Source organism: Panthera pardus, unplaced genomic scaffold, assembly GCF_024362965.1.
Source record: "Panthera pardus isolate Hobbes unplaced genomic scaffold, ASM2436296v1 HiC_scaffold_13, whole genome shotgun sequence".
NCBI classification, from domain to species: domain Eukaryota; kingdom Metazoa; phylum Chordata; class Mammalia; order Carnivora; family Felidae; genus Panthera; species Panthera pardus.
Window position 1 is genome coordinate 87392418 of NW_026526688.1, and position 72089 is coordinate 87464506.

Consider the following 72089-nt stretch of genomic DNA (forward strand, 5'->3'; position numbering starts at 1 on the left):
CAACCCATTTGGCAATACTAACAAACTTCAGGATGGCATTAAACTAAGGGATTGAAGCCACAAATTTTGGATTCTAGCTATTGTTGATTCTACTACCGTGACCTCTGAAAATAAAGAGATGGCATTTTCGATGAGAATTTTGCATTTGCACAGGAAACTCGATGATAGGTTTAGTTTAAAAAAAGGGAGCCTGAGGCTGGGGGTCTATCAGTCATGACTAAGTTCAGTTGGCATGAAAGGGATGTAGTTATCTCTCGCATTGTTGAAGGTTGGAAGTTGGTATTCTAGGGCTGTGGAGGCACTACAAAATTGCTAGGGACTCAGGCTCTCTCCAGCTGACTGCTTTGCCTCTCTTAGGATGGTTCAAAATGATGGCTGGGGCTCTAGCTCACATGGAGAAAGGAATGAAAGAGCGGATAAAGAGCACATGACATGTTTTAATGGATTTTCCTACTGCCCCATACAATTTTTCCTGACATCCCATTGGCCCAAACTGAATTCCACCATCCCACATAGCTGTGAAGGAAGTTGGAAAACATAATCTTAATTCTGGGCATCTTTGGCTCAGCTGAAGATCAAAAGTTCTGCTACTGGTCAAAAGGGAAGGAAGGATATTGGGGTGGTAACTCTTATCTCTTTTACAGTGGGGTTCAACAATTACTTAGGATCACACAATTTGCTAATTGTAGAGATAAGTAGTGAGTCTCCTGATGGTACAGTGCTCTTCGAATCAAAGAAAATGAACTTCTAAGCTCAAAGAGGGGGGAAATGAGGGACTGTATAGAGGGAAATGAGAATAAAGGCCATTATGATTTTAAAGTTGGGTTAGAAAGTTTGGTTTAATCATTCTTTCACACGTACATTTCGGCCTATTATAACATGATACCTATTCTATTAAGTTTTATTCTCTCCAGTTTCAAATAGAGATGATATTCAAATTTCCCATCCAGTAGCACTGGCGAAGCAAAAAGAGCCAGAGAGTCACTCAACTTGTGACTACAGGTCTCAAGTGTGCGCTGTGCACTGCCTGGAGAGCTGCTAGGTCCTCTGGCCAACTCATGCCACCACACTCACGCCTTCTCTCACTCCCCTAGCATTTGATACTCTTTCCCTTCAGTGTCAGCTGATGACCCTACCTGCTATTTCACTGAGAGAATAAAGGCAAACACAGAGATTTTCTGCCAGTTCCTACCATCACAGATCCACCCGTCACTGGGTCCATACACTTGGTCTTCCCGTTCATTCCAATGGGTGAACAGTCCCATTTGTGTTTTTTTAATTATTTTTTTTAATGTTAATTTATTTTGAGGGAGAGAGAGAGACAGAGTGCAAGCAGGTTAGGGGCAGAGAGAGAGGGAGATACAGAATCCCAAGCAGGCTCCGGGCTCTGAGCTGTCAGCATAGCGCCCAACGCAAGGCTTGAACTCAAGAACCATGAGATCATGACCTGAGCTGAGGTCGGACCCTTAACCGACCAAGCCACCCAGGTGCCCCCATTTTCTCTTTCTTAACGTGCTCATTCCTATCAGCATTCAAAGATTTTCTAAAATCTCCCCTAACAAAATCACCCACTCTAGACCATTTCACATCCCCTTTCAGGTATTTCCTTTTCTCGTTGGAATGTGTGTGTGTGTGTGTGGGGGGGGGGGGTTATGTTTTATATTCATTCCTTGGCTCTTTCCACTCAGGCCTTCATCTCCAGCACACCACCAAAATCCTTCTGGTTGAGGCTACCAATGTTTCCCATCTTGCCATATCCTATGGGCTTCTCAACCTTGATCTTACTTGACCTGTCAGTAGCACTTGATCCAATTGTTCACTTTTGTCCTCTGGAAGCATAGTTTTTACTTGGCTTGGGTAGCTCTCTTGTTTTCTTCCTTTGCAATGGCTGTGCCTTCCTCTTCTTTTCTGGTTCCCCTCTCCCTGACATAATAATTTTGAGAGTGCTCTAGGGCTCAGCCTCTTGGTTGTTTTCTCTCCTTTTCTTGCTTTCTCTCTAGGTGATCCCATTCACTATGATGGCTTTAAATATCATCTATGCCTAGGTGGTTCTGAATTCACATCTTCAGCCTTTTCCTTTTCTGTGGGCTCCAGACTTGTATGTCTAACTTCCTCTTCACCCTCTCCCCCTGAGTATCTAAAAAGCATTTTCAAATTTAACATCTTCAAAATAGAACTCTTGATCTTGTTTTCCCATTTCTTCCTCGCATTAAAATTTTTTTTTTAATGTTTATTTATTTTTGAGAGAGACAGAGACAGAATGTGAGTAGGTTACGGGCAGAGAGAGAGGGAGACACAGAATCCAAAGCAGGGTCCAGACTCTGAGCTGTCAGCACAGAGCCCAACATGGGGCTTGAACTCAGGAGCTGTGAGATCATGACCTGAGCCAAAGTCAGAAGCCCAACCAACTGAGCCACCCGGGCACCCCTGTTCCTTGCATTTTAGTAAACAGCACCATCATTCATTAAATGGATCAGTTCAAAAACCGGGAGTGATCTTTGACGCCTATCTCATAAGCTTCACATTTAATATATCAAAAAAGTATAATCTCTAACCTCAAAATACATCTAGGATTTAATCAGTTTCATCACGTTCACTGTTACTTTTCCTAGTCCCAGACCCCCATTTTGCTCCTAATTGGTTTTTCTGCTTCTCAACTTGCCCACCCCAAGTCATAATTTTCTGAGTTAGCTGATTGAAATATAAATCAGGCCATGTAAGTCACTCTTCTGCTCAAAATCCTCCAGTGGATTTATTCAGTCAGAATAAAAACCCAGCCCCTCACTATGTCTTCAAGGCTCCATTTGACCTGCCCTTTTCCTGTCCACACAACCTTATCTCCTGCCACTCTCAGCTCTACCATACTGACTCTTCAATTCCTCAAAAATACCAGCCTTGCTGCCACATCAGGACCTTTGAATATGTTATTTCCTCTGCTTGGAAAGCTCTGTCTGCAGATGTCTGGTAAGGATAGTTCTACCATTTTCTACAAGTCTTCATTCTGATATCACCTTCTCAGATGGGCCTACTGTGGGTATGCACTCCATCTTCAATTTATCCCCTCACCTAGGGTTATTTTGACTCACACAACATAGCATTACATGAACACAGGACTTTTGGGTTTCTTTATTGTCTGTCTCTCCTCCAGTGTAAGTTCTATGATGGCAGAGGTTTTTGTGTTGCTTACCTTTTTATCTTCTGTGCCTAGAAAGAGTCAAGGTAGTGTGTGTGTGTGTGTGTGTGTGTGTGTGTGTGTGTTGTGTGTAATATGAGAGTGAATGATTCTGAAGCCTTGGAGAGACTTTAGTCAGTTACCTGAATACAACTAAAAATTTATTTCTGTTTTCATTTAATCTGTGCTGGGCTGCCTAACCTTTATGTCTGTCCTCTTTCTGGGAGAACAAATCAGTATCCAGCAAGATCAAGAGCATTTGGGAAGCAAAGGTCAATCTGATGCCCACCCTACAAGCTTTGCATTTCAAAGATGGCATTGTGGCCAAAAACAGATCCATTAGCTGCTTGAGCACATGCTACCCTTCAAACACTGGAAAACAGGGAGAATTATCTTCTGAATCAAGCAATTCACTGGAAAGCCCTGGATGCAAAGGCACATGTGCAAATTTCATCATTTCTTTCGAGCTCATCTCTATTTCACAGAGGCATCCATTCCACACTTGTCGAAACGTATTGGGCTTGAAAATCATTCTCGGGATGTTCAGAGTTGCATCAAGGACACCTGATGGGGGAACAATGTGGTTAAGCAGAAAAAGAGACTCAGAGGACCAGGAGAATTTGTTTCTGGCATCCGTTTAAAGTCTTTTGTGTGTGTGTGTGTGTTTGACAGCATTACTTGTGGCACCCATTCCCCCTCCATTTACATAAAAAGCAACATGCATACTTTTCAGCCTCAAGCAACTCCTGACAGGTTTTGGCTGGATAACTTGAAGGAGGGTGAATCACAGCCATTTTTTTTTTTTTTTTTTTTTTTTTTAATCACAGCCATTTTTAAGGGGGAGGTGAAAACAGTTGTTTAAGACCAGAAACGCTCTCCTGCCAGAGGGGGAAACCCATTTCCTAAGTGTACCCAAGTGATCCTTTGCGTTAGGAACTTTGTTTCCTGCCTATTATGAATACCTCGACTCTAGGTAAGGTTGACAATATTCAGTTAAGTTGTTTGATCCAAATTTTGTGAAATCATTAGTGTCAGTCCTTTTGTGTGGCTAACTGAAAAGAACCACTCTTTGGGTTCCATGGACATTTAGCTTGAGGTGTGTGGCACTAGCTTTGGCCTGCTTTCTGTGATTGCTTTCATCCCATTGCAGGCAAAAATAGAAAGCGTATTAGGTTTGCCTTTGGCAAAGGACCAATTTAGTGTTGAGGCATCAGGTATCTGAAATACCCTTACCACTACCCCTGGATGGCTTGCTAATCAGTCCTGAGTTGGCTCTGGACCTGTCTTTTCCTTTGCTCCTCACTCTGACTCCCATTGTGAAAACAGAATCTATCCGTGGCTGGGTAATGAGAAGGAGCCTTAATAATCAAATCATTGCAAATATGTCAAAAAATCAAAAACAATTTAATGTGTACTTCCCATGGATGTTAATAGGAATAGGGTGTTTAATTTGGAATTTTAGGCAAGAGGTATTTTGGACCTGGGACAGAGGAAGAGTCCCCGGAAACACTTTCATTTTATATAGGTGGCCACCTCCACAGCTCGGCAATTAGAGTTTCCTTGCCTTGAGTGTAATATTCTAAATCAGGCCAGGTTATGTTTGACCATTATCCTTCTAATTAGGCTCCGACCCAGACCTCCACCATAGATTTGGTGCAATTACGCTTGGCTCTTAAATGTTTGTGTTTAATTCACTTCTGATTTGTACTTATAACATTGATAGATATTTTGGGAAAGTCACTGAAAAATGTATCTTTGTAAATTTGGCCCAAGTCTCTGACTCAACCAGAGAGAACTGTTAGCTTACAAATACCTCATTATTTTTTAGATAGCAACTACTCTTGGACAGAGCAAGTAACTCACACCTGGAAGAATTGCAGTAAGATCAATGGAGCATTCTTTGAAGGAACAAACCCATCTAAGCATAAATCTAGTATTTTTAGTATTGGATCTGAAATTCCTCTTTTTCTAACTCTTTGGCCATGATCTCTGTTAAAACAGCCAGCTCTTCAAATCATAGATCATTAGGAGCTTTCATATTGGACTTTTATCCCGATACTGAAGGCTAGAAGGCAGTGTGTTTTATTTTAAGTTTCGCTACGTGGACAAGAGCAGGATGATTTCTCACTGAACTAAATCCCTATTGTCATTTATTTTTATGATAATAGTAAGGTCTGTGAACATTTTGGAGGCTTTAGGATAAAAGAAAATATCGTTTTTAACTTTCACTACACTTGTCACTTGGGAACCCGTATTGTTCATTTGCTCTTAAGAAATCACCTAAATAGATTAAGTGCTCCATATGGCTTTGGAGAAATGGAAAATACTGATGGAAAAGGTGTTGGTGACCACAACAATACACTTGCAATTGCCATTTAGCTTATCCCTTTGTAATCCTCTGTTCCACCTCACTGAGGCTGGTAATGTGAAAACCAAACCAAGTGCCCCCGACGCTCAGCACAGGGATTGCTGAGCTCATTGCACCAACCCCATCACCTCCCTCAAGACTTTTTTCATGTGCATGTAATCTTTTTAGGGGAAGAGAATGCCATGGGGAGGAGGGGGGAGCTCCTCATGTTTTTTATTCTCTGAGGCAGGCAATGCAGATGGGGCATCAGTTCCTGTTTTTGCCTTTTTTGCTGGAAAGAACACAGACATTTGGTGTTAGAGGTCATCATGGTCAGTTGCAAGTGGCCTAAGTCCTTGGTACGTGAAGTATGATCTCAGGATCATCTTTGTACGATGTATCATCCTTGGATGCAGAATCCGCATCCCTTGGAGGCTAGTCAGAAATGCAGAATCTGAGGGTCCCATCCAGGCCCAGTGAATCAGGTTCTCCATTTTGACAAGATCCCTGGTGACTCATATGCACATGAGATTTACGTTGGAGGAGCACATCCGTAAGTTGCTTCATGTGTTTCCCCCCTGTCAGCTTCCAGAGAAGACTCTCCTAGGAAGTGCCACAGGCATTGCATTTCCGACTTGTGTTCCTAGGTAGGGAAGTATACTCTTCCTTCTCTGCCTCCTGTCCTGGTCTGACAATGTAGACCTTTCGATTTCATGTTTAGGTGTCCTTTTCAACTTAACAGTTGATCTTTGGGAAAAGAAATCAATATTTGCCCACAAGTCATTCCTTTTCGGGGCCTGTTTCAAAAGAAGAAAAGGATTGACGAATATTCTTAGCGTCTGCCACAGCCTTTATAAAGCTGCAAATCTCTCAGGTCAGCAGAGAGTCTATGATGACTACTAAAGTGTACAAATGCCGTTTGAAAAGGCATTGCAAAAATTCTTACCTAAGGCATGGCTCTCTGTTCCTTCACTGAAGCAGCTCACACAAAGACCACTGGGGCAAGTCTTCAAAGGGGACAATTCTCTGCAGAATGCAGCTCACCGGGATTTGCAACAAAGGACTTCTCGAGATCAGCAGCGGCTTGCTGAAGCTAGAGTGGGTTGAGGGATTGAAAAACTTGATTAAAATGCAATTAAGGCACCACAGCAGTAGTGGAGAGATCCTTGTGGGGCCTGTAATGGGGTCCTATGGAAGGAGAGGAATAAACCAGCAGTTTTATACAGATTGGGCTAGAAAGCTGTTGAAGTTGATGGACTTAAGTGGTGTTTCTTTCTTGTATTCTTGAAAATAATTATGACTTCTCCCCATAGATATCAGTAAACAGGCTAAATTTATAATGCCACACAATACATTAATACAAAGTGTGAAAATAATTAAATCGAATAACTTACCCTATATGCAAGTAAATGTAGTTCCTTAAAATCAAATTGGTTTTGAGGTTTTCTGTTCAATTAATATAATTTCTATATGCAGATCCAGGCACTGACTCTTCTAGCAACAAATGACAATGCATGATGTGCCTACTTAGAGACTGGGTTTCATAATGCTTATCATATCAGTATTCCTTACTATCAATTTAGAGAATTAATGTAAGGCATTAAGTTCTTTTTTTCTTAAACTTTCTTTATTTATTTTGAGAGAGAGATCACCAGTGGGAGAGGGGCAGAAAGAGAGAGAGAGAGAGAGAGAGACAGAGAGAGAGAGACAGACAGACAGACAGACAGAGAGAATCCTAAGAAGGCTATGCACTGTCAGCACGGAGCCCTATGCTGGGCTTGAACTCACGAACGGTGATCAAAACCAAGAGTCAGATGCTTAACGAACTGAGCCACCCAGATGCCCTTAAGGTATTACATTCTTTAAGCATATTTAGAAAACCAAATAAGACAAGACTCCCTGTCAAGACATGACAGCTTGGGATAGGAATGTAGATAAAAGTACATATCCCGTAGAAAACATTATGACCTTGACATATGGTCACACACATTGTACGCTGTGCATCTCCAGGGGGAGACTTGTACATGGCCTCCATGAATGCCATTCCGCAGTTACAAGATGCGGCAGCTATGAGTCTTGTCATGTGCTCAATATACTCCTCTTAAAAACTTTAGTATCACTCATTTTTGGTAATATGTAAAATTCTCTAGCCTACAGCCATGTAAGTTTATAGAGTAGCTCCAAAAATACTCTTTACATATCCTGCCATTTGATGTATGAAAGGAATCTGACGAAATTAAAAGCTAGTGCTATTTCTTTTTTAATGAGAGAATGTGCTGGCATGCTGTTTTGGAACCCTTTTCTCAAAATTATGATTGTAAACTGGCATTGATTTAAATACACAAGTTCAAATGGTATTTATGAATAAGACACTTCACCAGTGTTACTCACCGTCGTATGTTGGTTGGGAGTGTGGGCTCTGGAGTCCACGGCTGGGACAGAATCCTTCCTCTTTCACCACTGAGTTCTGCCATCTTCCTAACCTTTTTCATTGGAGTCATGGGGCTCATTGTAGTATCGACATATTTCATGCAGTTGCTCTGAAGATGATATGAGATGCCACAAACCTCACTGAGCATAACATCTGGCATAGAGTCTAAATAAATGTTAGGGACCATGGGTCTTACTCTGATGTTCTTGAGTCCGTACTGACCTCTTCCTAATTTTTCTGGGAGGTTTGGAAGCTAACCAGATTTCCATTTAGCAATATCTTGGAAACAAAAAAAGGAAAGGCTTGCTTTAAGGTGCACACTTACATTTACAGGGACGTGATGCTCTGAGGAAAAATAGTAACCCTTACTCTATTTCTTGCATCCTCTGGGGTCTGAGTTAGAAGGACCAGAATGAATGTCACTGAAGGATTTTGGGCTTTTGTTGGTCCTGCTATTAAAACTCCTGCCTTTTCCCTTCTTCTCTTGATGACAGGGTGAGTGGGGCCATGAGTGTCACCCTCTAAATGTTTCCAGTTATCTTTAACATGTGGAAGAATCATGTGTCCCTGCCCACATAAACTTGGGTGATCCATATGTTTGCTTTGGCTAAGGAAGTATGAAAGAACGTGATTTTTGTGGCTTTGAGGAAGAATCTTTAATGCTGGATGCTTGGTTAATTAAGCTCTTGGTCCCTCCTGCTTTAGTGACTGTTAGAAGCGTGAGCTCGATGGAGTGGCCCGTGGCTTGGATCCCTGCCAGGCTGTAAAGAGCAGAGGCCCCCCCGCTGGCCTGGGATGGACACAGAGCATGAGCCAGATATAAAGCTTTATGGTCTCAAGCCACTGAGATGCTGGAGGTTCCTTGTTGATGTGGCCTCACTTGTCCACCCTGATTTCTCCAAGGAGCCTCGTGAGAACCTCACACAGTGTTGCCTCTGAGGTATGCTCTAAGAGCCACAGATGCTGTGCAGGTGACAATGTGTGGTGCTTCTAGGCAATATTAATTTTATGATTGTTTAGAATGATAAATATAGATAATATACAATAAGTCAGCTAGTTATATATTTCGAGCATATAGTAATAAATAGTAAACACTACTTATTCAAATGTCAATCATTCGTTCTCTTAAAAATCCACACTTGATCTTTAACAAATTAATCTTCACTAGTTAGGTCTAACCTTATTGAAGAGGAACTGAGGTAGAATAAGCTTCTCTATCCCAGGCTCAACTCCATTTATTTTTAAAGAACCTCGAGTAAAATCTATCTGATTGGGATAAAAGGCTGCAAAGCTACTGGCTAATTTTCTTTAAAAAATATGGAAGAATATTAAAATCTACCCAAAGAGATTCTTTCCTGCAAAATGGCATTGAACCGGTGTAAAATTATTATTGATTTTTGCGTATTATTTATGGTGTTGTATGAAGGTGACGAACATGGAGTGCAGCAACCGTTGCTGTATTCTGAATGCTATTCAACCCGCTTTACAGAAAACCAGAAAGTATCTCACAAAGGACCTTTGAAAACTAGGAAGTGCAAAGCATGGTTACTAAGAGACTCATGGGATGGGAAAAATACTAATCTGTTTAAAAAACAAGGTATTGTTCAATTATATTGTAGCTAGGAAATCTGTATTTTGTCTCCTTTACAAATATTATTGCATAGCTGACTGAAAAGTAGAAACAGAAAAAAAAAATCAGATTTGTAACCAATAATTTCTCTGCTAAAACAAATTTGATTAGGAAAAGAACCATGAATAACATGAGAAATTAATAGGTTTTCAACAACCAAAGCAAAAATATGAGAAGGAAGGCAGGCAACTGATTTGTCAGAAATTAAATTCTGTATGCCATAACGCTTTATTTGTTTATTTATTTATTTATTTATGTATATTTTTAATTTTTAAAGTTGATATATTTATTTTGAGAGAGAGAGAGAGAACTAGAGAGCCAGCGTGAGTGGGGGAGGGGCAGAGAGAGAGAGGGAAAGAGAGAATCCCAAGCAGGCTTGTGCTGTTGGCTCAGAGCCCATTACGAGGCTCAATCTCATGAACTGAGCTGCAGACTGGAGTTGCACACTCAGCTGACTGAGCCACCCAGGCATCCCTATAAGACACTTTCAATCCCTATATGTACTGATCATATCCATTTCGCTGTATTTTATAGGAATTTGTTCTTAAATTCTAATGTTCGTTTAAAGATTATTTTTGATTATTCTGTTACCTTAGTGATAGATTGTAGATGTGTCAAGGGTTGAATGACACTCACCAAGATACGCAGTTTTGGTCACCTGTTAGGGATGATCCTGTCTTACTTATTCAGTAACCCACATGGAGTGTTTTCTGTGTCCTTTAATAACAGTATGTCCTTTTTATAAGAGTTACTTCATTTAATCATCCTTCTTCACTTCAGACATGAGGGAACTGAGCTTTGGAGAGGTTAAGGAAATCATTGAAGGACGCTGTTGCAGAATTGCTTCTGTGGGCTACCTTACAAAATATATAGCCTATTTCAATTCTCATTAGACCGCCTATGGGATTATGTGCGGATATGAAGGAAAATAGAGAAATGGTACCAATCATCGGGTCCCCATTCTCTCATCCCTTGACTCTGAGAAGACTAATGCGCCTGGTCTTCTGTACCTTTTGGATGAATCTATTAATGGTGCCTTTGGACCTCACTCAGAGGCTCAGATCCCTATCTATCCCACTCCAGAAAGGGCGAGACGTGGGATGTTGGGTTCCAGGATATACTTCTAATTGGAAGGCCCTACGGTAATTATGGCAACTCAGCTTGTGTGTGTGACACAGCATGTGTACCTTAAGAAAGGTACAGGGGTGCCTGGGTAGCTCCATCGGTTAAGTGTCTGACTCTTGATTTCTGCTCAGGTCATGGTCTTAAGGTCATGAGACTGAGCCCCACATCAGGCTCTGGACTCGCTGTTAAGATTTTTCTCTCCCTCTGCCCCTCTTCCCCGCTCATGCTCTCTCTCTCTCTCTCTTTCTCTTAAAAAAAAATGGTATAGAGACTTCCTTAAAGTCAACTTCCATACGTAGTATCCCTTCATTACATTACATTTTCACTCTTCTAAATCACCTTTTTATTTGTAAAGTTTAGACTTTCTTATATCAGGTGACAAAAATTCGAGCTGTTTTCATAGTGAAGCCATATGCCAGACAACAACTCCCTTGTAACAGTGTTGTCTTCTTGTATGGTTGTTTGTTCAATTGTTTGAATATTTGATTGCATTTTACTTGATTGTTTAAAAAACTATTTGAAAATGAAAACCTGAAAATGTTCAACATGATAAGAAAGCAGAAATGGAAGTTCTTTGATCTGCTGAAAGTGACAGATCTTCAGTTCAGCTACTCATTGACCTTAAGACAGCTTCTATGTATCCACTTAGAGAAGAAAAAAATAAAGAATGTATATTTCACGAGCATAATCATACTACTCTTAAAGAAGTCATGCTTTTGATGCCTATGAAAGTGTGCCACAGTCCAAACATGTTTTTACATTTCTTTCTTACTGTATAGCTGGTATAAGTGTTGAGTGAAGTGACTGATCTTGATCCTTTATAGACATTGATCACAGCTACATAAATATACTTGTTTATATTTGTTTTTCTCCAGTGAGAAAATGAGTTCTACAGAAACTTGAAATGTTAGTAGAAATGCTGTGTTGTTCAGAGCTGTATCCAGAGCATACAGAATAGATACGAGCTCAGTGCAGGTGCTTATTAAACGTTTGTGCAACACATGAGTGAGGGATTCCGGCTTTACATAATTATACTTGTTATATGTGCCTTTATGTACACCTATGCACCTTATGCTTATTTAAAAAAATATTATCCTTCAGCCTTAAAGTTATTCTTTAATTTTTGCTCATTATTCTATTCTGTTTCAGGCTCAATTATGGTTATTAGGAATTTATGGAACTTAAAAATGCACTAGGTGTTTTATGGCTGTGGTATACTATCTTCATTTAAAAAATTTTTTTAACATTTATTTATTTTTTGGGGGGAGAGACAGAACATGAGTGGGGGGAGGGGCAGACACACACATACACACACACACACACACACACACACACACACAGAATCCTAAGCAGGCTCCAGGCTCTGAGCTATCAGCACAGAGCCTGATGCTGGCCTGAAACTCAGGAACAGCGAGATCATGACCTAAGCTGAAGTCGGCTGCTTAAGTAACTGAGCCACCCAGGTGCCCCCTTCTATCTTTAAAGTCACTTTTTCCCACAGCCTTTCATATACTTTTATAAAATTCACCCTGATATGTGTGCACGTGTGCGTTTTAAAACAAGTCCTTGAGGATTAGTTTCTAAATCTTTCTCAGCATATTGTTATACCTGATGATTCCAACTAAGCGTTTCCTAGGTGAGTTCAGAGAGCATCCGGTCCGCTGGCTTTTGATTTTCAATAAAATCCGAGTTCTTGCAGCTGGTTTTCTTCCTGTGCAAGGGTTGGTGGGCCAGTATAATTTCAATAGCCATTACTGCCCGGCAACTTCAGCAATGCAATGTCATTTAGCGACAGTGTCCGAACATGGTTTTAGCACCTGTTCTAAGTTCTTTGCCACCCTGGTTTTTCAGGAGCATTCCATTTTGTAGAAGAATAGAAAACTTAAACAGAACACCGAAACAGCCCCCGCCCCCCGCCCACCCCATGTCTGTGCAAATGGGGAAAGGTTTTTACAGACCACATTGAAAAAAGAGCAGTACAGTCCACACAGGAACCATTTTTTTTAATGTTTATTTATTTTTGAAAGAGTGAGACAGAGTGCAAGTGGGCGAGGAGGCAGAGAGAGAGAGAGAGAGGGAGACACAGGATCTGAAACAGGCTCCAGGCTCTGAGCTGTCAGCACAGAGCACCATGTGGGGCTCCGAGGTGGAACTCACTAACTGTGAGGTCATGACCTCAGCTGAAGTCAGACCCTTTAACCCCCTGAGCCACCCAGGTATGCCACCCACACATTAAAAACCTTGTTGGCTTTCTGTTAATCTGGCTTGGAACTGTGGGAAGGTGAAGAAAAATATGAAAATAATATTCTCTGATTGGAACCAGGGACTTTAGATTCTCCAAAGTTGCTTCTTTGGCCCCATGAATCATTTTGGAGATTATATCGCATTGAATTGGCCACCTGAAATTCAGGTGAGGACTTATTCCATGTCAGGGAATCATACATTCTGAAGTTCATCCTGACTTTTTCCAATTCCCCTTGTTTTAGTACCCTTTATGTAGCATGTTTTTCATGTAAAATACAGGCATCCTAACTGTACCCTCCCTGGATAATCCATCTCTCTTTCTTCCCCGCCTCTCATTTTACCTGTTTCTTTTTTCTTCCCTTTCCATTCAGGGCAGTACATGCATGGCGGCTATTTTGCTGGAAAGAGCATTACATTGTCAATTTTGTTTTAACATTTAAATGCTCAACTCGCATTCCTGTCTCTTTAGACATCACGTAAGAACGGTACACATTGGAGTTTTAAGATATTTCTTTTCTCCTCTCTCCACTCCTTGTCTCCAGCAGCCCTGTAAAATAGCTCATTGCTTTGCATTTCTCAACCATTCAAGTGTTTATAGAATCTAACGATCCCGATCTCTCACTTCCTTTTTATAAGCATGAAATGATAGCTGTATATGGCACAGTTCCGAGGGAAGCTGCATGGAAAGTGGCAGATGAGCCGATGGCAGGGTATGGAAAACAGCCGTAGGTATGCGCTTTTAAGGAGTTGTCCTATCAGCGCAACTGCCACGTTCAATGGCATAAGGATTGTTCAGCTTCGTTTTCTAGGAGAAAGGAAATTTGAAAGATGTATTTGAAAATTTCTCCGATCAATCTCCCTTTGAAATTCAGTGCACAGTAGCTCCATAGCAAAGAAAAAAAAAAGTGATGCCAAATGAATTAAACAGCTGAGGCCAAATGGGAAGAGAGGGCTACTGAGCAGGACAATTGTCCATGGGGAAGCAAAGCCAAATATGAATAGTAATTAGTAACTTAGTGTTCTGTACACATTAACCCACAAGAACAAGCTTTTAAGAAGGTGCTGGGGCAGGAAAACGTGGTTAATATCTATAAGAATCCTTCTAGCAGATTTGTATTTCTTTAGGTTACAAGATTATATTAGCTGTATTGTTTCTGGGATTCCTGATGGAAAAGTCCCAGTGACTATAGTTGGATGTAAAGAGGCTCAGTCCAAAATCAGAATAACTGGGGTACAGTGGTTAAAAAGACCCTTGGATTGGATTCAGGGATGGAAATTACAGGTAGTGATCCAAGTAGGCACAGGGAGTGTGCAGTTGGGGTCCTGCTGTTAGGGAGGGAGAGATCAGGCAGTAGGCATTGACGAAATTCATGTATTAATGCCAGTAATTATATGCCAGGCCTAGTTCTAAGCACTTTACGTGATTTCTCTCATAGTCCTTATACAACTATGGAATGTGACTGTTGTCCCCACTTCACAGATGAAGAAACTGAGCATAGAGGATTTAAGTAACTTGCCTGAGGTTCACACAGGAAATAAGTGCCAGAGTCAAAGTTGAAATCTGTACTCTTAACTCCTACGTTGTCCTTCAGGTAGGCAAATAGCTTCAAAGAGACCTAGTCGAGCATCTAGAGAGTGACTCCCTCAGAGACTCGAGGTGGAGGTGTGTGAGTGAGGTTATCTGGGAAGCATTTGGTGGCAAGTAACAGCATACAATTTAAACACATTTATTGACTCAGTAACTGCAAGTTCAGAGTTAATTGTCATCGTCAAGGCTGAGTCCTGATTCATTTCTCTGTGATTCTTTGGGTTCTGTCCTCCTCTCAGTGATGGCTGGTAGAGAGGCAACTGCTACAATTTTGGATCTCCAATCGGCACAGAACTCTGGCTGGAAGAAAAGAAATAGCTGTTCTCTGATGCTGTCCCAGAGGAATGAGGAAGAGCTTCCTCAGATGGTTAGCGCAAACCTCTGCCTGTATCTTAGGACTCTGAACTCAGTCGCCTGCTCGCTGCTGATCTAGTCCCTGACAGGGGGCATAGGATTGCATGTGGACTGCTAGGGACTCAGGTGGGGCTAACTTTCCCGAGCCACATGAAGTTGGGGAGACAACTGGATATCTAAATAGAATTGCAGATCTCTGAAGGAAAGAAAGAGGGTGGGAGGGAGGTGGATGCCCACAGTGACTAGTCCAGAGAGGCTACATGTTGGTCTTGGGTCTATTGACTATCATATACATCCAGGGGCCCACCTCTTAGAACTGTTAAGTCAGGGAAGAGCTTGATTCAGAGCTCCGTTTCTTGGTTTAATATGTATTTTAGAATGGAGCTATAAATCAGGTGAATTAGATGCTGTGCCATTTTTCTCATCTGCCTAGATTTTCTGATCTCCCTTATGCTGGCCAAAACTGGTTTGAAGCAGTGGCCTTGGTGAAGCAAAGGTAGAAGTTCAAGTGGCCTTCCTATGACCGGTGGAGCCACGCTGATCATTACAAAATGAGGCTGAACATTCAGCACATAGAACTTGCTGGTCTGATCTACTTTCGATAGCATATATAATACTCTCTTCCATTTGTTTTATTTCTCAAGATTTATTTTTCTCATTGGCTCCTGAGGCTTTATTTAGGGAGTGAAATTTTGTTGACTGATTTTAGGGTTTTTCCTAAACACAACTGTGAAGTTGGTAAAACGTTTCTTTGGTCCCCAGCATTGTGCTTTGGGCAATAGTGGCAAATACAGTGTCCCACACTGCCGCTTGCCTCCAGTTTCCATGGCAGACATCGGTCATTTGTCACGGTCCTCTTTCTTGCTGAGCATGGTTGTAGCTAGAAATTATTCTCCATTCAGTGCTCAAGGCGGCCATTGAAGAACTGGCACAAGTGGAAATTATTTCACATCCTTGCTCGGGGAACTCTGTGTCTGAGAGGAAGCATGGGAGAGCAGAGGAGCATTCTAGAACTATATATGAAACAAGTAACCCCGCTTTGACTCAGACATATTAGGAACCAGACAAGCTTGGGTTTGAATCCAGGCTTTGCCACTAACTAACTTGGCAAGTTTAGCTTACTTCTCTGAGCCTACTTCCTCTTTGTAAAGTGAGATTAATGATACCAATTTCCAAGGCTTTTTGGTAATATTAAATGAGATGGAATATGTACTAGTCTTACCAGATTGCTTGGCTCCCTGAATATGAGTTCTTGTTATGTGTTTATGAAAACCTAGACTAAGGGGACGATATGATGAATTTATTCTCAGTAGTGTGCAAAAATATTTGCATTTTTTCAAGAAAATCCCTTCAATAAAATGGATTAATTGTTGTAGAATTTTATGTTGAAATTAGGGATCAAATGCTTTGAGCTGGGGCTTCATTTTCTCAAACCCCTCAGACCATCCTTGGTTCTATCCAAAGACACGGCTTGATTCTAGTTTCTAAAATGTCAAACTTGGCAGAGACTAGTATTTTAGGGAATTACAGAGGGAGGAGAATCCATAATCTTTGCCCTTGAGGAAGTCAAACCAGAGGAACACAGTGACAAATAAACATACTGCAGAATACAAATAACTAAAGCCTGGAAATATACCCACATATGCTAAATTATAGCTCCATAAATGTATTCACATTTAAAATATCTGCAAAGACAGGCAGATCAATGGAACGGAATAGAATCTTAAGTAGGTCCAAATACTTCAGGGAATCTAGCGTGTGATAGAAGTGGCATTTTAAATCAGTGAAGAAAGGTAGATTATTTACTAAACAGTATTAAGAAACTTTTTAGCTATTGAGGGGAGAAACGGATCTGTATGCTTTAAATAGAAAATACAAAACTATAGAAATTTGATAAGGCGTCATGGAAAAAAAAAATTAAGTAACCTTAGGGTAAGACCTTCTCAAGTAAGAAACAATCTAAGTAGACATTTAAAAACAAGAGTGATAGAGATAAATTTTGCTACAAAATATTAAAACTTGTTTGGAAAAATGCAGTAATTAAAGGCGAAAGACAAAACTAAAAAATCTGTACATGTGCAATTGTGTTCCAAAAAGGCTTATACCAATTTTACCACACCTGCAATGCACATGTGCCTGTATCTTCAAAATGTATATACAGCATTCTTTTTTTTCAACGTTTATTTATTTTTGAGAGAGAGTGAGAGAGAGTGAGCGCAAGCAGGGGAGGGGCAGAGAGAGAAGGAGACACAGAATCTGAAGCAGGCTCTGAGCTGTCAGCATAGAGCCCTATATGGGGCTCAAACTCACAAACTGCGAGATCATGACCTGAGCCAAAGTCATTCACTTAACCGACGAAGCCACCCAGGCACCCCTACAGGGTTCTTATATATCAACAAGAAAAATATAAACAGATCTCATAAAATAGTCAAAGGATATGAGAAAGTTCAGAGGAAAAAAAATGTCTTTTTTAAGCACATGAAAAATCTTCAGTCTTATTCATAATTAAAGAAATATAAATTCAGAACAAAATACCCTTGTAAGGTGAGCAGGGCAGAGCAGACTTTATTATCTCAGAAGATTGTAGTTTGGGATACAGTTGAATATTTTGCTTACGATAAAACTATCAGTGACCAAGTTGAGATTCATCAGGATTTTTAATTCCAAATACATAGATAGCACTTCTATGTAAGCTATATACCAAGCTTATCCTACTTTATAAAGTGAAATAGTCACTATGACTTTTTCTGAAGTCAGGGCACAATAGCACTGAGAAGATGTGCATGTGAGGAATTATTGGATTTTTGTTTTCTACTTGTATTTCTTAAACATCACCAAGTACAAGATTACTAGAGGCAGCTTCTATGTATACATAACAGCTTGGATTTATGGTTTCAGGAAATAACATAGCAGGAAACTTAGTGACATGCCTTTAAAAAAGTTTTGTAGGCTGTCTATTTCAGTTTGAAAGAAGTAGGTCATGAGGGTGACCACAGATTTATCAAGAAACTTAAGATGTTTTTTATTTCATATGAAACTGTGCTTATCCCCAGATTCTTACAGTGATGGCATGAACTATATAGCTAAGGAAAAGCTCCTGATCCACCCATGTCGATGTTCAGGACTTATTTTAAGACTAAAGCTCGGGTTTGCAAGGACTCTGGGGTAGCTGTCCAACCTGATCACAAATGTTCTTATTCCCATGTACATCTTTCAGAAAGAAAATAGTTTCCTCAAATTCTGTTTGGATCCCAAAAGCTTGTAAGCAGACCCAGCCTCCACAGGTGATATAGTGCAATGGATGAGCTTGGTGCCATTGAACTGTAAAGTACCATGAAGAGTGTCTGAAAGTTGAAATTAACTTTTTATTAGCATGACACAGCTGTGGGCTGTTTCATCTTGTCAGAAGCAAATTTCTGGTTTTCTCTCACTCGCCTTTTCATAGACCTCACGTTGGTTCACCTCCAGCTATTCCTGCCGTCCTAACAGGCACTGTCCTGCTCCTTGTCAGCTTTTTCTGGTCCTACCGCTTCTTTATGTGGCTTTTTGATGTTTCAAAAGAAGCGTGGAATGTGATAGACTTTTCATTTTCAAATGTGCTTTTACTGGCTTTGATGCCATATAAGAGCAATAGCCTGGAAAGATTGGGTGAGGAAGAATTGGGGGACCAGCTCTTCCAAGGGCTGACTGAACAATCTCAGTGATGCAACATTTGGCTATCTACATCAGGAATGTGGGTTAAAACTAAGTCTTCACTTCTCCAGAATTTGCTAGCCACCCGCCAGGTTTGTTGCCAAGACACCTGACAAAATACAGACCTCCGGTGGTCAGACCCACACTAGATCTGAAATGTAATAATCCTTGATTTAGCAGTGTATCAGTGTGCATGTCCTTTTCTTAATTCTCTCTTCTGAATAATTAGAGTTAGGTATGTCATTCATGCCTTGTTATCTGTATACCTTGTCCGTCTCCATTTGGTCACCTGAATACGCATCTTGCTTTTTGCCTGTGCGTATTTAAAGCCATGACCTCTTGAAAGAAATAACCTGAAACAGCTGAGACGGTATGAACATTTGCTCTGTTATGCAGTTTTGATTTCTGGAACATCGTGTTTCAAATTGCGGTGGAAACAAAAGGCCTCTTTATGGCATTCGGTGAAAGTACATTTTGTTCTCAAAAGATTTGATGAGCCGAGATGCTCTACAAAGTCTCTTAAGGATTAGGATGGAACAACAGAAGAATAAAGATCTGACCTAAATTGTAAATATTTCTGGTTTTGGAATATCTGATTATTGAAATTTTCTGTGATGTTAGCAGCTTGGGAAAGAGAGAAGTATTGGGCTCTGCCTTGTAGGGCCACATCACATTTAATAACAGGGAAAACGTTACTCCCTAAAGAGCATAAGGATGTCTGCATTAACACCATTTGAGCTCCTTTATTTGAATAACTGTAATCTCACGCAGTAAATCCACCAAAAAGCCAAATTCACAATTAAAACTAGAGGCAAAATCAATGTGCCAAACTCATTGCAAGGACAACGGAGGTTTGATTGTCTCATATTTAGACTTGAACCATCACTTCTTAGGTTTTTCCAAATTCGTTGAATATTCTTGTCACCTTGGGAGCAATGGGTCATTTGTCTTGAAGGAATGCAAGAAGAATACACAACTGACAAGTTAAATGAAAGCACAATCTAATTACCTAAGGAAAGTATACTCCATGTATTCAAATTACTCTTCTGTTCTGTAGGCATGATGACAGAATAAGATGTAAAGTTGAGGTGAGGGTCTTGCCGTTCTTTTACTCCTTGCCGAAACTCTTTTAAAAGTGTTCATTTGGTGAATAAGTGATGTTAAAAATGACAAAAACTTAATAAACATAACAGGAAAATATGTTCTAGCACCAACTGTGAATTAGAACAGATTTGATAGTGAAGGCTGTAACTCTTCAGAATATACCAGCACTGGAGCCCCTGGTCATTTTGTGTGACCTCACAAAGCACACAAGGATTTGTAAGTTCTAGGTTTCCCAGGGAAGAGACCCCTCCCTCACCTTGGGGGCTTTTTCCTTACTCATGAAGGCTGCCCAATAAAAAATCCTCTACGTGGTTGTATTCTTGAATTCAAGGGATAAGATCTGGTTGTATTCAGGCTTTTGTTGGATAAGTCTAAGTTATTTTAAAATTTTGTTTAACTAACATTTTAAAAACCGAGTTTCATGTTTATGGCAGATTGTCCAGTTGCTATATAGACTTTAAAGAGTTAAGCTTAGACATTTATAACTGGAAGTCTGGCCATTCACCTTGTGGAGTTAGTGATACAGAATATGAAATAAAATACCATAACTGTGGACAGGAATATCAATTGGAAATGATGTTCTGCTCTAAAAAATATGGAGACGATTATGCATTTGGGCTTTTGGTTCAGACTATTCCATGTTTAACAAGTGAGCTAGCCTGTTTTCCCTAAGTGCTTCTAGGAATTCCCTTTAAAGAAAAACACAAAGTTAGTAATATAAAAGAGTATAAGGACATTGGATAAAACCCAGAGGTCAAATATTTAAAACTAAAAATTAGCTAATTTAAAAATGGTCCAGTAAATTTTATTTAAAATGCTGCCCTTGAGATGTGGCTTATTCTATACGCTTTGAACATTTTAGGTTATATGTTGAAAAGTGACATTGACTTTCATTTCTAAAGGTGAATGTGCATTTCAGTCATGCTGTAATTTTGAAGACTGTGTCTAATATTTTGAGGGCTTTCTATATATGTTTTTATATCTTAAAAAAATATGCATTCTCATTGTAGATGATTCAAACAATGCTGAGTATACAAGAAAATGCTCTGCCTCTCTTCTGCCTTCTATCCTTTTCTATATTCTGTCCTATAATTAGTGTTACACATCCTTGCATCTTCTTCTCTGTGCCTTAGAATGTATTCGTACACACCATGCTATATGCATACTTATGCCTACAAATACCTACATATTTTTAAAATACAGGGGATTAAATATATAAATTATTTTGTGACTTGTGACTCCCCCCCCCCCTTAAATATATTGCTATATTTTTCTATATTGGTCCATTTAGGTTCATTTCATTCTTCTTAATGGCCATATAATATTTCATGGCATGAATGTGCCATTATTTATTTAACCACTCCATTTTTGGTGATCATTAAGATTGCTTCTATTTTTTTAAAGCTGTTTGAAAGAATGATGAAATAAACATCAGTGTACATATATCTTTGTGAATTTAAAGGAGAATGTCTTTGGAATAGATTCCTAGAAATGGAAATGTTACATCAAAGGGCGTGTATACTTTAAGGCTAGGTAAATCCTCGTGGGGTTGATATTCAGCTTGTATGTATTGGGAAGACTGTTGCCAGGACATTATCAATTGGTTATACCTGGCATGTGGTTTGATGAGTCAAGGCCTGTGCCACATTAGATGTTAAATGCCTTGAATTTCATCCCTGAAATTGCCTTCCTAAAAGATTTCATTAATTTATACTCTTCCCAGAGGTGTAAAAGGACTTGCCTTCCTCACCCCCATTTAAGATGTCTTTGTAACTGTTGCCAATACGAGATGAGGAATTAAGAAATGGAGCATTGCTTTTCAGTGGGTATAATATTTCAGCTACACAAGATGACTAAGTTCTAGATCTGCTGTACAACATTGTGTCTGTTAATGATGTTGTATTGTGTACCTAAAAATTTGTAAAGAGGGAAGATCTCATGTTAAGTGTTCTGACCTTAAATAAATTTTCTATTTTAAAACTTCATAGTTCCCTGATCACCAGTGAGGTGGTGTCTTTTCATAAGTTTATTGGCCAGTTTTGGTTCTTCTGGGAATTGTGTCTTTATTTGCTTTGTTTAATTTCTATTGGGTTGTTTGACTTTTCTTAACTGATGGGCAAATAATTTTTATAGATGGTAGACATTAAGCTTTTATAAAATATGTTCTGGATGTTTCTCTCCATCCGCCGTTTATATCCAACCTTGTTTTTGGAGACTTTTGTTGTAAAGATATTTAAAAAAAGTTTTAAATATCTTTGAATCTCACTTTTCATGAGATATGATTGATATACAAAAAGCTGTATCTATTTAATGTATACAACTTGATGAGTTGGGAGATAAGTATATACCTGTGAAACCATCACCACAGTCCATGCCATAAACATATCTATCACCTCCAAAAGTTTTTGCCTGTCTTCCTTATTATTACTATTATTAGTGATAAGCACACAATATAAGAGTTATTCTCTTGGCAACTTTTTAAGTATATAATGTGGTGCTGTTGACTATAGGAACACTGTACAGTTGATCTCTAGGATTTATTCATCTTGCATAACTGAAATTTTGTACCCTTCGATTAGTAACTTCCCGTTTCCCTTTGCTCTCAGCCCCTGGCAGCTACCATTCCACTCTCTGCTTCAGTGAGTTTGACTATTTTCTATTCATCATATCATGGTATCATGTAGTATTTATCCTTCTGTATCTGGCTTATTTCACATTAGCATAGTGTCCTTTAGGTTCATCTCTTTTGTTGCAAATGACAGCACTTTCTTCTTTTTTCTTAAGGCTGAATAATGTTCCATTGTATGGGTATACCACTATTCATTAATTGATGGACATTTAGATTCCTCCATACCTTGGCTGTTGTGAACAACGCTGCAATGAACATGGAAGCAGATACCTCTTCAGGACCTTGATTTCAATTCCTTTGGATATATATCTATATAACCAAACATGGGACTGCTGGATCATATGGTAGTTCTGTTTTTAATTTTTTTGAGGAAACTTCATACTGTTTTCCATAGTGCCTGAACAAATTTACATCCCTACCAACAGTGCAGTAGGGTTCCCTTTATCCCAAACTTTGTGAACACTTTTAAAAAATACATCCATTCTAACAAATGTGAGGTGATATCTCATGGTGGTTTTGATCTGCATTTCCCTGATGATCAGTGATATGTTAGTTTTTTTATGTACCTGTTGACCATTTGTACGTCTTCTTTGGAAAAATGTCTATTCAGGTCTTTTGCCCATTTTTAAATTAGGTTATTTGGTTTTTTACCAATTTTACCAAATTGATTCTTAAGAGTTCCTTATATATTTTGGAATACTAACATGGCTTACAGGTATATTTCACATTGCATAGTTGCCTTTTCATTTTGTTGATTGCTTCCTTTGTTGTGCAGAAGCTTTTTACTTGCATTTCTACATACCTATAGTGAACTATCCAAAAAAGGAAATTAAGACAACAATCCCATTTACCATGGTATAAACATTAAATTACTTTGGAATAAACTTAACCAAAGAGGTGAAAATCTTGCCCATTAAAAACGATAAACTGGCTAAAGAGATTAAAGCAGATCATCATGGAAAGATAGTCCATGTTCATGGATTGGAAGAATTAATATTATTCAAATGTTCATATTACCCAAAGTGATCTACATATTCATGCAATCCCTATCAAAATCTCAATGCATTTTTTATAGAAACAGAAAAAAAAAATCCTAGAATTCATATGAAACCATAAAAGATTCTATCTAGCCAAAGCTATTTTTAGTAAGAAGAACAAAGCCAGAGGCATCATACTTTCTGATTTCAAAGTATATTACAAAACTACAGTAATCAAAACAATATGGTACTAGCATAAAAAGATGTATAGACCCCTGGAACAGAATAGATGCACCCCTCCGAAACCCACGCATGTATATTTGATGTTTAATAAAGATACCAAGAATACACAATGATGAAGTGATACTATTGACAGTCCCTTCAATAAATTGTGGTGAGAAAATTGGATATACACATGCAAAAGAATGAAATAGGACCCTTCTCTGACACCATACACAAAAATTAACTCAAAAAGGATTAGAGACTTAAATGTAAGATCTGAAACTGTAAAACTTCTAAAGGAAAAGGTCAGAGAAAAGTTTCTTGACATTGGTCTTGGCAATGATTTCTTGGACATGAACCAAAGGACAGGCAACAAAGTGAAAATAGACACATGGGACTATATCAAACTAAAAAGCTTTTGTATAGCAAAGGAAACAATCAACAAAATGAAAAGGCTTTTAATTTTAACAAGCTCTAAATTGTCAGTTTTTCTCTAAGGAAAAATGATTTTTCTTTTTTTGTTTTATGGTTTACTTAGGGAAGCCTTTTACATTCTGAAATTATATAAATATTCCCCTGTATTTTCCTCTAACACATGCACATACAAATTTAATTCTTTAATCCATCTGCAATCTGTAAAAGCCGTGTGCAATACTGCAGCTCTCATTGTGGAACTTAACTTGTTCCCTTACAAATAGATGACTTTCTCCTATGTCAATTATTGAATAGCTCATGTTCCCCACTAATTTGAAATATCAACTTCATTATAAATTTTATAACTAGGATCCTCATTATATGTGAGTGTGCTTCCAAACCATATTCTATTCTATTGGCTTGTTTTGTATTTCTGCATGATACTATACTATATTAATTAGTAGAATATTTTAGTATGTTTTGCTATCTGATAGGGCAATATCTCCAGGTGCAGTATTAATTTAGACTTTCTCTTGATTTAATTCTGTCTTCATAGCCCAATTCTGAAAACATTATTTTTGCTTTTTTCCAATATGATCATATTTTATAGCTTTTTGGTCTTATTCAACGGTCACTAATGCTTAATACTTTTTCTTGTTTTACTTGTTTAACTGGTACTACAGGGCATAAGGTGTCACTTCTTTCCCTCTGAGTTTTTTATTAGTTGAGACATTAATAATTATTCTTTAGGTGATAAGTTGCAGGCAGGAACGTTTTCACAAAATATGGTTTCCTTAGTTTTAATGTTTAGGTTTACCTCTTTTTTTTTTTTTTTTTTTTTACCTGGTATATAATATTACATTGTATGAATGTTCCATAATTTACTTAACCACTCCCTTTTTGGTGATTGTTATGATTGCTTCTTTTTTCCCCTTGATGGGAAAAACATGCATCAGTGTACATGCATTATTATGTCCTTAAAATGAGAATTTCTTTGGGATAGATTCTTAGAAATAGGATTGTTGAGTCAATGAAGTAAATATATATGCTATATTACTAATGGAATACTAATGAAATAAATGTCCATGTTATGTTAAAGACAATTGCAATTAAATTTAGAATGACAATGATTTTTCTGCCCCCCTCCATCCTTCCTTTCAGAAACCACTTCCCAAATAACAAGGAGGAAGGAACAGAAAGACACAAACACTTTTCTCTATGAAACTAGGAGATACCTGGAACCCAAACCATACTATTTTGGGGATCGACAGGTGGCAGGGCAGTAGAAACTGAGTTGCCAAAGATGAGGAAGACAATACTGGCATAGAGAATGGTGACAAAAAGAAAGCTGAGTCCCAGGAAGGCTTGGAGGAGCCACAGGAGAGCTGAGCCAAAGTGGCTTTGGACTTCGGGACCCAGGCAACGTAGAACATGGAGTAAGATCTGGCCTGAACACAGGAGGATGAAGCGACTGATGAGATACCCCACCATCTCCCCCACTGGGTTCCTGGAATGCCTGCCGTCTGCTGCCCAGAGAGGAGGTGTCTTCCTCAGAGGGAATCATTCCAGGAGAAAAGACTTACTGAGAAAAGTATCTGAAGTTATGCATGCATCGATGCCTCCACTAAAGTCCAAATCTGTGTGTTTCTCCACTTAGATTTTCTCTAAGCATCTCAAAATCCAAATCCCAGCTCTATTTTTTCATCGTAAATCTTCTCTTCATACAAGTGTCCTATCCTAGTGGCAATTATGCCATCTAGTTAGTGCCCCAAGCCAAAAACATTGAGTGGTCATTGATTCCCTCTCTCTACTTCTCCATGGTATAGCCTGATAATTTTTACTGCCTGAGACTCGTCCATGTCTCTGTAGTCTTCACAACTCCTGCTTTATGTTACAGCATCTCTTCCCAGGCTGACTACAATGGTAACCTTGAGCCTAGTCTCCACCCTTTACTCTGGCATCATTAAACCTATCCTCTGCAGCCTGCAGGTTGTTGTATCTAAAATGAAAATCTTGTCATCATCTCCAGCCCTCCTTAGAACCTTTTGTGCTGACATTACCTTCTCACTAACCATGTCTCCTCCCTCAGCCCAAAGCAATGGTTGTAAAAGTTAATATGCATCAGCATACATTGAATAAATGCATCTTCCTGGGCCCCTCCCTAAAGATTTTGACAAATCACTCCGGCGATTGTCTGTAAATGTTATTGGATCACACCAAGAAACACTAGGCTAGAGAATCTTGTCTAAATTCATTAACATGACACGTGTGGCCTTCATGTCTTTTATATGTGCCCTGACTCCTGCCCACCATTTGTCTTCTGACTTCGCATTCTGTTCCAGGGTAATCAAGCTTTATTTCCCCTGATCATATGATTTTGTTTCATGTCTTCAAACATGGGGACCTGTCTTGCTTGTTCAGGACTTCAGTGTCTAGCTCAGTTCCAGGTACATGACACAGGGGTTCTTAACCCAGAGTAAACGAATCAGAATCTGTGAAATCCCTGAAATTGACATGCAATTTTGTGCATTTGAGAGTGTGTGTATGTGTCATATTTTTTTCTAAGAAGAGTGTCATCAGATTCTGAAAGTGGACTGTGAGCCTTAAAAGGAGGTTAAGGGTTACTAGTGGAAACATCGGATAAGAATTTGTTCAATTTGCAAAATCGATTTGAGCAATTAATTTTTCCTCAGGCTGACATATTTGACTAGTATGTGTGTATTTGTGTTTGTGTTTATGTATAAAAGAGAGGGGATAAACCCCATATGGTTCATTTAGATGAAAGTAAGAGTTGTTCACTAGTAGTTTTAATGGCATCTCTTTATTCTAAGTGAACTAATGCATATTTTATTAAAAAAAATTTTTTTTTTCAACGTTTATTTATTTTTGAGACAGAGAGAGACAGAGCATGAACAGGGGAGGGGCAGAGAGAGAGGGAGACACAGAATCTGAAACAGGCTCCAGGCTCTGAGCTGTCAGCCCAGAACCCGACGCGGGGCTCAAACTCACGGGCGGTGAGATCATGACCTGAGCCGAAGTCAGACGCTTAACCGACCGAGCCACCCAGGCGCCCCAAACTAATGCATATTTTAGAATAAATCATGAAAAATACTTGCATACGTCAGCTATCCATAATAGAACAAAAGTTTGTTTTGTTTTTAATATAGAGTCCCTGGTAATTAACTCTGCTTTTCCCCTCACTTAGTGTGTGGACTAACAGGATTGATTGTTTTGATTGACTTAACTCTGTTCCAGATCAATAAATGATACAATTGGCTTTTCCCACCCCTTCATTGACTGAATCAACTGACTGTTTTGGTTCCAAAAAGAAAGCCTCATGCCTTTAATCCATATCTTCCCTGTTGGAGTCTAGTTAGTCTGTGTTAGAGTTTCAGTTCAGGAACATTGAGTTTTGTGTCAATGAATTTTCTAATTTTGTTGCCTTGGAACAATCTCCCTGTCTTTTCCCCAGTGACTTAAAATTACCTAGTCAATCTTAGCTTTTTCAACATGTGCTGGTGCTAGGTATCATTCAGACTTCCCTATGAACAGCATTTGAAAAATTAGTGGTTGGTGTAAAAAGTGATGAGATGTGATGTTCTAATTAGAACGATAAATTAAGAGAATAGGATTAGTAAGGTACTCCCCTGCATGCCTTCTTCATTAGTATTACATATTTAAATGTAATTTATCAGTCATTTCATTTAAAACTAAAAACTAATGAGTTAGAAAAAAAAATTTGTTAATGCGTATTTTATTGCTGAGAGACAGACAGAGCATGAGGAGTCAGGGGCAGAGACAGAGGGAGACACAGAATCTGAAGCAGGCTCCAGGCTCCAAGCTGTCAGTACAGAGCCCGATGTGGGGCTCGAACCCACAAACCGCAAGATCATGACCTCAGCCGAAGTCAGATCCTTAACCAACTGAGCCACCCAGGCATCCTAAACTAGTGAGTTTTAGTTCCAGATATTTGGTAAATACTAAAACTTGATGTTTAATAAAGAAAGTTCAAAATATGTAGTGAGTTTGTTAACCACATACCAAAATGAGTAGATTTGTCATATTTATGTTGTTTATTAAATACTTCAAATTTTAAAGTTTTAGATTACAGTAAAATTGAGAGGAAGATATAGAGATTTCCCATGCACCCTCTGCCCCCACAGATGCATAGTGTCCCCCATTATTGACATCACTCACCAGAATGGTACATTTTTAGCAAGAAAGAACCCACATTGACACATAATCACCCCAAGTACATAGTTTATTTAGGATTCATTCTTGGTGATGTATATTTAATGGATTTGGACAAATGTATAATGACATATCCATTATTATAATATCATACAGAGTATTTTTACAGTCCTAAAAGTCCTCTGTTACCTGTTTATCTCTCCCTCCTGCCCTGGCAACATTGATCTTTTTCTTTTCTCCACAGTTTTGTCTTTTCCAGAGTGTCATATAGTTAGAATCATATAGCATGTAGACTTTTCAAATAGACTTCTTTTACTTACTTACTAGTAGTTTGCATTTAGGATTCCACCATGTCTTTTCATGGCTTGATAGCTCATTTCTTTTTGGTGCTGAATAGTACTCCATTTTCTGGATATACCACGGTTTATCCATTCACTGACTGAGGGACATCTTGGTTGCTTCCTAGTTTGGACAATTAGGAATAAATTTTCTATAAACATCCATGTTCAGGTTTTTGTGTAAACATAAGTTTTCAACTCCTTTGGGTAAATAGCAAGGATCACAACTACTGGATTACATGGTACAGGGATGTTTCATTTTGTAAGAAACCACCAAAGTGTTTCCTAAAATGGCTGTATCATTTTGCATTCCCACAAGCAATGTATGAGAGTTCCTGTTGCTCAATATCCTTATCAGCATTTGGCTTGTCAGTGTTTTGGATTTTGGCCATTCGAATAGATATATAGTGGTAATTCCTTATTTTAATATTCATTTTATTGATGACAAATGATGTGGAGCATCTTTTCATATGCTTATTTGACATCTGCATATCATCTTTGGTGAAGTGTCTGTAAAGGTCTTTGCCCATTTTTAATTAGGTTGTTTCCTTTCTTATTGTGGAGTTTTAAGAGTTAGGTAAGTTCTTTTTTTTTTTAAATTTTTTTTTCAACGTTTTTTATTTATTGTTGGGACAGAGAGAGACAGAGCATGAACGGGGGAGGGGCAGAGAGAGAGGGAGACACAGAATCGGAAACAGGCTCCAGGCTCCGAGCCATCAGCCCAGAGCCTGACGCGGGGCTCGAACTCACGGACGCGAGATCGTGACCTGGCTGAAGTCGGACGCTTAACCGACTGCGCCACCCAGGCGCCCCAGGTAAGTTCTTTATCAGATATGTGTTTTATAAATATTTTCTATTAGTCTATGGTTTGTTTTCTAATACTCTTGACATTGTCTTTTACTGAGTAGATTTAAAAAATATTTTAATGAAGTCTAGCTTATAAATCTTTTATGGATTATGTCTTTGGTGTTATATCTAAAAAGGAATCACCAAACCCAAGATCATCTAGATTTTCTCCTATGTTATCTTCTAGGGGTTTTATAGTTTTGCATTTTACATTGAGTTTAACATGTTGAGTTAATTTTTGTGAAGGGGTAAGGTCTGTGTCTAGATTAATTTTTTTTTTTTTTTTTTGCATATGGATGTCCAGTTGTTCCAGCACCCTTTATTGAATAAACTATCTTTGCTTCATTTTATTGCTCTTCTTTGTCAAAAATCAGTTGGCTATATTTATGGAGGTTTGTTTATGTTCTTTTCAGATTCCTTGTTTCTCCCTATACTCATTGTTGAGCCAGACATGATGCCCTCCTGGAATCCATATGCCAATCTATTTTGTAGGGGCAAAGCAAGAAATAAGTAGATAAGTAATAATTCTTTCTACCTGAACTCAGTCACCTAAAAGATATTGGAAGGACTGTTCATCTTTTATTTTCTAATATCACAAAATAGTAAAATATTATGTTGGCCTCTTCCTTTTCTGTTTCTCTCTATTGGTATCCCCTTAGTGATGTTAACTTTGATGCAGGTGGGCCTAAAATCATACCCAAGGGGAACTGGAAGGAATTGGGTACTGTCTTAAGAAAGGACTATCAAAAGGGGGATTCCTTTTTATTATATCTGAAGATTCAAAAAGTTAGTGTAAATATACATATTCTATTATTTGTTGTGAACATTAAATTCCTTTGTTCTATGTGTTTCACTATATTGGCTGCTATAGAATAAAAATTAAGTTTTGGCTGGAGTAATTCTGAGAAAATGACTATTGCCTTAAAATCTGTTCTAGTGATCCATAAGTCTCAAGTATGAAGGTACAAATGAGATGAGAAGTCTGAACAAATTATGAAGACCCCTTGGGAGCATCCTATTCAACTGAGAGTTCCTTGAAGTTAGGGATTGGTAGTATGTCATGTATCTCTAACACCTGGTTCAAATTCTGCTATATATTTGGTGCTCAGTAAATACTTAAATGACTAGAAGGATAAAAGAAAGAATACATGAAATGATTTCCTCAAAGAGACATAGCATGTACCATGGCCATCCTCAGGCACAGGTGAAGTATTTACTTTGTGTCAAGAGTGAGGGTTGCCACCCATGTTATTGTATTGTATTGTGATTTCATGTTATAGGCAGAGAATCTGAAAATAAGTGGGTTTAAATGACCTGGTGTTACAGGGCATATTTGAGATTTAAACCCAGTGCATTTCTCACGGTTACCATAAATTTATTAATAGAGATTCAGATTTGCAACTTCCCATCAGGATGGGGGAGGAGGCAAATGATAACTCAGCCACCACTGAAATAGAATAATCTTGGTAACTTTGAATGAAGTAGGAAGCTAACAAAACATAAGTGTTAACTCCAGCCCAATTATCTAGGTACCAATGAGACCCTTACGATGGTGCTCTCTCACCTCCTCATTCCCCATCTTTCTTCCTCCATATGCCATTTATTACATTTTTCTGTTAAGATACTCAATGATATGTTAGCTGTATTTTCCACAGCACCTAATTCCCTGTGCCTTAACTAACTTTACTGCTTATGAGAAAGAGAGAGCACAATGTCTAGTAAACTAACAGCTATCAGCATAGATCCAAGGAACAGCAATAGGATAAAAAGATAATAGGTAATAGTGGGAGGGAGATATAAATGATCCATTGAAACAAAAGTGAATTATAGTATTCATTAACTCCTGATTGCCAAAGTTTTAGAAACTGGATATTCCATTTCTAAGTCTGAACATCCTACACAGAATTATTTTGAAGTCTATTAATGTTCTTTAATTTTACAAAATCATTGTTCTTCAATCATCTATATTTCCAGAATTGATTTACTTTATTTCCCCTTGTAGTTAAACGATTTTTACATTCAACCCCAAAGATTTTTGATTTGGGAATTGTCTCAGAGAAATTTGAGCATGAGCATGAGCATGAGAAATTTCTCAGAGAAACTTGAGACTACCCATGAGCTAGTCTCTCAAGGCAAAGCAGAAGCAAGAATTGTTTTACGAAAGGAAAAAAAAAATGATTATGGAAATTATATTGATACAAACTTCTTTTTTTTTATACAGGTAACCTTTCCTGTGGCTAGAGTTTTATGGTTCAGCATTTTCAAATGTAAATATTTTTTCCTGACCATGGCATAAATAAGTTTCAAAAAGCACAGAGGTGTATTTGGTTTAAAATAAGTGACCTCTCATTTAAAAAGCTGCCTGAAAGGCGCAGTGAAAGGGGGAGTCAGAGTGTGAGAGGTGGCAGTGTTTATTATTTATCAGGCTTCTCCTAGATCCCCATTGGTGTACATGAGCTTGACTGTCTCTGCTCTTGCCACATTAATCATTTTCTCTTTTAAATTCAGGAGCATCATGCTAGTGTGTACTGGGTCAAAGACAAGGTAAAACAACGAGAAAGTCAATTATGGTAAATAAGTCTCCGATAGTAAGTTAGAGGTAGTTCCATGATGACTTTGGCACCAGCCCTTAAAAATAGTCTGCTTTCCACTTATATTGCAAATAACTGTATTTATAATCTCTATTAGTAAAAATCTATGCCCGTAAATGTGATAAGGTATACAATTTTTGTTCTCTTAGAATAATTTTAAATGTAAATATGCAGAATCTCTGGAGATATCAAATACTGTGCTCCAATCAAGGACCATATTTCCTGTGACATATGGCAGGCAAGTGGGACAGGTGTGAGGGCTAGGGAAAGTGTCATAGTTATAGAATGGAAAGAACTGGACCTTCCATTGAGACAGAGATTGTTTTCCTTCCAGGATGACTCTTTCCTAAAAAATACCTCTCAGCCTTTCTAAGATACTTTTGTAATATAACACGTTGCATATCCAATTAGAAAAAGAAAGCTTCCTTTAGACAGAATCCTACAAGGAGTGTCCTTTACTTGATTATGCACCAGAATCCTGACTTTAACAGATGGGGAGGTTGTATCAGTTTCGACCACAAACTTTGAGATGTCAATAATTCATTTGCTCACAGATCTATAATCCAGGCTGGGCTCAGCTGAGTGGTACTCTTGCAGGGTCTCATGAGATGTCTGTCATCAGTGCAACTTCTGTCAGTGGCGTTTTGATGGGGGACTGATAGTCCTGGATGGTCTCAGAAACATGTCTGAGTCCCAATAGAGATGACTGGGCCTTTTCCCACAGATCTCCTTCTCTCTCTCATCATGGGCCAACCCCAAGAAAGCTAGCTAGGCTTCCTTACCTGGCAGTCTCAGAGCAGCAAGAGGATAAGAGAGGAAGCTGCAAGGGATTCTTAAAGTTGAGGCTCTAAGTCCTACAACATGACTTCTACTGCATTCCATTGGTTCTAACAGCCAGGGGGGAGGGAAAATAGCTCCACCTTGAGAAGAAGAGCAGCAAAATCATTTTTATAAAGGCATATGCTTTTAAAAATGGGAGAAATTGATGCAACCATTTTTGCAAGCAATGTACTAGAGAGAGAATTTACTCCATCAATATGTCTAAAGATAGCAATACTAGGAATTTATTTGCGGGTTTAAAAGTAGGATCTGCTGAGAATGACTGAATAGTCTGTAAGAAAAACAATGCAATTTACTACACATGCATGCTGGATATATTTTATAGTATAATAGAATATACAAGATATACGGGAGTTTCTCTTATCTGTCTCCTCTTCACTAAGGAACAGAACCAGTATAATCCTATCGAGATCCTCCCTATGCCCTACCTTGTTCTCATCCTACCCAGGTAATCTGTTTGTAGGACTTCTGTTTCAAAACCCTATTGCTATAATATGATCTTTACTCATGCAATTGTTTAAAATTCCATCCTTGAGGATTCAAAGTAAGCCCAGAGTACAGGGGGTCTGTAGTGTTAAAGTCTAGCCTGAACGTTCTGGGTGTGTGTTCTCTGCCCGGATCAAACTTCTGTATACTGGCACAGCTTTCTTTCTTCATGCCATAGAAACAAGAGTGGTTTAAAAAGACTGTGATGTGAAGAGTCTCTTCCTGCTTGGAATCTGAACTACAAAAAGCCTGAATTTGCCCAGAGCTGTGACAATTCCAGTGTGTACCTGATAGAATGTTTTGGGCTGCAAGTAGCAGAGTAGCTACTCAGATGGGCTTAGGCAGGAAACAAATTGATCATCTGCTATAGCCTCAGGTTTGCTTCATTTAAGAGCAATGGTGGGCTCTTAATAGTGGGCTCAGGTTCTGTCTCCTATGGAGTTAATTCTAATCTTTTTTTATCTAGCAGAAGAGAGAGAGAGAGAGCGAGAGAGAGAGAACAACTTCTCCTTTAACCACGGACATCTTCCATTCAGTCTGATTAAGCCAATTTAGGCCACATGTCCATTCCTAAAGCATTGGCACCTCCATGGAATGCCCTAACTTTATTGGCTGAGGCTGACCATGAATTACCCTGGAATCAGGATGTCACCTTGCCTGACATCATAAATGGGAAGGGATAACTGAATAAAATTTAAGTTGCGATAGGAAAGTAGAATGGGGAAAAGATGCAGAGAAGGCAACCAAAAAATGCCTTTTATGGTGGGTAATTCTAGTAAACGTCGTCTGAAAAATAGCAGCTCTGGATAATGCAGTAACTGTGGGAACAAACTAAAATGTGTAGAAATATAATTAAAGGGAAAATTCGAAAGCTTCAAAAATTTCATTTAAAATTACAAAGTTTCTAAAGTTTTATTAAAAAATTAAAAGCTAATATTACTGAGTTTTACTTATTGGCTTTGAACAAATATTTCCTCCTTTCTGCTCAGTACTTCATATTCAAACACAAATGCACATACGTGATGTGGTGTGTGCTTGGATCTCCTAGAGGTAAGACATGATTCATCAGCATTTCAGAGGAAAGCCTTGATTTGTCCTCAAGTGTTTTCTTTTCCAGACAATGCTATTGTTGGTGTCTACCAAAGGCCACCAGATGAAAGTGATTGGGGATGGAGCAATGTAGTGAAAGGGAGGACCTGGATGTGAGTTATTCTTTCTTACCTTCGTCTCCTCTTCTTTAATCTCCAGCTGGCACTTGAAGGTAAGTTCCCAGAGAGCAATGTCTTGTTTGGTTCCCTGCTGCATCATTAGCACCTAGAATAGCACCTGATACAAAATAGATCCTCAGTAAACTGATACTGAATTAATTGCTACAAATGAGAAAGAATGAAATCATGCCATTTGCAGCAACTGGATGGAACTGGAAGGTATTATGTTGAGTGAAATAAGTCAGAGGACAGATATCATATGTTTTCGCTCATATGTGGATCTTGAGAAACTTATCAGAAGGCCATGGGGGAAGGGAAGGGGAAAAATAGTTATAAACAAAGAGCGGGGGAGGCAAACCACAAGAGATTCTTAGGTACAGAGAACAAACTGAGGGTGGATGGGGGGTGGGGGAGAGGGGAAAGTGGGTGATGGGCAGGGAGGAGGACACTTGTTGGGATGAGCAGTGGGTATTGTATGGAAGCCAATGTGACAATAAATTATATTCACCAGAAAAGAATTAATTGCTACAAACTCTCCCAGAAGTAGCACTAAAGTGAGGGCAGCTATAGGAAAAAAGAGTCTTTTAACATCTGTGAGCAGGAAGGGGTGAGAAAGCGAAGGGAAACACCACCTGCTCAGTTGGTTATTTGCAAGGTCAGGACCGCTTGAACAGCTCCCCTCAAATTGTTGGATTCTTTTTTTTTTTTATTAAGCAGAAATAAAATTAAGCGGTTATATCTTCAAAGAATAAAACACCTTAAAGTTCAGTGGTGGGATTTTAAGGAGAAATTTAATTAAGGTTCATGGATTTTGTCATGTTGCATGTAGCTTTTGGCTTTCCAAAATGTATTAGACACGGCGTGAGTGTAACACACCTCTGTGTGTTTTGCTGTAGATGTTGATGCGAATGGCTGCTCTTTGATGCTAGCACCATGGAATTTAGATATAAACATTTGATAAAAGCTAAATTCCCAGTGTCCTCACAACCCTTTGATGCCTCACCAGGAAGTGAATGAGATCCTTTGGTTCCAGGCAGGGATGCTAAGTAGGGCGACTACTCCACTTTGCCTGAAGAATTCTATTAGATTAGATTTTAGGGCCATCTCTTTTGGAAGTCCATTGGTTATTGTGGCTCATTTTAAATTCAATAACCCATCTCCCAGGCTGCCAAAAAGGAGGTAGGGTCTCTTGGGGTTGTTAACAGTGACCACGCAGAACCCCGGTGTGTGTGTCTGGAGGGAGAGCACAAACATTATCTGTGAGAATGATAACAGCTCTTCTTTGGTGAGGAAGAACAATTAGGGCTGCGTCTGCACTGGGCTCTCCACATGTATTTCCGAGTAGTCCTTACAAAAGTGCTATGAGGTAGGTGTTTATATGACTTCTGTCCTCGTCTTCCTGTAGTCTATTACTAACACAGCAGCCAGAGTGATCCTATTCAAATATGGGTCAGCTCATGTCACTCCTCTGCTCAGAACCTTCCAGCAGCTTCCTGTCTCTCACAATCAAAGCCAAAGCCCTTGCTGTAACTTTCAAGTCCTGTGATTTTTTGCCTCCCCTTTACCTCTCTGACTTCATCCTCGCTCCCTCCATGCATGTTGCTCCATAAACGACCCTGGCCCTGTGCTTCTTTCTTGAAAATCCTGCCTCAGGGTTTTCATACTTTTTGTCCCTTCTGCTTGGAATTGTCACTTCCAAGATGGTCATGTGGGTAGCAGCCCACTTTCTTCAGGTTTTTGCTTGAAAGTCACCTTCTCACCGAGGACTTCCCTAGCAATCCTGACTAAAATTTCACCAAACGTCTCTATCATCCAACATTTCCTAACTTCCCTTCCAACTTTAACTTTTTATTTTTTTGGCATCTCTTTTGCTTACTTGCTTTGTTGATTGAAATGTAAGCCCCACAAAGGCAAAGATTTTTCTCTGTTTTCTAACCATGCACCCTACAATCTCATACCCAGCAACTAGGCAACTAGAACATTACCTGGACCACAGGAAATACACAGTAGGTATTTACCGAAAGCTGAATAATTTTAGTCTTTCTTTAAAAAAATTTTTTTTTTACATTTATTTGTTTTTGAGAGACAGAGCCTGTGTGGGGGAGGGGCAGAGAGAGAGGGAGACACAGAATCCGAAACAGGCTCCAGGCTCTGAGCCATCAGCACAGAGCCTGATGTGGGGCTCGAACTCACGAACTGTGAGATCATGACCTGAGCTGAAGTCGGATGCTCAACTGACTGAGCCACTCAGGTGCCCCTGAATAATTTTAGTCATCACATATTTATTCAGCATTTACTAAAAGCCAGGCATTATGCCTGACACTTGATGAACCAGAAAGACAAGATCTCTAACCTTATAGAATTTAAAATCAAGGGGCACCTGGGTGTCTCAGTTGGTTAAGTGTCCGACTTCGGCCCAGGTCATGATCTCCTGGTTTGTGAGTCTGAGCCCTGTGTTTGCACTGACAGCTCAGAGCCTGGAGCCTGCTTCAGATTCTGTGTCTCCCTCTCTCTCTCTGCCTCTCCCCCACTCGTGCTCTCAGTCTCTCAAAAATAAATAAACGTTTAAAAATTAAAAAAAAAAACATAAAATCAAGAGAGAAAAGAAACAATTAAGCAAGTGCTCATTTTATACATGTGGATTCTAAGTTTCGCAGAAATTAGTGAAATTCTCCAATGTCCATTTTCCTTAACTGGCACAGCTGGGGGAAACTCCCAGGAATTAAAAATTACAATGTCAGCTGTCTTTCCTTTATGCTGTGCTGCAATTGACATACTTTTTTTTTTTCTTTTTTTTACACACATTACTAATTGCACACATTTTGTGTACTCACAGTGCCCTTCACTGAGCAGGAACTTTGTTGCTGTTTGCATCTATTGGGATTGTTCTCAAAGGTATTAAGGATTATCATTAGATGAAGCTCATCAATCATTATTATTGTGGATAAGCTTCATTTGATCTGCCCTTCAAGAACATCAAAATAAGAATAACAACTATTTCATCTCACTTGTTCTAAATAAAGAAAAAAAAATCCTATAGCCTCTAATAGGCATAGGACGTTGTGAAAACATTGCCAAGTGGTTCACACTAGGAATTCTTTTTGAAGAGGTGATATTGGCTATTAAATTTCAGTTTTATGTAGTAATTATAAATTTTTAAGTTTGATATATTTGATCAGAATAAATACTTAAAATGGAGACCTATCTAGAAGTCAATTTTCACTGTTAACCCAAATTTTGTTAGGTTAGGGATTTTCACTGAGAAAGCAAACTTTTCAAAAACATAACTTTATGTATGTTTTTTGAGAAAAGAAATTAAACCTTTTAAACAACAACAAGACATTGCTTGATGCTCTATCTCAGGAGACAATTATATGTGTCAGTCTGCAAATATGGAGGAGATCTCTACATTTGGAAATATGTCACATCTCACAGGAAAGGCTTATCACCTCCACTGCCATTTGATGCTATAGTCTCAAAGCCAAGGCTTTGCTGTCTTTAATAACAGGTAACAAAAGCTGCTGTTGAAATAAGTTCTACCAGATTCATGCTGTACTTTATAGAATGCAAAACGGCTTGACGTTAGTAAGATCCTTGTCCTTTTCATACCTTGAAATTTTTGGTGAAAATGAATGTGAATGGAACATGGTTATCTCTTTCATTTCTTTAATCCTTTCAACTTCACCCTTGGTGAGGAGGGATATTTTAGTGTATAAATGCCATGAGCATTAACAGGAGATGACCTTGTTTTTATTTTTTGTCAGTGTTAAGCTCCAAAGAAGAAAGAGTCACTGTACTCCTCTGGCAGGAACTAGAAGAGATCAAAGGACTAGCTGCTGGATAAAGCCTGGACCCTGGAGGAGAGAAAGAGAGTGGGAGCTAGGGAACCAAGGGAAAGGGACTTCCAGCTGACCCTCCAGATGTCCCGAGCCATACATGCAGTATCTTACATCAAAGACATTACATATGTTGTATTAGGTATTACACTGTCCTTGGGTTCCTAGTAAAGACATAGTTATCACATGACATGAAAGTTATGTGCATTTCTCAAACACCTGAAAGACAAATGCTTTGGTATAACCAGGATACTACTGCATCTAAAATGAAGGTATGAAGAAAGGATTATTTCATATGATTTTCCCCAAATCATGGTAGTTCCATGGAAAGTAATGGGAGAATTGTAGAGGTTTATAGATGGGCTAAAATGTCCACCCCAATCTTCTTCAATGTCGCCAGTGCCGGCATAGAAAATACAAATGCCTAACTCAATGTTGTGATAGGTGTGCACAGAGTGAAGTGCCCAGCCCTTGCTTTCATAGCTCTATCCAGAGATGGGACAGTCAGGGTCACCTCTTTTCTAGCTGAAGGAAAGCATAACAGCATATTTTAGTCCTTGAAAACTAGTCAGATGGTTGGTATGTTGCTTTTGGAATGAAAGTCTTCGAAGTCTTCTGAATAAGAGAACATAATCTCTCATTATGCAATCTTACAAGTTCCAAGAAAACATAACACCAAATTTTAAAAGTTATATTTTTAAAAGAGATAAGACATTCCAAGTTGGGTTCCAAATCATTTCAAGTGGCCAACTTTGGCTACAGAGAATGGAAAATTGGACTTTTTGAAAATGTTTGAAAATATGAATAAATGGGCTCTGAGAGGAGGATTGGTTTTGTCACACTTATTTCAGTTTCCCTGAAGTTAGGTCTTTTCTGCTCATTTCCAGTTTTGTTAGATATTCTGGTTCAGTGAGACTATGGCGTATCTGAATTCTGTATAGGTAAGTTCTTTCTATACCACTTGAGGTTAATTAGGTTAGTGTACGTATTTTTCCATTAATTTATTGGAAATAAATTTTAACCCGGCATATAACAATAAGATACCTAAGTGGCATTTACAGGATTCTCAGCAGAACTGAGATTATAACCACTTGGAGAAGTCAGTCATGCTAAAAAGTATTCAAAGCACCTGTTTTCTGGAATAGTCTATGTCCAACATTTTCATCATTGTGTACTCATCTAAGTATTTTCAATAATTTATAAATCTGAAGTCTGCAGTCATCCTGCCCCTAAAACAGTTGCTGATGTTCACAAAACAACCCACTGCTACCTGTACAGTAGAATCATGAGGTGGAGTTTACACTCCCTCTTATTGGTCTGGATGGATGTTAATACTTCCATTACTTTACATATAGATTACTCCGCAACTGAACAGGATGGAGAAAGGGGAGCCATTCTACATATTGGAAGCTTCATTTGACAGTCATAATGGAGATGCTGATGGTGACAATGCTCTCAACATTCTTCCTCATAATACCCAGATGGAGGCAAACTTAAGAAACTCTCCAACTCTCTGATGAATGAGGTCTTTAAACAAATGAAAAATAAGAAAGCATCTGGAAATGATATCATCCCTGCCAAATTTTCATGCTGGAGACAAAGTTAACTCATGTAATGTCTCTGTATTCTCCTCTTGAGATACAAGAATAAAAGAGAAAATGGGATATGGCTCCAGGGAGGTGGAGATCCTGAGTTTTATGTGATGATATACATCCAATGGCAGGATGTGTATCTGAAGCAGCTGCAGAGCATATGTTTTAGATAAAAGAGAGTTTTCATAAACCAACATCCATGAGAAAACTCTCATTTCTGGTTTGGAAAGAGAATAAGTTCATTTCTTAAAGGGGGGTATTTTGACATGGAGATTTCACTTCACTCTCTGCAAGGAACTTCTGTTTCATCTAGTCCCTAAAGCTTTTCTTAGAAAGTACCGTATAAATGTACTTCACTCTGCTTTTAGACGTTTTAGTTGTGGAAAGAAGCTCATCAATGGCTTAGTGACTGGGAATGAATCTGAAGTCTCCTGCTTTAGAACATATCCTTATTTAATTTCTGAGTGATGAATAGCATTTTTGAAACTGTAGAAACTACTTTGTATACTTTCTATTTGTTAGCAGATTTGAGAAGAGCCTGACTTACTGGGAGCACACAGAATTTAAAATCAGAAAACCTAAGCAGAAATGATATTTTTACCATTTTCTGATAAGTTATTGAGGCCTCTGTTTTATGATCTCCAAATCGATGTATTAATAACACTGACAAGGGCTTTGTTACAGTAATACACTATCACAGTGCCAATCAGTCCCACTCCTTCCTCCCAGTAGCTACTTTAAAAACGTGTTCTGTTCCCTTTTCTATAGTACTCTAAAATTGTAAAGCGTGTTTTCTTTTGGCAAAGCGCTTTATAATTATGGTTGTCTTAATATATGTCTGATAGGTAAGTGTATTAGTCAGCTAAAACCTCTAGGGAACTCTTTTCCTCTGAATCAGGTTGGGATTTATATGTGAAACTTGAAATCTTGGCAGTATATGGATCTACCGATCATTGTTTTGATGCAACTTCCCTTGATGCTTTATCTTTTAATTTGTAGACCAAGGAGAGTAGAGAATATATGAGTATCTCAATTCTGGTAAATATTCAGCTTTAGCAATCGCTGTTAGTTTTTGAGAGTCTCATCCCCATTTGCTCAGGGGTAAACTTAATCTCATGCAAAGGTGACTACCATCTAAGTCTCTGAAATATATCCTTCAGTGATTTCTTGTATTCCTGGAATCATAGACACAGAATGACAGAGTGGAAGAAAATTTAAAGAGAGCCCACACCAATACCAATGATTTGTTAATGACATGGTGGGTTCAGAGGCATGAAGGGTCTGTGCAAAACGTCACAAGTGGCACGGCCCCATGAATTCTTGGAGTGAATGTCTACAGCATGTGTGTTGCCGTAACAGCAATAGGAATGAGTTAGTAGATGTCAAGTTATTCGATATTATGTTTATATTAAGGATTTTCTTTCCTTTCAAGTTCCAGGTTTGGCCTTGAGGACTCTTAATTTCTGAGGAGAAGGACCAGGCAGCTGCTAGAATTCTAGTTGGTATGACTGTCACATCCACACTCCTCCACATTCCTATGCCAAGAAGTGGAAAAAATATATACAAAGAATGAGAGGCAGCCTGAGAGAAGAAAATTAAGTACTTGACTAGTTTTTCCTTCTCTCTCTCTAAGCCAATAATTATTGATTGAATCATTCATGTCTTAAATCATTCATGACTGTAATGCTGTGGCAGCCTACGTAAGCAAACCAAAATCTAAGCCTACAAATGCTTCAAGGTTACAAAATCAAAACGCTAGAAACGACCGATCACAAATAGCCAACTAGGCTTTAAACTATAGCCAATCAATAATTTCCTTGGTTTGCTTCTGACTTTTCTCGATAAAAACCTTTCCTCCCCCCACCACCTCCTGTTAGGTGGAGAATTCCTAACCCCTTCCAGTTTGGCACTGCTGATTGAAATAGATTTTTGTTCAAATAAAGTCTTAAAATTACAACAACGAGAAGAATGATGTGAAGACGTGTCTCAGAAATAGACAGAAGATAATGGAAACACTGGTTTTGAGTCAGAAGACCTGAGTTTGAAGTCCAGCTCTAGAGCATATATAATCCCAGGTGGCCCCTTAAGTACCCTTAGACTCTGACCTGCAGTTTCTCCCAATTTTTACTGGAGATTTTTATTTTTACTTTTATTTCTGATATTCTCTACCTCTGTATCCCTGTCTCTGACTCCCTCCCTTTGATCATTCTAGAATAGAGGCTATAATTTTGGGACTTGTTGATTCTTTTCTATTTTATTTTCAGATTTCAAAACTATTTATTGATCCTACTCTTATTTTTATCTCCTTACTTCTACTCTTTTGGTGTTATTTTTCTAATTTTTTAAGTTAGATATTTAGATAATTAATATTTTCAACTTTCGTTTTTAGGTACCAAGTTAGATACCTAAGTTATTAATTTTCAGCCTTCTATCTTTTCTAACATATGTACATTAGACTTTAAATTTTCCTTGGTATTATTTTCATTGACTCCACAAGTTTAGACATGCTGTGTTTTCATTTTCATTCTTCATATTTTTTACAAAATTTTCAACAGCTAATATATGCATAATTTATAAATTAAAACTATGGAATAAGATGCAGACTGAGGATCTGGTGCCTACCTTCCCTACTCACTCCATTCCCCAGCTTTTTGTGAGTTATGACTCCTATTAGTTATTCATGGATTCTTTAAAATTTTTTTTAATATTTATTTATTTTTGAGAGAGAGAGAAAGACATAGTGCAAGCAGGGGAGGGGCAGAGAGAGAGAGGGAGACACAGAATCTGAAGCAGGCTCCAGGCTCTGAGCTGTCAGCACAGAGCCCGATGAGGGGCTCAGAACTCACAAACCGCCATATCATGACCTGAGCCGAAGTCAGATGCTTAACCGACTGAGCCACCCAGGCGCCCCTAAAATCTTACTTTTCTTAGAGCAGTCTTAGGCTTGCAACAAAATTGAGAGTAAGGTACATAGATTTCCCATAATCTCCCTCCCCACACTCTTGCACAGCCTTACCAACATCATATTACCGTATTACCAACATCACTTATCAAAATGGTACATTCTTTCACAAGGATGAACCTACATCAATCCATCATAATCACCCAAAGTCTGTACTGTACCTTAGGGTTCACTTTTGCTTTCGTACATTCTATGAGTTTGGACAAATGTAACGTGGCACCCCTTATCGTAACACAACATTTTTCTCTGCCTTAAAAAGCCACGGTCCTCCACTTATTTATCTCCCACTCTTCACCCCTGGTAACCACTGATATTTTTGTTGTCTCCATAGTTTTTTTGCTTTTTCCAGAATGTCATATAGTTGGAATAAAATAGTAGGTACCCTTTTCAGATTGGCTTCTTTCACTTAGCAATATGCATGTAAGATCCTCCCATTTCTTTTTTTTTTTTTAATGTTTATTTATTTTTGACAGAGAGAAAGAGACAGAGTGTGAGCGGGGGAGGGGCAGAGAGAGAGGGAGACACAGAATCCGAAGCAGGCTCCAGGCTCTGAGCTGTCAGCAGAGCCCAATGTGGGGCTCCAATCCACAAACTGCGATGTCATGACCTGAGCCTAAGCCGGACACTTAACTGACTGAGCCACCCAGGCGCCCCGCTCCATGTTTTTTTGTGCCTTGATAGCTTATTTCTTTTTAGCACTGAATGATATTCCATTGTCCGGAAGTACCACAGTTTATCCATTCACCTACTGTAACACATCTTGGGAAATTAGGAATAAACCTGCTATAAACATCCATGTGCAGGTTTTTGTGTGAACATAAGTTTTCAGCTCCTTTGGGCAAATACCAAGGAGCACAACTGCTGGATTAAATAGAACTAAGTTAGTTTTTATAAGAAACTGCCAGGCTATCTCCTAAAGTGGCTGCATCATTTTGCATACCCACCATCAATGGATGAGAGTTTTTGTTGCTCCACATTCTTGCCAACACTTGGTGTTGTCAGTGTTGCAAATTTTGGCCGTTCTCATAGGTGTGTAGTGGTATCTCATTTAATTTGCATTTTCCTGATGACAAATGCTGTGGAGCCTCCTTTCATATGCTTATTTCCCACCTGCACATATTTGGTGAGGTGTCTCTCTCAAGGTGTTTGGCCCAATTTTTAATTGAGGTTTTTGTTTCCTTATTGTTGAGTTTTAAGAGGTTTTTAAAATATATTTTAGATAGCACTCTTTTATCAGATGTATATTTTGCAAATATTTTCTCCCAGTCTGTAGTTTGTCTTCTAATTCTTTTCTATTGTCTTTCATAGAGTGGAAATTTGTAATTTTAAGGAAGTCCAGCTTATCAATTCTCTCTTTCATGTCTTTAGTGCTATATCTAAATAGTCATCCCCATACCCAAGGTCATCTAGATGTCTTCCTATGTTATCTTCTAGGAGTCTTATAGTTCTGCATTTTACATGTAGGTCTATAATCAATTTTGAGTTAATTTTTATAAAGGGTGTAAAGTCTGTGTCTAATTCCTCTCTCTCTCTCTCTTTCTTTCTTTCTATCTTTTTTTTTCCTTTGTACATAGAAAAATATCTGGCTGTTCCAGCATCATTTGTTGAAGAGACTATCTTTGCATTTTTTGTCAAAGATCAGTTCACTATATTTATGGTGATCTATTTTGGGCTCTCTACTCTGTTCTATTGATCTATTTGTCTATTGTTTCACCAATAACTCACTCTCTTAATTACTGAGGTTTTATAGTAAGTCTAGAAGTTGAGTAGTCTCAGTCCTTCAACTTTTTTCTTTTTTATATTGGATGGGCTACCTAGATCTTTTGCCTCTCCAGAAAAGCATTAGTTTGTTGTTATCCATAAAATAACTTGCTGTGATTTTGACCAGGATTATGCTGAATCTATAGATAAATTTGGGAAGAAATGACATTTGACAATATTAAGTTTTTCCATCTTTGAATATGGAATTTCTTTCCAATTATTTAGTTCTTTGATTTTGTTCACAAGAGTTTTATAGTCTTGCTCATATATATCTTGTACATATTTTGTTAGATTTATATAGAAGTTTTTATTTTGGGGGATGCTAATATAAATGGTATTATGTTTTTAATTTCATATTCCGGATATTCATTGTTAGTATATAGGAAAGCAATCAACTTTTATATATTAACCTTGTATCCTGCCATCTTGCTATAATCACTTATTCATTCCAGATTTTTGTTGATTCCTTTGGAATTTTTTACACAATTGTGTTATCTGTGAACAAAGACAATTTTATATCTTCTTTCTTAATCTGGATACCTTTTACTGCTCTTTCTTCCCTCCTTGCATTAGCAAGGGCATCCAAGGTGATATAGAAAAGGAGAAAAGGAGTGGTGAGAGGGTCTATTGTTTGTTTTTTTTATGTAAATATGAGCAGATCTGAATACCTTTTCTTAATTTCCCTTTTTCTTACACAAAAGGGAACATATACTGTATACTTCCTTTCCTTGTTCTAGACACTGTGCCCTATTGATAGAAAGTGTCCTAGAGCCTCAAGGAGGGCACTTGTTGGGATGAGCACAGGGTGTTATATATAAGTGATGAATCACTAAAATCTACTCCTGAAATCATTTACACTATACATTAACTAACGTGGATTTAAATAAAATTAAAAAAGTAAAAGAGCACCTAAGGAAGAAGATTCTTGTCAAAAATGAGTGGGAAGACGTATAGGGTCCCAATAATTTGGCAAACTAGTTAAAATTAAACTTTTAGTTATAAACTTGCTTGAACATACTTTATAAACAATGGATTAAATCTTAATTGTTAAAAAAAAAAAGTGTCCTAGAAATTTCATTCTTATGATGGCTACAAAATATTCCATTGTGAGCAAGAAACAAAAATTGTTTCTCTAGTATTCTATTGAGGGACAGGCATTATTTCCTCTCTGTTGCTATTGTAGTCATTGTTGTAATGAATAACTTTGCATATGTCATTTTGTACATAGCATAGATGTATGCTAAGAGAAATTCCCAGGAAAGAATTGCTGGGCCAATGAATAGATGTATATCTATTTTGATTAGCATTATCAAATTGCCATCCATAGGGGAATTGTTTCGTACTATCACCATCAGAGTATGAGAACGTCTATTTCCTAATAGTTTTATCACCAGGCTAGAGTTTTAGAATTTCTGAAGATTGAAATATACTCTTAAAATTTTTTTTTAGATAGATGGTGGGGAGAAGCAGATGGAGAGGGAGAGATCTTAAGCAGTCTCCAAGATCAGTGCCGGGCTCAACATGGGGCTTGATCTCACGACCCCTGAGATCATGACCTGAGCCGAAATCAAGAATCAGGCACTGAACTAACTGAGCCATCCAGGTGCCCTGAAATATACTGTTAATATTTATTAAAAGTTCTTGTTCTTTGGGCATTTAGAAGTGTTTAATTTCCCAATATATATGGATATTTGTTTTTCACATGTTTATTGGTTACTGATTTCTAATTTGATTGCATTTTTAGTCAGCAAACATGATCTATATTATGCCATTTCTTTGAAAATTGTTAAGACTTGCTTTCTGGACAAGCACGTGGTCAACATTTGTAGATGTTTCATTTGTGCTTAAGAAGAATGTATGTTCTGTAATTGTTGGGTTTGGAGTTCTCTCTCTGTCCAATTAGATCACGCTTGTTACTTCTCCTATTCAAATATTTTATATCTTTTTTTGACTTTTTTTCATCTGCTTGACTTATTATTGAGAGATGAGTGTTGAAATCTTCTATTACAACAGTAGATTTCTCAATTTCAGCCACTAGTTCTATCATTTTTATATTGTAAGGCAATTATTTTAGGTACATCTTTCTATTGTTTAATAATACGTTTTGCATTAAAAATATTTTAAAAATATAAGTAAAAATGTAAAAACTACAAAAACACACAGAATAAACATTGCTTTCATGTAATTATACCACTCCAAAGTAACTGCTACTTATTTAATATGATGATGTGTTTCTCTTTCTGTATCTTTGTAATGATATTTATTATATAGAGAGACCCATAGGCAAGGAGGCATTCATGCTCCACTATCCCAAGTGAAGAATTTCCAGGCAAGTGATTTGTTCAGCCCCTTAGTACAGATGTGGATGCTCTTCCCTCTCATCCCATTGGATGTTCAGAAGTCACTTTGGTTTTATTTTGATCATAATGAATGCTAAAAGAAAATATTCTTATAGAGTAGAACTGACAAGAGTTGATGATGGAGTAGTTGGTAGGGGTGTGAAAAATAAGAATCTGAGAAAACATCTAGATTTTTGTTAGAAATGGCAGTGCTATTTACCAGGACAAAGAACCCATGAGAGAAACAGGTTTACAGAGGTTGTAAATTAAGAATTCTGTTTTGGATATATTAACTTTAAGATTCCTATTGGATATTCTAGTGGAGATAACAAGCAGACAGTTGGATTATGTAAATATTGGTTTCAGGGAAGAAATATATATGGATACATAATTTCAGGAGTCATTAGTATAGAAACAATATTAAGTCCATGGGGATAGATGAAATCACCTATAAAGAACAAATACTTGGCGTATGGCATTGAAGTTAGGATTAAAAAAAAAAGGCAAGAAAAGAAACCAGCACAGGAGACTCAGAGATGAAGCCAATCGAGTAGTAGATAAGTCAGAAGGGTATAGATACCAGAGAAGAGCTCTAAATAGGAGAAGATACAAATGATCGTTTAAACTTTATGAATGTGGGGGTGGGAATTAGTATCTGAATCAAGGGGATAGGATTCACTGCATCCAGAGAGAAAGGCATATCTTTGATTGCTAGAGGAAAGGAAAAGGGGAGAAGTGAGTGTAGATACAGATAATGTTGTAGATTTGGGAGAAGAAATTTTGCTTTATGATTTCTTTTTTTAATTTTATTATTATTATTTTTTTCTGTGAAGTAGAAGATGAGGTTAGCTAGAGGAAGGATAGGTTGGGGAAATGGTTGTTAGAGTTTTGATGATAGTGGAGAAAACACTACCAGAAAGATTATGCCAATTTGTATTCCATTTATGGTACAAGAATGTCTATTACATCTACCGTTGTCAACATTGGGTATTATCATTAAAAAAATAAGTAAACTTCTCATTTAAATGGGATTAAAATGATACTGTATTTGAAACAGAGTTCATTTCTTTGCTTACTAATAAGAGAGAACATTTTTTAAACTGGGGGGTTTTATATATATACTTATAAAATATATAACTATTTAAAATGTATATGAAGGGTATTAGCCCTCTGCCTGCTCTATATGTTTCAAATATTTTCACATTTTGTTTCCTGATTTTAATTTTGTTCAAGGTGCTTATTAGAGAATACAAATGTTTTTAAATTTTTGTGTATTTTTAAATTATTTATCATAGCTCTTTGGGATATTCTCCAATTTATGCTTAGAAAGAACTGTCCCCTCGTAAGAACAGATACATTCATCTATAACTTCCTGAAATTCTTGATGACTTTATTTTTTATGTATAAACATTATATCTATCCTAGACTTATCTGGAAATAAAATGTGATGTATTGCTTTAACTTTATTTTTCTCATAAATTGCCAAATGGTTGTCTCAATATGACTTATTGAATGATATATTTTCTTCCACTAAGTTAAATTAATAAAATTAATATTTGTGGAATAATTGTTGTTGGCAGGCTTTGTGCCAAATACTTTATAGACATTGTCTCATCTATCTTCAGAACAAACTCTTTAGTTGTAATATTATTGCACCCATTATAAAGTAAAAGACAGAGGCTACAGTTGGGGAGTCCCCAAGACTCCCTTAGTTTCAGTGATAGACTAGAAGCACTCACAGACCTTATAAAAGCTGTTAGACACATGGTGATGGTTTCTTCCAGAAAAGGGAAGGGGAAAGTAAGGTAGAATTCAGAAGATGCCAGGTACAAACTTTAAGCTATCCCCCTGCATGGAGTCATATGGGCAGAGTTTGTTTCTCCCAGCAATGCCTGTGTGGCAACATGCGTGGTGCCAGAGAATCTCACCTGAGCCTCGGTGTTTAGGGTTCTTATTCAGAGTCAATCATGTAGATAAAGCTGACTTCCTACACAGCTGACCTTACTTTCCAGCCCCTCCAGAGGTCAAGTTGATACTGCATGACCCAAGGCCCCCACCATAAATCACATAGTTAACATAGATTATTTGGCATGGCCCCAAATCTTCAAGTAAGCCAAGACACTCTTACCAGGCAGGACATCTCACAGAGTAACTTCTAGAAGCTGGGCAAGGTAAATCCTATATTGTCCTGAGACTTAGAAAAGGAAAGGACTTTCCTTTGGGTAATCCAACCAACTTGCAGTGGAATCAGAATTTAAATCTGGGCCTTTTCGAGTTCTAGAACCTGAGGTCTTAGTCACTAGAATTTATAACTTTCATAACATAATAAAGCGATTGCTGAGAAGGGAAGAGCTAAGGGCCATTTTAGTAGGTGAAGTAAATGATTAGGCACTAGGATTAGATGTTTGGGGGGTGATTTTTGTTTTTGTTTGGTTTTGTTTTGTTTTTGGTATGTGCTGCTTTCTCATGTAGCTAGGTCACCAGTTTTATCATTTACTAAATTTCAATAAATAATTATCTCTTTAGTTTTAATATTCTGTTCATTGTCATCACTATTTGTTCTTGTGCAAACCCATACTGCCTTAATTGTTATAACTTTGAGGTATGCTTTAGTATCTGATGGAGTAAGTCAGCAGCTCCCTTCTCTTTTTACCCCTAAAATTTCTCACCAATTTTCATCCATTTATTTTCTAACATCTCAGAATCATTTTCTTAATGTCCAATTTCTTTGGGATTTCATTTTAATTATATACTGCTCATTGATGAATCTGGGGAAAGCTCAGATATTTACATTATGGCTTCTTTCAATCCAGAAAAAATAATATTTATTTATTTATTTATTTATTTATTTATTTATTAAGTTTATTTATTTATTTTGAGAGAGAGAAAGCATGAGTCAGGGAAGGGCAGAGAAAGAGGGAGGAAGAGAGAATCCCAAGCAGGCCCTGCACTGTCAGCACTGAGCCCCATGTGGGGCTTGAACTCATGAACTGTGAGATCATGATCTGAGCCAAAGTTGGACGTTTAACCAACTGAGCCATCCAGGCACCCCGATATTTATTTTTGTTTATATAAAACTTGTTTAAATAATTTCAGCAAGGTTTTATACTGTCTAATGCAATTTTTATTAATTTCATTCCTTCATAATTCACTTTTTTATTGTGAATATTTTGAACTGTACTGGGGGCAGTGACTTTGAGTTGATGCCCAGAATGCAGTCTCCCCTTCTTCTTTAAAAGAACTTTTGATTTTTAGTTGGACACATGGTCACCTTGAATAAAGATATTTCTCAGCCCCCTTTGGCATTAGTTGTAGCCATGTGAGCAAGTTGTGACCAATGGCATATAAGCAGACATATTTTGTGTGACTTCTGGGCAGCGGTTCTATAAGGGAAGGTATATTTCTTTGTTTCTTCCTTCTTTCTGACTGGAATTCAATGATTCCTAGATGCAGGAGCCACGAGGATATTCCCTAGTGAAGGCAGAGTAGAAAGCTCCAAGAAGCCGACTCCCTAATGATTTTGTAGAATTGCCATCTACCTCCATATCCTTTACATGAGAGAATAATCTTTGCATATTTAAGCCGTTGTTTATTGCAGTTGTTTTAGCATTTGGAGCAAAACACAACTGCTATAGTGTTTTTCCTTTTTCTTTTTTTGCTCAGGTTTTTAAGTTAATTTTGCTGAGTTTTATATGTTGAGCAATAAAGCCACATGCAAATAAAATAACTTTTTCTTCTCCTTTGCAGTCTATACCTCATTAGCTAGAAATTTCAGAACGATGCTATGTAAGAATGACAAAAGAGGCATTCTTCTCTTATTCTTGACTTTAACGGGAATTCTGTTGCAGTTTTATTATTAAGTATGGTGTTCGCTGTGGAGATTCTTCAAATTTAAAAGGGGGATAATAATATCTATTTTATAGAATTATTACAAAGGTCAAATGCACTAATAAATATAAAAATGCCATGTAACTGTTGAAAGCTATACCACATTTGGCATAAAGATGCAGTCAGCAAATATTTTCAGTGTTAGTGTTTTTAATAATTAATAACTTTAATGCCATGAAGAAAAGAATTGGGTACTCCATAAAATATCTCTTTGGTGCCACTGTACAGAAATAAGCTGGGTCTAATGGATCATTAAAAAGCTTTTTATGTCTTAATATTAGGGCCAAAAATTAGAAAAGAAATAGCTGCTCCCCATTACAAAGAAAAGTGATAAATAGAGATTGAAGTTTTGAAAAGAAATAATAATTTCAAAGTAGGGATAGTTCTCAAGGAATGAGACTTATGTTTGGAAAGTATTCTTAACTCTGTTTTATGAGGTTGATTGATGGATGGTCAATTTACCTCAGTTACCAACCAAAGTATTAGGTCACTGCATATGTAATTTAGTCCTAAAGAAAGTTCTTCATATGTTCTTCCTCCCACAACTGCCCTCAGAACATGTCCATTGTGGATTTACATAGGTCCTTTCACCTTGTCACGTTTCCAGTCTGTTCTTAGAGAAATTAGTTCTGTGTAGTTGCTATTTTTTTTTTTTTTTGTGGAAGCAAGGTGTGACTTTACTTAAAAAAGTCTTTTGCTGTACCTCAAAAATGTTCTTTTTGTTTTTAATGTTCCATAGCAGATATGCTCCTTTTAAAATTAGTCCATTTTGCTCCTTGCAATTAGTTCCAGAAAAGATCTGTGAGGGGACAAATTAAATCTGTTGACTTAAAATACCTTTTGGTTGTTACCCATTGATCTCAACTCTGAAGTAGCTGAAACCTATGATATGGCAGCCTGACATTTAATACATTGGATATAATTTAAGCTTAATAACACTATATATTGTTTTGCTTTTCTTAATGAGAAAAATACTTAACTTTAAAATACTATATATAAAAACCTTTGATAAGTTAAATATAGAACTACCCTATGATTCAGCAATTGCACTACTAGGCATTTACCCAAAGGATACAAAAATAGTGATTTGAAGGGATACATTCACCCCAGTATTTATAGCAGCATTATCAACAATAGCCAAATTATGGAAAGAGCCTAAATGTCCACCCACTGATGAATAAAGAAAATGTGGTATATATACAATGGAATGTTAGTCAATGGAAAGGGTGAAATCTTGCCATTTGCAATGACATGGATAGATCTACAGTGTATTATGCTAAGCAAAATCAATCAATCAGAGAAAGACAAATACCATATGATTTCACTTCTATGTGGAATTTAAGAAACAAAACAAATATACAGGGGGGGAAAGAGAGGAAAACCAAGAAACCAACTCAACTATACAGAACAAATTGATGATTTCCAGAGACAAGGTGGGCAGGGTGGTGGCAGTGGTAATGGGTTAAGTAGGTGACGGAAAGTTAGGATGGCACTTGTGATGAGCACCGGGTGTTATACATAAGTGTTGAATCACTAAATTCTACACCCGAAACTAATATTACACTGTCTGTTATTTAAATAAAAACTTAGAAGAAAAAAAAAAGACTTGTCCCAAGTTCCCCATTAAAGAAATAAATTTTCTTATATATGGGTAACATAAAATAAAACAAAATAAAATAAAAGTGTTTTATTATATACATACAAAAGTAAAATTTGAGATAATTATCTGGAAAATTAAAACAAAGTAAATCAATCAATAAGTGAAATACCCAAGTGGAATTTTTCATGTTGCCTATATGAATTCTTCTCTTTTTAATTTTCTGAATAACCATCCCCCAAAATGTGTTTATTATAATATTCATCTAACATCAACATTTACTAAATATCTATTAAGCACCTTGGACTATGACATATGCTGATAATAATAATAAACATTAATATAAGTTTTTATAGGCTTCCTTCTTTTATATGATTTCATTATCATAGAAATCATTTGATGTAGGAAAAAAATACCACATCTGAGAAAACTGAGACACAGAGAGCTAGAGCATTTTATAGAGCACATCACATCAGATCAGTCCTATGACTTCTAATTTGAACCCAGAATTTCTGGCTATAATTTTAGAAATTTCCTTTAATCTTTACCTGCCTTTATCATTTGACTTCAAGCCTGCTTTTTGAAAATAATATGCAATAACTAACACTTAATGAATGTAAATTGTGTTGGACGCTGTTCTAAGTGCACTAGCTGTATTAATGCATTTAATTTTTATTACCTCTCTTTGTGGTAAGTGCTGTAATTAGGCCTGTTTGCATAAACTGGGGTCCAGTGAGGTTGAATAATTTGCCCAATGTTGACATAGCTAAGTGCTTAGTAGAATTGGGATTTGAACCCAGACCTATAGGCTAGAGAACCCAGTCTTTTAATCACAAAGGTACTGTGTTTCTTCTAGAGCAAATCCTTCATTCTCTCCTTGTTCATGTTAATTTTGCCTGATTGACCCCCTCCTTGTAGCAGGTTAAACTTGCATTAGAAATACTATCTATTTGTTTTTATTTGGGTTTACTTATCCTATGTCTAGAGAAAACTGGAAAGTGCTCCCCCTTTTTTTCCTAGGTGTTAAATTACAAAAAGAGACTGTATACTGGTTTTTCACAGATGTAGTAAGTTTGCACATGCAGATGTAGACATTTGCAAAATTGTTTGATTCCTCAGGCCGACCTGTTCTTTGCTGCTGTGTTAATGGAAGTAAATGGTTGGCACTGAATTTTAAAGTCCACTTGTGCACAGAAACATTGTGTAGATTCATCCCACATCCAACTATGCTTGGGCTCGCTTTTATTGCTTTCCTTGGAAGTGCCTCCAGTGTTTTACAACTATTACACATCGTGATATTCAGAACTGACCAGAGCTTTCTAGGTGAAATTCTGTTCAGTATCATGATTCCTCTGAGCTTACAGGAAAATTACATAAGCGTTTCTTTTTTTTTTTCATCCTTCTGTTTCTGTATTGTAATGCAAGCCCATATATCATCTGCTATCCACTCTTTCTTCAGGTCTTTTTTTGTCATTACTGCCTTCCAGGTGTTTGGGATTGTTTTACCTGAGATAAATTAAGTTTGCTCTGTCTGCAGCAGGATATTATTGTGCTATTTTCTTCCTCTTTCTCAGCATGACTTCCAAATTTAGAATCACTTTTAAATAGATGTTCTGATTACCTTTTTTCCACATCATAAAGAAATGTAATATAAAGCAGTAACTATGATTGACTTATTAGTATAGCTACTTTATTATTTGGCTTTGGCTATTAGATATGCTTTGTTTCTGAACAATTTGAATCACAATTTTTTTTGTTGTTATTAACTGAACACCTATTATGTACAAGGCATGTTACTATGAGGAAATAAGCATGACTATAGAGCCCACAGTTTCTCTGCCACTTACCATACATGTGACCAGATCCTCAACGTCTTCAAATGCTAAATGGCATGAAGCCTATGTTATAGGATTGTTCTGAACACTAAGATGAATTTGTGAAATCTGCTGGCATATATGAAGCTTGAACAAATACCTAATACTCTTTCAATATCAACTGTGTCACCGGCACTCTATGCACAATCAGTCTTCAAAAAAATAGGTGAAGTTAATTTTATACCTGCTTTTACAGATACTGTGTGTGAGATTAACTACTTGGCCTAGGTCACCTAGCTAGTGAGTAGCTGGGTTAAGATTAATTAGGACCTCTGTCTATCTGACTCTAGAGAACATGTAGATTCACTGTACTGGACCACCTCACAATTTAACGAGTAGCATAAAAATCTATTATGTAACCAGAAAGGGTAGCCTCTACTCCAAAGCTATAATCATCAAGACAGCATGGTATTGGCACAAAAACAGACACATACACCAATAGAATAGAATAGAGACTCCAGAATTGGACCCACAAATGTATGGCCAACTATCTTTGACAAAGCAGGAAAGAATATCCAATGGAAAAAAGACAGTCTCTTTAACAAATGGTGCTGGAAGAACTGGACATTAACATGCAGAAGGATGAAACTAGACCACTTTCTTACACCATTCACAAAAACAAACTCAAAATGGATAAAGGACCTGAATGTGAGACAGGAAACCATCAAAACCCTAGAGGAGAAAGCAGGAAAAAACCTCTCTGACCTCATCCACAGCAACTTCTTACTCGACACATCTCCAAAGGCAAGGGAATTAAAAGCAAAATTGAACTATTGGGACATCAACAAGAGAAAAAGCTTCTGCACTGCAAAACAATCAACAAAACTAAAAGGCAACCAACGGAATGGGAAAAGATATTTGCAAATGACATATTGGATAAAGGGCTAGTATCCAAAATCTGTTAAGAACTCCCCAAAATCCACACCTGAGAAACAATCCAGTGAAGAAGTGGGCAGAAGACATGAATAGACACTTTCCTAAAGAAGACATCCAGATGACCAACAGGCACATGAAAAGATGCTCAACGTCACTTCTCATCAGGGAAATACAAATCAAAACCACACTGAGATACCACCTCATGCCAGAGTGGCTAAAATGAACAAATCAGGAGAGTATAGATGCTGGTGAGGATGTGGAGAAATGGGAACCCTCTTGCACTGTTGGTGGGAATGCAAATTGGTGCAGCCACTCTGGAAAACAGTGTGGAGGTTCCTCAAAAAATTAAAAATAGACCTACCCTATGACCCAGCAATAGCACTGCTAGGAATTTACCCAAGGGATACAGGAGTACTGATGCATAGGGGCTCTTGCACCCCAATGTTTATAGCAGCACTTTCAACAATAGCCAAATTATGGAAAGAGCCTAAATGTCCATCAACTGATAAATGGATAAAGAAGATGTGGTTTTACCATAAGAGACTCTTAAAAACTGAGAATAAACTGAGGGTTGATGGGGAGTGGGAGGGAGGGGAGGGTGGGTGATGGGCATTGAGGAGGACACCTGTTGAAAGGAGCCTAGGTATTGTTTGGAAACCAATTTGACAATCAATTTCATATTAAAAAAAGAAAATGTGGTTATATATATACAATGGAATACTACTTGGCATGAGAAAGAATGAAATCTGGCCATTTCTAGTAATGTGGATGGAACTGGAGAGTATTATGCTAAGTGAAATAAGTCAGGCAAAGACAGATACCATATGTTTTCACTCTTATGTGGATCCTGAGAAACTTAACGGAAGACCCAGGGGGAGGGGAAGGGGGGAAAAAGATTACAGAAAAGGGAGGAGGCAAACCATAAGAAATTCTTAAGGACTGAGAACAAACTGAGGGTTGATGGGGGCTGGGGAAGAGGGGAAAGTGGGTGATAGGCATTGAGGAGGGCACCTGTTGGGATGAGCACTGGGTGTTGTATGGAAACCAATTTGACAATAAATTACATATTTAAAAAAATCTCAAAAAAAAAAACCTTAAAAGAAATAAACTTATGTGTGCAAACATAAAAAAATGTTGAAAAGGGTAGTCTGAGTAGTGGTATTAATGGGCCATATTTGATCTTCTTTATGTATTTTTTATCAATAAAAATAAAAGAAAAAAACCCTACAGTTAGAAGGTGAACTTCAAATAAAAAGCCATGTATCAATTAGTACGTACATATTAGAACTAAAATTCCTCACCATCTAGGCCCAGGATTGACAATATCTTTCTCTAAAATTCCAGCCAGTAAGTCTTTTAGGCAATTACTCAGTTTTACCATTATAGTACAGAAACAGCCCTGGACAATATGTAAACACATGGGTGTGGCTGTGCTCCAATAAAACTTATGGACACAAATGTGAATTTTATGTAATTTCTACATGTCATGAAACACTATTATTCTAAAAAAAAATGAGTAGCATAAAAATCTATTATGTAACCAGAAAGGATAAGTGCCATAATCCCAGTATAAACGTAATACTATCTGGGTAAGAGAAAAACGAGATTGTTCAGTTAGTCATTCATGGAAAGATTGGTGACATTTTCTCTGGGCCTTGACTGAAAAATAGAATTTGGATGTGAATGAGAGGAGATGCATTCCCCGGCACAAGAGCCAATATTAGTAGTTACAAAGTGACAGAAGTGATAGGTCATTGATGGGCAATAGCTTCTGATGTTTTGTTTTTGTTTTGTTTTGTTTTGTTTTTTTTACCAGGATTTAAAAGAGTAATGGGAAATGAAATTGCAAATTTAGCATTGCTGTAAGGAGACTTATCATGGCAAAATGTGAAATGGATTAAAGATAGGAGAGATTAGAGACAAGGGCGTTTACTGGGGTGCCATTTTAATATTACAATTCAGGGGTAATGATCTGAAATAGGGTATTGGCATATGGGATGGAGAAAGAAAGGAAAACAAAATGTAAATATATGTCATTGGGGAGAGTTTACTGGATTTGACAAGCAAATGTCTAAGAAGAAGACAGAGGAGTAAAGAAAGCTTACGAATTGCTTGGGTGCGTGGTGCTTCCATTAGAAACGAAATGGGTGTATTTGCTCTTAGACACATTGAGTATGAAGGCTTGGTGGGTTTTACTATCAAATATGGATGTGATGTGCAGCAGTATTTTGGGAACATAGAGCTAGAACTTAGGGGAGATATTAGAATTGGTGATGAGAATTGGAGCTATAAGATTGGATGAAATTTTAGAAGTAAAAATTATATGAGCAAAAGGAAATGAAACCATGTTAGCTCTCAGAGTAATATGTATCATTCTGGAAAGGAGTTCAAGATACTGACCATGTACTACATACCTGACTTTGCGTTATATGCTTTTGTGTATATTGTGAATATTGCATTCTTCCATTTATATGAAGTTTTATGTTAGGTAAAACTAATCTATGGTAAAAAAAAAAAACAGTCAGAACAATACTTGCCTCTATGTATATAGGGTGGAAGTTGACTACAGAAGGGCACAAGGGAACTTACTGGGTTGATGGATTGTGGTTTCGGCTACTTGGAAGTATGCATTTCTGACAACTTCTCAAATGATAAATTTAAGTTTTCTATATTTCACATAACATAGAATCTTAACTTCAAAACAAAACAATAAAAAATTGTATAGAAAGGTTTTAGAGTGATGGATAATAGTTAATATCTACAACGTACTTTGAAATGTATCAAAACATAAGCAGGATTAATGAAATAGCTGGATCGATATATGATAAGGCAATTCTAAAAAAATGTAAACAACTCTAGAGGCTGGAGGGTAAATATATAGGTGAATATCATATAATTCTTTCAGCTTTACTATAGGTTTGAAAATGTTCATACTTAAATGTTGGAGAAAAGACTGTCCAAGTAGTGTAACTACTATGTTGTTCATGTGGTCAATCCCTTAGCAAATCAAATGCCTACCATGTGCCAGGCCCTTGTTTCATAGGTACTTCCTTAAAAACCAGAATCTTTACTCATGGATAGATTGGCAGTTTGTTTTCACACCTTTTGAGCTGTCTCAGTAAATTGCATGGATGGATAAATTGAGCCAAATGGTAAGGACAATGGAGATAAAAGATGGAGGATATTTAAATAGGACATAAGTGCTGAGGATAAAGCCTGAAACTTGTGATCTTACTAAAATCTGTAGTTCACGGGCTCCTGGGTGGCTCAGTTGGTTGAGTGTCTGACTTTGGCTCAGGTCATGATCTCCTGGTCTGTGAGTTCGAGCCCCGCGTTGAGCTCTGTGCTAACAGCTCAGAGGTTGGAGCCTGCTTCAGCTTCTGTGTCTCCCTCTCTCTCTGCCTCTCCCCCCTCTCATGCTCTGTCTCTCTCTCTCTCTCTCTCTGTCAAAAATAAATAAACATTAGGGGGGCCTGGGTGGCGCAGTCGGTTAAGCGTCCGACTTCAGCCAGGTCAAGATCTCGCGGTCCGTGAGTTCGAGCCCCGCATCAGGCTCTGGGCTGATGGCTCAGAGCCTGGAGCCTGCTTCCGATTCTGTGTCTCCCTCTCTCTCTGCCCCTCCCCCGTTCATGCTCTGTCTCTCTCTGTCCCAAAAATAAATAAAAAACGTTGAAAAAAAAATTTTAAAAAAAATAAATAAACATTAAAAAAATTTTAAATCTATAGTTCAGAGATGAAGACAAAATTGTCTAAATAAACTATATGCTTATTCATTGATTCATAGGTCGGCCAATGTAAAAATATTCGAACTGCAGAGAGATCTTAACTTTTGTTGATATCTAGCTTTCAGATTTGCAAATAAAATTTCACTTCATAAAAAAGAAACTCTCCATAAAAACAAAGCATTTTGCAATAAAGTGTCTTCTATTAAATTCAAAAGAATAAAAGTCAGTGATCTTTATGATTAATCTGATTCACTTCAGATCCCACTAAAAGTAAATATAAACAATTGAAAAGAATATGGAGTAAGGTAGTATTATCTTCAGAATTGAAAGATGTATCAATTAGTTTGGGAAATATACAAAGTTGTGCAAACCTGATAGTATTTTTGTATTAAGCAATGTGATTGATTTTCACAGTATTAATTCAATGGAATGATATAAGTTTATCTTTATGTACTACATGAATCATTTATAAATTATTTGATATCTTCAAGTAGATAAGTTTGGGTTTTAATGATAGAATGTGTGTACATTTTCAATTGATATTAACTTTTTACCTTCCTTCCCAAGCAGTTTTGAATGTATTCAATTATTCTGGTGCCGATCTATGGACTCTGATTGATTTAGCATCTTAAATCTCTCTACAGATGGAGAGGCTTTATTGGAGAAATATCTAAGCACTGGGTTGAGGGTCACTGGGTTTTATCTTTGTCACTAATTAGATATGTGTTCTTGCACAAAGCATTTAACACCTCCAGGCTTCATTTTCTTTATTTGAAATTGAGGAATTTGAAGAAGTTGACTTTAATGTATTTTATGAATTTTTAAGTTTATTTATTTATTTTGAGATAGAGACAGTGCAAGTGGGGAGGGGCAAAGAAAGAGGGAGAGAGAGAGAGAGAGAGAGAGAGAGAGAGAGAGAGAATACCAAGCAGGCTCTATGCTGGCAGCACAGAGCCTGATGCCAGGCTTGAACCCACGAAGTCACAAGATCATGACCTGAGCTGAAACCAAGAGTCTGATGCTTAACTGATTGAGCCACCCAGATGCCCCTGACTTTTTAAAAATTTTGCTAAAGAATCTAGGGTAAATCTAAGTACAAGTTTGGAGTAATTGTGCTTTTTTTTAATTCTTTCTTTCTTTCTTTCTTTCAACATGGAATGTTTTTCCTAGGTGTGTAACTGGAATGGGGGAGAAGAAGGTTAATTTCCACTTAATTCACACAAGTTTAGGTGATGGCTATCTATGTAATAATAGGTGTATATGTAAATAATCTCATGTAGGTTTAGCTATTATAACAACAACCAATATTTTTATTTACTGCTTGCTGTAGTCCTCATTATCTTTACTGGTGTATATATTAGCTTGTTTAATCCTAGCAGGTTTATGAAGTATGTACTATTTTTTTTTTTTAATTTTTTTTTTCAACGTTTTTTATTTATTTTTGGGACAGAGAGAGACAGAGCATGAACGGGGGAGGGGCAGAGAGAGAGGGAGACACAGAATCGGAAACAGGCTCCAGGCTCCGAGCCATCAGCCCAGAGCCTGACGCGGGGCTCGAACTCACGGACCGTGAGATCGTGACCTGGCTGAAGTCGGACGCTTAACCGACTGCGCCACCCAGGCGCCCCAAGTATGTACTATTTTTAATGGTATTTTGTAGATAGTGGAATCCAAGAAAAAAAACATATTTAAGTAACTTGCCCAAGATTACATGCTACTAAGTGGGTGATCCAAGATTTAATTCAGATGGTCTGTGTTCAGAGCTTAGATCTTAACTATTATGCTAATCTGCTTCTCTAATGATTATCATTAGCTGTGTTTACACTAATGTCTATCAATCAATCCATCAATCTTTTACATATGATAGCAGAAGAGTGGGTTTTCTTGATACAACAAATTCAATGAAACACACTTTTTTTTAATATGAAATTTTTTGTCAAATTGGTTTCCATACAACACCCAGTGCTCATCCCAACAGGTGACCTCCTCAATGCTCATCATGAGAACTTTTTTTATTAAACTTTATTAAATTTTGACTAGACACGAAATATTATTTATTTCTTTAATGTGTATTTATTTTGAGAGAGAGAGCAAGCACAGGTGCATGAGCAGAGGAGGGCCAGAAAGAGAGGGAGAGAGAGAGAATCCCAAGTAGTCTCCATGCTGTCAGTGCAGAGCTTGACATGGTGTTCTAGCTCACCAACCATGAGATCATGACTTGAGCCAAAATCAAGAGTTGGACACATAAATGAATGAGCCACCCAGGCACCCCTAGATACAAAGTATTTAAAAAATATGGGTAAGACATCCACCAGAATGACTGAAATAAAAAACCGATAATGCCGAGTATTAATGAGGATCTTATGCACTGGCTGTAGGAATATAAATTGGTCATTCGTAAAACCATTTCCCAATAATTTCTAAAGCTAAATTTGTATTTATCCTATGAACCAGCAAGGTATGTTCCTTATGCTCAGGTATATTTCTGTCAGAAATATGTACTTATGTGTGAACAGAAACATCTATAGCAGCACTATTTATAAGAGCCAAACACTGGAAAAAAATACATGATTATTAACAATAGAAAGGATAAATTGCAGCATTCTTAGATTATTCAATAATCAGAAGGAACAAACAGGAATTATAAGTAGTGACATGGTTGGCTTATAGACATATTGTGCAAAAGAAATCAGACACAAAAGAGTACTTAATGCATGATTCCACTCATGTGAATATCAACAACAGACAACACTAATCTGTGCTGTTAGCAGTCTAGAAAGTGTTTACCTTTGGAGGGTGATGACTGGAAGGGAGCACAAGAAAGCTTTTGGGTTCTTATAAATTTCTGTATCCCAATATGGGTACTGGTTACACAGATGTGTTCACTTAGTGATAATTCATTAATCTGTTCACTTAATATTTATGCCATTTTCTATGTGTATGTTAAAGTTTAATATAAAGCATTCATTATAAAAAATAATCACAGGGCTAAAAGAACACCAGTACAACGCACGCCCATGGACGCACCACGTATTGTAAGAATACCATTGCCTTTGATGCTCTTTCTGCTTTCCCCCTTTATTTTAATCTGCCCTTACCCCTCAAATAAAACTATTATCTTTGCTTTTTTTCCTTTTTTTTTCTTCAAAAGCTTTATTTTTTCCATTCAGTTCGTGGCTTGAGAAAGTGCTCCAGGGTGGTTAAAAAGCTGCCTGGTGCCTGAGGAAGAGGCTCAAGCAGAAGCCTTGGCATGCAGTCCTCTGGGCTCCATAGGCTCTAAGCTGTGCTTGAAGATGAGCTTTTCCAAGAGAGACTTGCCCAGCCCAGCCTGGAGACCAAGCAGCCTGGAAGGGCAGTCAGGTGGTGGCCATCTTCTTGATGAGCTTCACCTCCTCATCCAGGAAGTGGATCTCCAGGAAGTCAGAGATGTGGGTCTGGAATGCTGGGCGTGCGGATACAAAATGGTCCGGTTCAGGGTCTTCTCCAGAACCGTGGCAACTTCCATGACGTCCAGAGTTTTACCTCATTCATCTTGGGACAGTTTCTGCATACCCTGTGCAGGGTGTAGATCGCTGATTTTGTGTCTTGAATTGCTGGCACCTGGAGCTTTTCCTCAGCAAAGCCACAGAAAAGCAACCCACACCCTCGAGAGCCACACTGTCAGAGTGGAAAGAGAAGCCCAGAGAGAGGTAAGTGTACAGATACATGCTGACCAAGCGGTTGACAAGTGGCCTCCACCTGGATGAAATAATTATGAGGAATGTGGGAGCTCATAGCTGGGGGGCAATAAGGAGCTCCAGATATGGTGTTGGCTTGTCTCAGAGGCCGGGGTCGGCAAAGAGGATGTTTCTGAAGGTTGCAACTGGTTGAAAAACTTGGAGGGTGGTTTGAGGTTGAAGGAAGAAAAATCCCTGGGTTTGTTCTATTGAAATGCTGTTGAAGCAAGAGACAGATCTGCAAGATTGCTGGGCTTACTGCCTAAAACTTTTATCTTGAATTGGCATTTATTTTCCCTGTAGTTTCCCTTAGTAGTTTATATTATACATGATTTATTTAAAAATAATATATTTATTTATTTAAAAAAAATTTTTTTTAAAGTTTATTTATTTTTGAGACAGAGAGAGATAGAGCATGAACGGGGGAGGGTCAGGGAGAGAGGGAGACACAGAATCGGAAGCAGGCTCCAGGCTCTGAGCCATCAGCCCAGAGCCCGATGCGGGGCTCAAACTTACGGACCGCGAGATCGTGACCTGAGCTGAAGTCGGATGCTTAACCGACTGAGCCACCCAGGCGCCCCAAAAATACTATATTTAAATACTTTACATCGTATGTATTTTAATTCCAGGATAGTTGACATATAGTGTTATATTAGTTTCAGGTGTATAATATAGTGATTCAACAATTCTATCCATTACTCAGTGCTCATCTTGATGTGTGCTCTTAATCCCCATCACCTATTTCTTTCTTTTTCTTAGTGGTAAAGTTTTTATTTTAATTCCAGGTAATATACAACGTTATATTAGTTTCAGGTGTACAATATAGTGACTCAACAATTCTGAGTATGACTCTGTGCTCATCATGTTAAGTGTGCTCTTGGTCCCCTTCACCTATTTTACGCATCCCTCTACCCACCTCCCCTCTGGTAACCATCTGTTCTCTATAGTTAAAAGTCTGTTTTTTAGTTTGGTTTTTTTCCCCCTTTGTCCATTTGTTTTGTTTCTTAAATTCCACATGAGTGAAATTATATGATATTTGTCTTTCTATAACTGAGTTTATTTCACTTAACATTATACTCACTAGCTTCATCCAAGTTGTTGCAAATGGCAAGGTTTCATTCTTTTTTATGGCTGAATAATATTCCACTATATATATATATATCCCATATATATATCCCATATATATGGCATATATATATATGATATATATATATATCTATATCTATATCTATCTATCTATCTATCTATATATATATATATATATATATATATGGCACTTCTTTATTCATTTATCTGCTAGTGACCTCTTGGGCTGCTTCCATGGTTTGGCCATTGTAACTAATGCTGCAATAAACATAGGCATGTGTGCATCCCTTTGAATTCATGTTTTTGTATTCTTTGGGTAAATACCCAGTAATGTGATTACTGGACCCTAGGGTAGTTCTACTTTTAATTTTTAAAAAATATTTATTTAGAGAAAGGGAGAGAGAGAGAGTAGGAGGGAGAGGCAGAGAGAGGGACAGAGAGAATCCCAAGTGCCAATGTGGGGCTCGACCTCATATGACCATGAGATCATGATCTGAGCGAAAATCAAGAGTCAGACCTTAACTGACTGAGCCAGGAGCCCCTCTATTTTTAATTCTTTGAGGAACCTCCATGCTGTTTTCCACAGTGGCTGTACCAGTTTGCATTCCCAGCAACAGTGCAACAGGGTTCTTTTTTTTCCACATCCTCGTCAACACTTGTTGTTCCTTGTTTTTGATTTTAGCCATTCTGGCAGATGTGAAGTGATATCTCATGGTAGTTTTGATTTGCATTTCCCTGATGATGAGTGACTTTTGAGTATCTTTTCATGTGTCTGTTCGCCATCTGTATGTCTTCTTTGGAGAAATGTCTATTCATGTCCTCTGCCCATTTTTTAATTGGATCATTTGGTTTTTGGGCATTGAGTTGTATCAGTTTTATATATATTTTATATATATTTATATATATACTAACCCTTCATTGAATATGCCATTTGCAAATATCTTCTTCCATTCTGTAGGTTGTCTTTTAGTTTTGCTGATTGTTTCTTTCATTGTTCAGAAGCTTTTTATTTGATGTAGTACCAATAGTTTATTCCCTGGTTTCAGGAGACATATCTAGAATAAAATTGCTATGGCCGATGTCAGAAAAAATTACTGTCCATGCTCTGTTTTAGTTTTTTTAATGGTTTTATGGTTTCAGGCCTCACATTTGATTCCTTAATCCATTTTGAATTTATTTTGTGTATGATGTAAGAAAGTGTGTCTTTCTTTTGCATGTAGCTATCCAGTTTTCCCAGCACCATTTGTTGAAAAGGCTTTCTTTTTTCCATTGCATATTCTTGCCTCTTTTGTCAAAGACTAATTGGCCATGTGATTGTAGGTTCGTTTCTGTGTTTTCTATTCTGTCCCATTGATATGTGTGTCTATTTTTGTGGCAATACTCTACTGTTTGACTACTACAGCTTTGTAGTATAACTTGAAATCTAGAATTGTGACACCTCCACCCTTATTTTTCTTTTCAGGATTTCTTTAGGATATGTTACCTAGAATTTAAATTTAAAAAATTTGGGGATTCCTGGGTGGCTCAGTTGGTTAAGCACCCAACTCTTGGTTTCAGCTCAGGTCATGATCCCAGAGTCAGGTTTTTGCTAACAGCATGGAGCCTGCTTTGGATTCTCTCTCCCAACTCTCTTCGTTCCTCCCCTGCTCATGTGTATGCTTGCACATTATCTCTTTCAAAATAAATAAATAACCATCATGAAAAATTATAAGTTAAAAAAATATTGCTTTGGAAATTTAGGTCTTTTGTGGTTTTATACAAATTTTAGGATTATTCTAGTTCTGTGAAAAATGCTGTTGGTGTTTTGACAGGGATTGCATTAAATCTATAGATTGCTTTGGGTAGTACGGACATTTTAGCAATATTTGTTCTTCCAATCCATGAGCATGGAATGTCTTTCTGTTTTGTGTGTGTGTGTGTGTGTCCTTTTCAATGTCTTGCAGCAGAGTTTTATAGTTTTCAGAGTACAGGTCTTTCACCTCCTTGGTTAAGTTTATTCATAGGCATTTCATTGCTTTTGGTGCAGTTGTAAATGGGATTGCTTTCTTAATTTCTCTTTCTCCTATTTCATTATTAGTGTATAGAAATGCAACGGATTTATGTACATTGATTTTGCATCCTGAAACTTCAGTGAATTTGTTTATCAGTTCTTGTGATTTTTTGGTGATATCTTAAGGGTTATCTATAAAATCATGTCATCTGCAAATAAAGTGTTACTTGCTCCTTACTGATTTGGATTCCTTTTATGTCTTTTTGTTGTCTGTTTGCTGTGGCTAGGACTTCCAGTATATGTTGAATAGAAATGGGGACAGTGGACATCCTTATCTTGTTCCTAATCTTTGGGGGAAAGCATTCACTTTTTTTTCCCATTGAGTATAATATTAGCTGTGGGTTTTTCATATATGGCCTTTATTATGTTGCAGTATGTTCTCTCTAAATCTATCTTGTTGAGGGTTTTTATCATGAATGGATATTGTTCTTTGTTAAATGCTTTTCCTGCATTTATTGAGATGATCATATGGTTCTTATCTTTTCTCTTGTTGATTTGATGTACCTGTTGATTGATTTGTGAATATTGAACCACTCTTGCATCCTGTGAATAAATCCCACTTGATCATAGTGAATGACTTTTTTTAATGTATTGTTGGCTTTGGTTTGCTGATTTTTTGTTAAGGATTTTTGCATCTATGTTCATCAGAAATATTGGTTGGATATTGGTCTCATTTTTTGTAGTGTCTTTATCTAGTTTTGGTATCTGGGTAATGCTGGTCTCATAGAATGGATTTGGAAGCTTTCCTTCCTTTTCCATTTTTTGGAATAGTTTGAGAAGAATGGGTAATAACTCTTTAATGTTTAGTAGAATGCACCTGTGAAGCCATATAATCCTGGACTTTTATTTGTTGGGAAGTTTTTGTTTACCAATTTAATTTCATTGCCAGTAATTAGTCTGCTCAAATAATCTATCTTTTCTGAATAAGATTTGGGAGGTTACATATTTTTAGGAATTTACCCATTTCCTCTAGTTGTCCAGTTTGCTGGCATATAATTTTCATATATCCTCTAACAATCCTTTCTATTTCTGTGGTGTTGGTTGTTATTTCTCCTCTTTCATTTCTAATTTTGTTTGACTTCTCTTTCTCTCCCTGCCCACCTTTTTTTTTTTTTATTTTTTATTTTTGAATGAGTCTGGCTAAAGATTTTATCAATTTTGTTGATCTTTTCAAAGATCAGCTCCTTGGGTCATAAATCTGTACTATTGCATTTTTAGTTTCTATTTCATATATTTTGTTCTAATATTTATGATTTCCTTCCTTCTACTATTTTGGGGTTTTGTTTGTTCCCCTTTATCTAGCTCATTTAGGTTTAGAGTTAGGGTGTTTATTTGGATTTTTCTTGCTTCTTGTGGTAGTAGACCTCTGTTGCTAGAAGCTTCCTTTTTATTATTTATTTATTTATTTTATTCAAAAAAAATTTTTTTAAGTTTATTTTTTTGAGAGAGAGAGCGAGAGAGAGAGAGAGAGAGAGAGAGAGAGAGAGAGAGTGAGAGAGAGCATGAGCAAATTTGGAAGGGGGAGAGAGAGAGGGGGAGAGAGAGAATCCCAAGTAGGCTCTACACTGTTAGTGCAGAGACTGATTTGGGACTCGAACTCATCAACCATGAGATCATGACCTGAGCTGAAGTCAGATATTTAATTGACTGAGCCATTCAGGGGCCCCTATAAACTTTCTTTTTACAATAGCTTTTGCTGAATCCCAAAGATTTTGGACCATTGTATTTTCATTTTCATTTGTCTCCATGTATGTTTTTATTTCTACCTTTGATTTCTTGGTTGACCCATTCATTACTTAGTAGCATGTTATTTAACCTCTATTAATTTTTGTTCTTTTCAGATTTTTTTCTTGTGGTTGATCTCCAGTTTCATAAGTTTTGTGGTTGGAAAAGGTGCATATACCATGCCCTAATTTTGATATTTTTTAATTTGTTGAGATTTTTGTGGCCTAGTATATGATCTCTTCTGGATAGTGTTCTATATGCACTTGAAAATAATGTGTATTCTGCTGTTTTAGGGTGGAATGTTGTGAATATATCTGTTAGAGTCATCTTGCCTAATGTGCAATTTAAAGCCACTGTTTCCTTCTTGATTTTCTGTTTGGATGATCTATCCATTGATGTAAGAGGGATGTTAAAGCCCCATACTACTATTGTATTATTATCAATTACACTCTTTATGTTTTTTATTAGGTACTTTATGTATTTGGGTGCTCTCATGTTTCGTGCATAAATATGTACGATTGTTATATCTTCTTGTTGGATTGTTCCCTTTATGATTATATAGTATATTTCTATGTCTCTTGTTACAGTCTTTGTTTTAAAGCCTATTTTCTTTGATATAAGTATTTCTTTTCACTTCTATTTGCATGATAAATGCTTTTTCATCCTCTAGCTTTTAATCCATATATCTGAAATGAGTCTCTTGTAGGCAGTGTATAAATGAGTCTTGCTTTTTTTATCCATTCTCTCATGTTATGTCTTTTGATTGAGTACATTTACATTCATCATAATTAATGATAGATATGTACTTATTGTCATTTTGTTACTTGTTTTTGTACTCTGTTTCTTTCTTGATCTCTTCTCATGGTTTGTTTGCTTTCTTTAGTGATATATGTGGATTTTTTTATCTTTATTTTTGCATATCTATTACTGGTTTTTGATTTGTGGCTACCTTTACGTTTATGTATAACATGTTATGCATATAGTAGTCTATATTAAGTTGATGGCTGCTTAAGTTTGAACCCATTCTTTATGCCTCTTCCCCAACTTTTTAGGTATATAGTGTCATACTTTATATACTTTTGTTTTGCAAGTCCCTTCCCTTGACTGATTTTTATAGATATACTTATTTTAACTATTTTTGTGTTTCCTACTTTTCTTATTTCTTTTTATGGACTTTCCTTTATACTCAAAGAATCCCCTTTCACATTCCTTGTAGGCTTGGTTTAGTGATCATCAATTTCTTTAACTTTTGTTTGAGAAACTCTTTATCTCTCCTTCTATTCTGAATGATAGCCTTACTGAATAGAGTATTCTTGGCTGCAGGTTTTGTTTTTTTTTTTTTCTTGCAGCACTTTCTTTTTTTTTTTTTTTTTTTTTTTTTATTTATTTTTGGACAGAGAGAGACAGAGCATGAACGGGGGAGGGGCAGAGAGAGAGGGAGACACAGAATCGGAAACAGGCTCCAGGCTCCGAGCCATCAGCCCAGAGCCTGACGCGGGGCTCGAACTCACGGACCGCGAGATCGTGACCTGGCTGAAGTCGGACGCTTAACCGACTGCGCCACCCAGGCGCCCCCATCTTTCAGCACTTTGAATATGTCATGCCACTCCCTTCTGGCCTGCAAAGCTTCTGCTGGAAAATAAGCTGATAGCCTTATGGGATTTCCCTTGTATGTAACTATTTCCTTTTTCCCTAGTTACTTTTAAAATTCTCTCTTTATCATTTATTTTTGCCATTTTACTTACTTACTGTGTGTCTTGGTGTGATTCTCCTTGGGTTGATTTTGTTGGGGGCTCTCTGTGCCTCCTGGATCTGGATTCTGTTTCCTTCCCCAGATTTAGGCATTTTGGGGCTATTATTTCTTCAAATAAATTTTCTCCCCCACCCCTTTTTTCTCTCTTCTTCTAGGATCCATATAGTACAATTGTTATTATGCTTGATTGTGTTGTTAGATTCCCTAAGTCTGTTTTCATTTATTATTGTTATTTCTCTCTCCTGTTCAGTTTGATTGCTTTCCATTATTCTGTTCTCTAGGTCACTGATCCATTCTTCTACTTCCTCTAGTCTACTATTTATTTCATCTAGTGTATTTTTAATTTCACTTATTGAGTTCTTCATCTCTGACTGGTTCCTTTTTATGTTTTGTATCTCTTTGCTAAAGGTCTCACTGAGATTCTCCACTCTTCGCTCAAGTCCAGGGAGTATCTTTATGACCATTACTTTAAATTCTCTATCAGCATATTATTTTTCTTCATTTTGCTTAAATCTCTTACTATGATTTTTGCCTTCTTTCATTTGGGATATATTCCTCTGTCTGCTCATTTTATTGAACTGTATGTGTCTGTTTCTATGTGTTAGGAAAGTCAGCTGTGTCTCTTGCTCTTGAAAGTAGAATTCTTATAAAGAAAAGGTCCTGTAGTGCCTTGCAGTGCAACATCTATTATTCACCAGAACCTGGCACTTCAGAGGTGTCTCTTGTGTGTGTTGCCTGCACTGTGCTGTTGTGGCTGAGCCACTTTTGCCTTTAGTCCAGTACTGTGAAGCAGCTCTCTTTGCTTGTTGTGGTAGGGTTTCCCCATATTTTGTTCATTTTCTGGGCTATTTTCAATGATGTGGTTGTCATCCAGTTGTATCCATGGGACTTGGTGATCTTAAAGTCCTCCTACTTCACCATCTTTCCCGCAAGTCCAGCTAAATCATATTTTAAGTTTAAAATAATATACTTGAATATGGTTTAAAAATAGTATATTTTAATACTTTACATTGGCTTCTAACTATATGTGCTATCATGAACAAAGCACTTACGTCTAGGCTTTAGTTTTCTTATTTGAAGTTGAGGAATTGGGGCAAATGACTCCCTTATGATTTTTTGACATAGTGTCTCTTATTTATTCAATTTAGATATTAAATAGGTGTTTATTTATTTTGTACATAGTACAATGCATTGGGCTGAGGGAGACATGAAAACAGTATATAACCATTCTCCACTATCCAGATACTTCAGTCTATTGAGAGGCAATAAGGAATACATCTGTAACAGGATTGAAAAATGGAATTTTGATGTTCTCATCTGCAAAAGGGAAGAATGAAACAGACGATCTCCAAAAACATTTTCTAATTTAAAATTTAATCATTGAGTGTGTATTTAAGAGCTAAAAATTTTATGATACAGAACTTAATTATGTAGGTTTATAAAGTATATGATGAAACCATTAAGGAAGTTTTTATGGGAGAAATAATTCTTAAGACTTGTTCTTAAGGATGCGTGGTATTTTGGAACAGAGACAAAAATTATTCATGTAAAAGGGTTAAGGGCCTCTTTACTTCACTTCACACTGGAATAGCACATGATGTCAATCCAGATAAGCAGAAGAGTCAAAGAGATTTATAATAAAAAGAATAACCTATTAGGAATCAACAGCAGGGGAAAGGCAGACAAATTCAAATTAGATAGGATTGGGGGAAAAAGTGAAGGATTTATGGGCTGAATTTGGAAAATGTTTGGGAGGGTAAGGGAAAGAAAGAGTTAGTTAATATTGAAAGTTGAAGTAGAGAGGGTTTTATCATATTTTTCAATGTAATGAAAAGCTTTTGATCCTACTTCTGCCATCCTGTCCCTTGGTAGAAGATGGTCAAAACTGGAATTGCTTTCATTTACAATTTTCTGCCATTTGAAAGTTATGATAGACTGGGCTGGGCAATGCCTTAGTTGTATGTGGGTGATAGATTTATAGTCAAAACAAGATGAGGGAAGGCTGGTCTGACTGCAGTGGTGTTTACAATTAACTGATAACATCCAGTTACAGATTTCTTTGTTCCTTATCCGCTTCTGCCTCATTGACTAGCCTTAAAACAAAACAAAAAACAAAAAGCTACACGATGAAGACATTCTAGGAAGTGAGAGCAATTTGAGAAAAGAAGATGGGAGTCAGAAATTATGCAAATTAGAATGTGATCAGACTATCTTAGCAAGAGGTGATATTTTATATTGGAATATTTGGGAAACAAGGTCATTTAGGTACCTTGATTGCAGGCTCTGATGAACTAGGATGATTAGGTTAAGAAACTAACTTAAAAATTTTTCTTTAATGTTTATTTATTTTTGAGAGACGGAGCACAAATGGGGGAGGAACAGACTGAGAGGGAGACACAGAAACCAAAACAGGCTCCAGGCTCTGAGCTGTAAGCACAGAGCCCCATGTGGGGCTCCAACTCACGAACTGTGAGATCATGACCTGAGCTGAAGTCGGACATTTAAACTAACTGAGCCATCTGAGTGCCCCTGAGAAACTTTTAACATTCTCAAAAACTCTGATGGCTTCCCTTAAACTTACCACTATAAGCTTATGGTATAACGATATTTTACTTATCTTTGGGACATATACTAAATTTTGCAGTAGTATGTGGGATGCACTTTGAGAAGGAAAGCTCAAGCATATAGAACAGCAGTTATAAAAATTTACTTCTGAAAGCATGATGTTTGTGCTAGCATGAGGACAGTTGAATATAAAGTGAAAATGGAGGAGAAAATTTCCAAATAAGAATGATGAAGCTTGATGGTTAAATAGTGAATGAAGGAAAGGAAGAGTCAAGTGATGGAATGTGATGGTGAAAAACAATAAAAAACATGGG

The 72089-nt window shown here is 37.4% G+C and overlaps 1 long non-coding RNA gene across 1 annotated transcript; it reads left to right on the plus strand.

Annotated features, from left to right (window-relative positions):
* The first annotated feature begins 38915 nt into the window (after positions 1 to 38915).
* Positions 38916 to 48398, plus strand: LOC109249365 (uncharacterized). Its single transcript, XR_002072540.2, has 3 exons — positions 38916 to 39207; positions 41291 to 41457; positions 46031 to 48398. It is a non-coding gene; the product is annotated as an uncharacterized LOC109249365 (long non-coding RNA).
* The last annotated feature ends 23691 nt before the right edge of the window (positions 48399 to 72089 follow it).